Below are 72,089 nucleotides of genomic sequence, written 5' to 3'. Positions count from 1 at the left end.
GTCTGATGGCTCCGGAGGTACGCATCCTGTTGCCTTCAACTTTTACGTATGCATCCACGAGATACTGCTGAAACAATTTCCGGCCATACAAAATCGGGTTGTAGCAATCTCGTCGTACGGACACCCTGTGACTGTAAAACTGTAACTCTGTGTATTGCTGTCCGACTCTGAATCCTTGCTCGCCGTGAGAAAGAAAAGTACGTACGTCATGGGTTCCAAGTTGGGATTTAAGGTACTGATGTTGATGAGACCGCCACCTCTCGGATGGATCACGATGTCTCGGTTGGATGGAGGAGCGCCGTCCGTACTCTTGAAGAACGACTGCAACTTCATTTTCCTTCGGAGCATTGTAACGTCCCCTGTGCTCGCCTGCAGCAAACACTTTCACCCTTGATGTACATGCGGATATCCGCAGCAGTTTCGGCACCTTGCTCTCGTACAGTTTCTTCTTTCGAATTCCTTCAGCATCTTGTAGGCTTCGCATTGGATTAACGTTCCTTAAAACTGTGTCCAACTGTCTCAGGAGTTCGGCGTTCAGGGCAACATTTCCAATATGTTCATTCTCTGCCTGAGGGCTTGATCCCGAATCTAAAATGTACAGCTGAGCATACTGTTCTTGACCGGGATGAGGCGGATGAAGGTGGCTCGTTCGATGATATATGGCACCGTGAATCCTGAAGCAGTAGGGACCCGAACCCGAAGGCATTTCTATATTGGCACCCAATGAAGCAAAACTGAGCAGGCAGTTGTAAGTACGTATGTTGGCAAAAAACTCTTCAGAAAACGGGTGGTTCCCATTCATTAAATTGTGCCATTCTTCTGGATATCTTCTTTCAGCTTCGACAATTTTCCCATTGTTACAGCAGTGCATGTACTTCCTCTTGCATTCTTTCTCCCGTAAAGAACAATCCGTTGCAGAGATCGCAGGAAGCTTCCATTGAACCGGCGCTGTGTTGCTCAACATAAACTTCGAGTCCACATCTTCCTGCATTGTTGAAGAGTGCTGCGTGACGTTGTGCTGCATTCATGCGTAGCCTGTTTTCTCGTACGGACATTGTTTCTTCGGATAGGACTTGTCTGTGGCGTGCAGCGTCTCGCGTTCTTCGTGTAGCAGCGTCCTCTTCCCGACTCTTCCGCTCGAACTTGACGATGACGATGAGAGTCCAGTCTGTGCCTCCTACTGGTTTCTTCTTCACTTTCTTGAGCACGCAAATTTTCTTGACATTGGGATTGCCTGCTGAGTCTCCTGATGGTTTCTTGTTCCGTTTCTGCAGCACGTAAATTTTCTTGATGTTTAGCTTTCCTGCCGAGTCTCGTAGCGGTTTCTTCTTCCGTTTCTTAAGCGCGTAGGTTTGCTTGCCGACGCGCTTGCGTGCTCAATCTCGCAGGCATTTCTTCTTCATTTTCTGCAGCTCGCCGTAAAACTCTGTGCTTCAGCTCTTCGTCTTCTTGATGCATCTCCTGTAATGCCTCTTTTCCGTTTCGGCATTTCAGTACGTTAAAAAAAGCACTACTAAAATATTAACTCGACTCAAAAAATTGACTACGCAGATGAAAGAAAAAAATTGCTCATTAAACCAATACTGCTGGAAAAAAAATTAATGCATTCTATTGTATACAACACAAATTTTAAAATAATCCTAGACTAAATGAAAAAATTTCCACTTAAGAGCAAATTAATTTTAAAAATCAAAAATGTAAAACAAAAACTTCCCTGTTAAAAAATTGCTGGCAAATAAGAAATAATATGGGTAATATTATGAAAAATTCCAAGCACAGATAAAAATTATGAAAATATTTCTAATAATTAGGTCAATCTGAGAACAATGCAGATAAACAGAAAATGAAAACCTAAACACAAAATAAATAAGAGGTATAAATACAAATATAAATCAGGAACTTCTGAAATCAATTCTGAAATTCAAATAACAAACCTAACAAAATAACAAATCTAATAAAATATAGAACATTCGATCGTCTTAAAAACGATAATTGTTATCGCACACAGGAAAATGTCAAAAATATAAAATGTAAATGCAATTTATCGAGCAACAATAACAGAAAATATAAAACACAAATGAATAGATCTTTAAAAAAATACAAAATAATACATTAAATATATAAAAAGAGTCACCAAGTTAATGTCCGAAGAATTCTCAAGTTCTAAAACTAACAGGAGCATATAAAAGTCTAAAATACTACTTTAAATTACTAAACCTACAAATATAAATGCAAAAAACAATCAAATATCCTGTAAAAAGAAATAAAGATTAAGTGCAATGAGTAATAATAAGAATATTTACGAAATTTGAAATGCTGGAAAAAATTGCGACGGTCTCCTTCCAAATCCAAAATTCGTAAATAAATTTTTTGTTGCCAAACCAGGAAACTAAACTTTTGATTCTATTTGATCTGTTGCCAGACCGGAAACAAAACTTTTTATTTTATCTATGACGTCATTTACTCGACTTATCAAGGGCATAAACCAATCTACATTCAACTAACGACAACTAAATGAAGAGAATGTTTCTATTTTTAGTTTTATTTTAAGCTTTTCAGTTTATTCCCTTAAGTTTATTTAATTTTTTATTCTTAGTTTGTTAGTGGCGAACGGCCTTGGCGTTCCCATAGCATTTTTATCTCCGACGACTGCCGAGACTGTTGCCACTCGGAAGGACTGAGTGGCCGAAATTATTGTTTTCGCAGTTTTTAATGAATAACTCCGCGGATTATTGTCGTACGAAGATGGGACCGGTATCGATGGATTTGTTGATTTTTTTCGAATCCGGAGATATGCGTTTCGAATTCCAACTCGGCGCCGTTCCCATGTTATTCGAGAAAACGAATTTGGCACTTCGGCCAAATCCCTAAAGCAGGGGAAAACGGGTGAAAGGAAAGTGCAAACGTAGGGAAACGTAGGGGAAAAAGCAGTTTTTAATTAATATCTCGGCTAATTAAAGTAGCACGAAGATGCCGATGTTCAATATGGCGAGCCACGGGAATTCTGAATCCAACGGTACCTTCCGCTAAGCTCTACACCCAGCCGTTCTTGAGAAGATGGATGTTACAAACACACAAACAGACAGAGGCACACAGATTTTAATTAACTGATGTTGATGAGACCGCCACCTCTCGGATGGATCACGATGTCTCGGTTCGATGGAGGAGAGCCGTCCGTTGTATATGTGCAATGCTATGGAAATTCTAAGAACAGATAACAATTATCAAAATATTTTGAATAATTAAGGCAACGACCACAGGAAGTGTCATTTTTACTTCCGTGTGTAATGTAGTGGTGTAGCGTATTCAGCTACGGCAAAGCACTCGAGTGCAATCTGCCTAAGGGGAGGGATGCCTTCTTGTCGGCTTTTTAAAGGAAAGTGGCATGGGGGAAAATAACAAAAACACCCATGCAGTCCACCCCCATTCACTGGGATTCGAATGTTGGGTGTTTGTAAAAGACGCAACTTTGTGGAACAAACTCATTTGCTCATTACAGTCCTATCCCTCGAGTATATCAAATATCATGTGAATCATGCCCATGTCTTGCATCTGCTGCACACCTTGTTCCATCATTGTGTGGATATAGCTCATATTGTGTCAATAGTGTTGTATGTGTCCAATATCCCCTGTATATACATTTGAAAACATATATGTACATACATATAAACCAAATTAGTTAGTCGCCTGTTTTTATCGCATTCAAAATAAATAAATAACAGAAAATAATTTTTAAAATCTACCCAGTAAGTATTGCAGATGGGTGGGCTGCACCCACTCAATTCTTTGCTGGTGTCTAAAATAGTTTCTGTGTGAAATTTGTGGAAATATTTTGTATTTAAATCAAAAACAGAAAAATAATTTTAAATCTATGATTAAAATTGTTTTCTCTCACTTTCATTATTATTAACACGAAACCGAAGGGACTGAAGAATTTTTTCGTGTTAAAGGATATTGAAAAAAAAAAAAAAAAAAAACATATTTTCAACAAAATTAAGTTTATTAGAGTACATTTTATTTGCACAGATATGCATATAGGCATGTATTTAATAAAAAATCAATGAAACAAAATCATCCACAAGAACTGCATTATTCATTTCGTTTTCTTTGTCGGAATCTGCATCAATGATATTTTTTTAGCTTTGAACAAACTCCAAAATATCCTTGTCTCCAATTATTTGGGGCTGTACACACATTATCATCAACTACTGCAACTGTTGTTCTTTGGATAACACAGTAGGGCAGCAAACAGAAACTTTTCCAAACGTTTCGTAAAATGTCAGTCGTGTGAACCCGTAAAATATTTTACTGTACCTATGTCTATAAAAGACACAACTTTGGGAAAGACATTACAGGCCTATCCCTTGAGTATATTAAATATCATGCAAAACAAAATATTTTATATGAATGAAATCAGTTATTGCGTCAATAGTTCAAAGAAAAACAGAAAATAATTTTTAAAATCTACCGAGTAAGTACGCCAGATGGGCGAGCTACAATCCGTATTTATCTGAAAAGAAATAATAATAATAATAATAATTTCTTAGTTATAAGTTTATATTAAACACAAAAACTTGAAGAGAAAAAAAAAATGTAAACAGAAAAAATTGGTGGGCTTTTGACGGCATAAACTGCCTGACACCTGGGGTCTCCTCTGCAACCTCATCGACCAGGGGGTTATTTTTTCTCCCAGGTATCAGCCCCTTCCCTGGTCTGCTGTTACAGAATCATACACAAAATTGCATCACTATATATAAATATGTATATATATATATATATATATATATATATATATTGATGCAATTGTATATACATATATACACACACGCACAATTAAGATATATATATATTTGTATGTGTTTACAAAAATGCAAGCAATGAATAAGAAAAATTATTTACAAAAATTTACATGTTCTATGTACACCTGAAAAGAAAAACATTTTAATTTGAATGAAATCATTTCTATATACACCTGAAAAAAAGTATTTACAAGTTCTATGTACATCTGAAAAGAAATGTATAAAGACATTTTAATTTGAATCAAATCATTTCTATATACACCTGAAAAAGAAATATTTTTATGTGATTGAAATCAGTTCCATAAATACCTAAAAAAGAAAAATACATAAAATGTTTTAAAATTAATGAACGCAATTGTATGTAGACCTGAAAAGGAAAATTTATAAAAAATATTTACAACATTGAAAAAATAATACAGCTTCCGATTGCCTAACTACTACAAATTCCACTTTGTAACAACAGACATAAAAGCCGACTAATGCATAATTCTCAAACTGTTTCAGCTTCATCTTGACTTGCTTCAATTTATCCCAGTCATCCAAAAACCTCAAATCTTTTTCATTTTTGCTTTGGCTTGATTAACTTCATTTTGTGTTGCAAAAATCTCACTGTTTCAATGTCTCGAGTAACTTTTTTACTGCAGAACCTCCCTGTAAACAATATTTCTTGTGAATACTTTAGAACATGCGGGCATCAAACGGCCTTGCTTCTTGGTGTCTTTCACTAAAACACGAACATTCCTCATAGACGAACATCTTGAAAAAGCTACTTAAAGCATTCCATGACTGAAAACTGGTTGCGGTAAATAAATCCCAACTTTCTTAAGTGTCTGTCCCTGTGACTTATTAATAGTCATACAAAATGCAAGCCTGATGGGAAACTGTCTTCGCTTGAGCTGAAAGGGGAGGTTTGAATCTGATGGTGAAAGTTCAACACGTGGAATGAAAACTCTCGATCCAGCATTCTGTCCAGAGATGACTTCACAATCTAAAACGTTTGGCATAATTCTCTTCACAATGAGCCTTGTTCCGTTGCAGAGTCCAACCGATGGATGTAGATTTCGTAGAAGCATAACTATAACTCCAACTTTCAAATTCAGACGATGAGGTGGCATTCCAGAAGGCGTCAGGCTGTGGATGAAATCCAGCTGATACGTTTCTTGTTCTTCTTCGTCATCGCAAATAACCGAGTCTGCACTGTAGTGCGTGAAAACTTGACCTGGAAACGTGGAAAGAATTTCTTCATTAAGCTTCAGAGCTTCCTCGTGTTCTTTGGACATAAAATCGCTTTACTGGCCAAGTCTTGTAAGTCGAATTCATTACCGCAGCCAAACATTTCTTCTACTATCGATCTGTTGACCACACACAAAGATGGAATTTCGATAATGTCTTCGTCCAAGCCACTGTCATTTTTAAGACGACCGTCTCCCAAATGCAGAAGCCATTCTGAAAATTCTTGTTCTTCCGGATTCAGTCGCATATTGGTGGAAAGCGTGCATTGTTTGAAATGTGGCCACAAAAAGGAGTTCCTGAGGCAGCTCTCGATCGCAGAAGTTCGGTTTCCATGTGCGACAACAGGTAATGTTTGTCTCCAGTCACCTCCTAAAACTAAGGTTTTACCGCCAAAAGGAACATCCAGTCCGGTCAAGTCTCTCAGCAATCTGTCGACAGCTTCCAAAGCGTAATGAGGCGTCATGGTGCATTCATCCCATATGAAAAGTTTCGCAGTCTTCAAGTACCTTCCTTCAGCGCTATCTTGTCTCACACGGCACGAAGAATTTTCCAGAAGTGGAACGGGCAACTTGAAAGTAGAGTGTACAGTTCTTCCACCGGTCAACAGCACAGCAGCAATGCCTGTCCACGCAACGGGAATGGCAACGTGGCCCATTCCTCGAACAGCATGAAGGATCGTCCTAAAAAGGAAAGTTTTTCCAGCTCCGGCAAACGCATTAACACAAAATGTCTTCGGTGTGTTAGGATTCTCATCTCGTACAGCTTCCAAAACCAAGTCGTAAACTAATTTCTGTTCAGGATTCAACATCCCGTTCAACACTTCGGCTTGTTCGTTTCCATACTGGACATCGAACTGCGGGACTTCGAGAGAAACAGCATCAGTCAATGTTGGTTGCGGGAGACCAAGAGAACATAGCGAAACATTGTGCACTTCTAACTGGTCTTCTATACTTCTCAGTGCAAGGCTGAAACTGTCTTCTAAGGAGTAAGATCTCGCAAAATCTTCAGAAAGGGACTCTTTGAATTCATTCCACAAAGCGACGGGTTCCGCAGGGTTGCAGAAAACACAGATGAAGCAAAAAAGCTGTCTTAGCTGCGGTGGCATTTGAAAAGCTGATGCTTCTGCCAGAGTATTTTTCCATTCTTCGTCGTCTTGCAGCAGATACCTTGCACGGCAGGCTTCCTTGAACGTTGAATACTCCACACCTTCGTAAGTTCTTAAGTCGGCAAAACTCTTCGCTCCTTTAACGTGACACAGCAGCAACCTCAGATGGAAACGCTCAACATCTTTCGGGCTAACAGAATACATTCTTGAAATGATGTAATCTCCAAGTCTAACTCGTGTCTGCCAGGCATGATTCCTCCAGGTGAAATGTTTAGGAATTTCGGCATACAGGTAACCATTCGCTTCGGGAACTGTCCTGTTCAGTTCAAACCATCCGGTGAGCATGGTATTTTTCTCGGCAGCTCTCTGGAAAGCATTCCTTTCTTCGGATTCGGCAAAATAGACGGGCTGCAGGTTTTCCAAATGAACCGGTAGTCGTATGATGGAGTGCGACTTAGAATGCATTCTTTTTTCAAACAGCCTCCACGCTGCTTCAGGGGCAGACACGTATCTTGCATTTAAGAAGCATTTGATCTCGTCCCACATTAAAGTTCTATCTCCAGATTCTTCCAGAACAACTTTAGCTGCATCATGGCCCTTGTACACGTATTTGAACAAATACTTCACCGATTTTATGGAGCTGCATACTTCAACGTTTATGTGGGCGTTGTACTTTTTCGATAAATACGGATTGTAAGGAACGACCCATCTGTTATCGATGGCATGACCCTTGATCACGATAAAGTTTCCATCGTCCCTTCTTCTGTAGAGTGGGTAGCCATTCACGTTCTCTTTATTTTCTGCCTGAAACGGTTTCGGAAATCCTTTCGAACATACACCATCACTCATGCAAGGAGAGTTTCTATTCAGTTCACCGCAGGGTCCGTGAATCATCGATGACTTCACAATGTTGTGTAGCTCCGGATGTCGAGTAGCATCTGGAAGTTCAGCACACACCAGCGAGTCGATGCACTCTGCATCTCTTATTTTGTCTTCTTCCGCTAAAAACAACAAAAGGTGCATATGAGGCAATCCTCTCTTCTGAAATTCGATGACGTGTATATCTGCAGTGGTCGCACCTAAGATGTGATTCTTTGTCAAATCTTGCATCAAAGCCGTTTTCTTCAGGTCAAATACCCTCGAAACGATGTCCGGGCGATCGTGAGCCTTCTGTCCTGGGAATAAGTTTTCTGTTATTTCCGGCCATTTAGGGTTGCACGTGAAAGTCAAAAACAGATCCGGTTTACCAAAGTCGCGCACAATGGCCATCGAGTCCTGATAGTTTTGCTGCATGCAGCGAGGGCTTCCTATAAACGTTGACGGAAGTATAACCGGTATTCCAGGGCGGACGCCCGTCTCTTGACCAACTCTGTAAATGTGATCGGCAAGACCCATGTAAGTTTCCACTCTCAGATTCGTCTGATGGCTCCGGAGGTACGCAATCCTGTTGCCTTCAACTTTTACGTATGCATCCACGAGATACTGCTGAAACAATTTCCGGCCATACAAAATCGGGTTGTAGCAATCTCGTCGTACGGACACCCTGTGACTGTAAAACTGTAACTCTGTGTATTGCTGTCCGACTCTGAATCCTTGCTCGCCGTGAGGAAAGAAAAGTACGTACGTCATGGGTTCCAAGTTGGGATTTAAGGTACTGATGTTGATGAGACCGCCACCTCTCGGATGGATCACGATGTCTCGGTTGGATGGAGGAGCGCCGTCCGTACTCTTGAAGACGACTGCAACTTCATTTTCTTTCGGAGCATTGTAACGTCCCCTGTGCTCGCCTGCAGCAACACTTTCACCCTTGATGTACATGCGGATATCCGCAGCAGTTTCGGCACCTTGCTCTCGTACAGTTTCTTCTTCGAATTCCTTCAGCATCTTGTAGGCTTCCGCATATGGATTAACGTTCCTTAAAACTGTGTCCAACTGTCTCAGGAGTTCGGCGTTCAGGGCAACATTTCCAAATATGTTCATTCTCTGCCTGAGGGCTTGATCCGAATCTAAAATGTACAGCTGAGCATACTGTTCTTGACCGGGATGAGGCGGATGAAGGTGGCTCGTTCGATGATATATGGCACCGTGAATCCTGAAGCAGTAGGGACCCGAACCCGAAGGCATTTCTATATTGGCACCCAATGAAGCAAAACTGAGCAGGCAGTTGTAAGTACGTATGTTGGCAAAAAACTCTTCAGAAAACGGGTGGTTCCCATTCATTAAATTGTGCCATTCTTCTGGATATCTTCTTTCAGCTTCGACAATTTTCCCATTGTTACAGCAGTGCATGTATCTTCCTCTTGCATTCCTTTCTCCCGTAAAGAACAATCCGTTGCAGAGATCGCAGCAAGCTTCCATTGAACCGGCGCTGTGTTGCTCAACATAAACTTCGAGTCCACATCTTCCTGCATTGTGAAGAGTGCTGCGTGAACGTTGTGCTGCATTCATGCGTAGCCTGTCTTCTCGTACGGACATTGTTTCTTCGGATAGGACTTGTCTGTGGCGAGCAGCGTCTCACGTTCTTCGTGTAGCAGCGTCCTCTTCCGACTCTTCCGCTCGAACTTGACGATGACGATGAGAGTCCAGTCTGTGCCTCCTACTGGTTTCTTCTTCACTTTCTTGAGCACGCAAATTTTCTTGACATTGGGATTGCCTGCTGAGTCTCCTGATGGTTTCTTGTTCCGTTTCTGCAGCACGTAAATTTTCTTGATGTTGAGCTTTCCTGCCGAGTCTCGTAGCGGTTTCTTCTTCCGTTTCTTAAGCGCGTAGGTTTGCTTGCCGACGCGCTTGCGTGCTCAGTCTCGCAGCAGTTTCTTCTTCATTTTCTGCAGCTCGCCGTAAACTCTGTGCTTCAGCTCTTCGTCTTCTTGATGCATCTCCTGTAATGCCTCTTTTCCGTTTCGGCATTTCAGTACGTTAAAAAAAGCACTACTAAAATATTAACTCGACTCAAAAAATTGACTACGCAGATGAAAGAAAAAAATTGCTCATTAAACCAATACTGCTGGAAAAAAAATTAATGCATTCTATATGTATACAACACAAATTTTAAAATAATCCTAGACTAAATGAAAAAATTTCCACTTAAGAGCAAATTAATTTTAAAAAATCAAAAATGTAAAACAAAAACTTCCCTGTTAAAAAATTGCTGGCAAATAAGAAATAATATGGGTAATATTATGAAAAATTCCAAGCACAGATAAAAATTATGAAAATATTTCTAATAATTAGGTCAATCTGAGAACAATGCAGATAAACAGAAAATGAAAACCTAAACACAAAATAAATAAGAGGTATAAATACAAATATAAATTAGGAACTTCTGAAATCAATTCTGAAATTCAAATAACAAACCTAACAAAATAACAAATCTAATAAAATATAGAACATTCGATCGTCTTAAAACGATAATTGTTATCGCACACAGGAAAATGTCAAAAATATAAAATGTAAATGCAATTTATCGAGCAACAATAACAGAAATATAAAACACAAATGAATAGATCTTTAAAAAAATACAAAATAATACATTAAATATATAAAAAGAGTCACCAAGTTAATGTTCCGAAGAATTCTCAAGTTCTAAACTAACAGGAGCATATAAAAGTCTAAAATACTACTTTAAATTACTAAAACTACAAATATAAATGCAAAAAACAATCAAATATCCTGTAAAAAGAAATAAAGATTAAGTGCAATGAGTAATAATAAGAATATTTACGAAATTTGAAATGCTGGAAAAAATTGCGACGGTCTCCTTCCAAATCCAAAATTCGTAAATAAATTTTTTGTAGCCAAACCAGGAAACTAAACTTTTGATTCTAATTGATCTGTTGCCAGACCGGGAAACAAAACTTTTTATTTTATCTATGACGTCATTTACTCGACTTATCAAGGGCATAAACCAATCTACATTCAACTAACGACAACTAAATGAAGAGAATGTTTCTATTTTTAGTTTTATTTTAGCTTTTCAGTTTATTCCTTTAAGTTATTTTAATTTTTTATTCTTAGTTTGTTAGTGGCGAACGGCCTTGGCGTTCCCATAGCATTTTTATCTCCGACGACTGCCGAGACTGTTGCCACTCGGAAGACTGAGTGCCGAAATTATTGTTTTCGCAGTTTCTAATTAATAACTCCGCGGATTATTGTCGTACGAAGATGGGACCGGTATCGATGGATTTGTTGATTTTTTTCGAATCCGGAGATATGCGTTTCGAATTCCAACTCGGCGCCGTTCCCAAGTTATTCGAGAAAAACGAATTTGGCACTCGGCGAAATCCCTAAAACAGGGAAAACGGGTGAAAGAAAGTGCAAAACGTAGGGAAACGTAGGGGAAAAAGCAGTTTTTAATTAATATCTCGGCTAATTAAAGTCGCACGAAGATGCCGATGGTCAATATGGCGAGCCACGGGAATTCTGAATCCAACGGTACCTTCCGCTAAGCTCTACACCCAGCCGTTCTTGAGAAGATGATGTTACAAACACACAAACAGACAGAGGCACACAGATTTTAATAGTATAGAAGAAGATAGATGAAAGCTACAGATCGTGTTTAATAAAAAACACCAGAAATAATCACTGTCTTATTGACTAGCCATTTAGTCGCTCTCATACCATTTGCCATTGTGGCATAATGATATAAAACTAATGCCTTAGTAGCATTGCTCAGTCAACATCATGATATTCATGAAATTTTCTAAGGGATAAATCAAACAAAAATGTGAGCAAAAGTCTTCTAAAAGATTATCTTCCCTAGAAAATACCAGCCAGATTTAAGACAAAAATACAGCATGTCTTCTGAGAAGAAAATAATTACTTACAAAATCATGTTTCCAACACTAATAAAGCACCTAATTATATATTAAAATTTCAAAAGATCTACACAATTGATATTCAACTTAAGTCTTGTATATCTATTATTTGGCAAAAACAATATATTTTTCTTAATCATGGTTATATAAAATTTCTTAATAGAATGGTTTTTCTGAGTAAATGAATTAGAGTTTAAAACAATAAATATAATAGTGCTATAATAAAGCTTCGTAGGACTAAGGCTGGATTTCCTGCTAATTTGTAATTTAGATTTTTTTTCTGCTTTGTGAAACTTTCCTCTTCTTCATAACATCATGCTTTTAATGTACCTTTAAAAGCTAATTAATTAATTTTGACAAGTATTTTGCTTGAGAGATGCTCTCATGGAAGCTACTAAATGATATTTGTCTCATACCTGCTTTTCTGAATAGAAAATACATGAAAGATCAAGCCAGCCATGACCTGCCTGAGATCAGTGTACAAATGTTTTGTGTCTTTAAATATGAAGCTAGGTTAAGTGATGTATGTTTAGTAAAACTCTTAATCTTTATAATAAAATATATCATAAATATATTATACCTACATAAATATGTATCACAGAACATTTGCTTAGATACAGCTAGGATAATTTCTCTTGTTAATGTTATTTTGCACAGATTTTTTAATCAAAATTGTCTCTAAAGTAATGTGCTATAGATTTGTTTTGAGATTTAGAATGATGTCAGACAAAACTGGACAAACTTTATATTTTCCTAGATCTAAATTTTCCAACTTAATGGAAATAATGCTTATTCATCACATGAAGTAAAATTCTGAGAAGGAAAAAAAACTTATGAAAGCATTTTAATGAAAAATTAATAACAAACAGCAATACCGGTTTCTAGGAAATGATGATTTAAGTGAAAGAAATATTAATTAGAAAATATGTAAACTGACGTTTAAGATGTATGTTACAAAAAAGCATAAAAGATAAGTTAAGTATAATGTGTTTCATCAAAGAGTAAAATCTTCTATTAACGATTGACTATGAATAAATTATTAGTAGTTATGTGTACATTTGAGAAAGAGTATGAAAATCATCAGTACAGCGAATATGTTCTACTGATATTATCACTTAACGCAGTTACCATTTGACTGTTAATAGACAAAAATATAAAAATTTCCTCAATTTATTTGCAGAATGATTGTGGATGAATCTAAACAACATAGGAACATTTCTTTAGATCAGGGGTTTTCAACCATGGTATACAAAGAAGCAAAGTATTTTTAACTATTAAATTAAAAAATTAAAACCCAACATCTTGATTGAGTTTTTTTCTAACACTCGTAAATTTATGTGATTTGAGCTTTGTTCAGGAGTGGTGGTGATATTAAAGGTTTTCAATTTTTGTTGAGATGGTACGTGTTAGTCAAAAGGTTGAGAACCGTTGCTTTAGATTAAATATTAGAAGAAAATGATAATTGCAATTTGTCTAATTTGTAGATTTCCACAATGATTTAATATTTTGGGGGGTTAACATTAATATAAATAACTGTTGTAATCTTAAAACACTGATGGCCCTTAAAAGCATAACATTATTGAAGACGGGAGATAAAGCCATATTTATTATACAAATAAATTTTAATACATGGTTTAACTGTACATGTGTAAGCAAATCAGTTAAGACTTAAAGTACATGGTTTAAAAAACAGTTAAACTTGGAGTATACCACCTCGTACAGCCATTGCATGAAGATAAACAGATACTGGATGTGCACCTAGAATATGTGAGAAAAGTAGATTTCAGTTATTACCAGTTTTTAGCTGATGTAGCCATGGGTAGACTGTGGTACGTTAGTTTTTTTATAATCATAGGCCTGATATATTCAGTGGATAACAGATCTGATGAAATCATAGATCAAGGGATTAATAGATCAATAAAAAAAATGGTGGGAATTTAGGATTTGTTCTCTGTTATGTGCCATACATTCCTTGTTGATCACTAGTTCTAGACAACCTCTAAAGATAGACAGCAGTGAGCTTCGAAAACCTCAGAGTAATAATAAATGATTCATCAGATTTTAAAAACACTGCCTTTTCATAAATGGTATACATACAATAATCAATTTTTGGAAATGAACTAGAAACTAAAAAATTACCTCGCATGCTACATACATTTTATGAACATTGATCACATAGCACACTTCCAAATGGCTATTGATTTCACATTTTTTGTACGAGTTTCCATACTGCATCATCTATCACATTTGAAGTCTTCGATTGGGCAAACATTAAGGAGTGCATTTTTGTACATAATGTACTGTTAAGTACAAATTATGTTATGTACAAAATGCACCTGGTGCTCACATGGTATTTTTGTACATAATGTAGCTGGTGCTCACATAACATACACAGCAAAACATTTGTTGTACGTAAAGAAAATTTGGATAATTTCTCATTCTTTACTTGGATTCAATCATTATAATATGCATAATATTTTCGATATTAGAATTTTTAAATCTGATAAATCATTTACAGTAACCCTAAACAATGGCGCCTGTTCAACTCCACATTAAACATGGAGGCTGGTTTTTTTTTGGGGGGGGGTGTTTAATTTATTTGATTACAGTATAGTAACTTGGCTAAGGGTAGAGGTACTTTCAAAGAGAAGTTAGCTTATACATATTTCATATATGCAGAAAACTATGAAAACACGTGCAGCCAACCTGTTCGCTAGAATGTAAACCCAGGTCGAATTATCAGTATTCAACTACTTTACTGCTTGGCTGCTAGCGAAGCCAGAGCTAGATATTTTATCACCTAAATAGAATAACTGCTGCTTGCAAATTATGCCTTCCAGTTCCTGCCAAAATTCTAAAAATTTTGACGCTCCTATGTCTTGCTGCCCATTGCACTCATACAGGTTGCCCTGGCCACCGATGAGCATTAAACGTGAAGGCAACTGGAATGTAATGGACCATACGATTACACTTGGTTTCAGACCTGTATGGGGATGCATAATGCATGACATAATGCATTTAACGTGAAATTAGCATTAAACGTGAAGCAACTGCAAGCATTAAACGTGAAGGCAAGTGGAATGTAATGGACCATACGATTACACTTGGTTTCAGACCTGTATGGGGATGCATAATGCATGACATAACGTGGCATTTTTTTGATGCAGACCATGGATGTGATCCTTGATGGTGTTGATGTATTAAGATTCATCTGGAAAAAATGAATTTATATTATTTATCCTTCTATTTGCAAAGTTCTATGCACAACTATAGCTGTAGTCACTTATAATGTTCTAACGAGGGTTTGGTTAGGTTACTTGAACATGGCAAAGCATCTAAGGGCTGCTAATTTTTTCTACCAAAGTTAGCTGAAACAATGGTCATTTTAAAAAAAAAACTACTTTAACTTTTTGCTATGTAGCACTTACTTAGTTCTGAACTGAAGAATAATATAACTGTAAAAGCCATACATACAGATTATGTTATCTTAATCAATGAGTCAAACTAGTGAGTTCATTCACCAGCTCAGGTAGGAAAACCAGATCAAGTAGGATAGTGCTTTTTTTTTAACATAATTAAATATAAAGTATAAAGCATATGTGCTTTAAAAATGATAATTCAAATTGTGACAAAGTTATCTATTTATTATTAATACATGTCAGATTTTTAGAGGTAGTTATTTCCCAGCAATGATGTCTGTGCGTTTTCTTTGGTGGTAAAATAAAAATCTCATAGATTGAAATAATAATCATTCCAAAAGCATATTGCAATAGTAAAGTTCTGATATATGCAAATAAATCATTATGTGGAAGAAAGAAAATTGGTTTGAGGGAAGCACAGCTTATTAATTTTTGTTCATCACAGTTCACAAAATGTATAACTTACTCAAAATAATTCTAAAATGATGAATTTTGGTACTTTCTAATTTTCTGAACCTCACCAGAATGCTGTGAAAAAGTATTGATGGTCTAAACCATGATGCGAAGAAAAATTTATATGGCTACACATGTCACTAAAAATCATTTATATCGCAACCCAAGTATACACATAGCATTCTCCCATACAGCACTTCTCCAAATATTTTCACCAGTGTGGTTGCAGATTATGATCCCTCCTATGGGAATTTCAGTACTTCAGCATTCGGGTGGACCACATACCGCAGTTTCTGTTGTCTCTGGTAAAATCTTTGGCGATGTTGCTTTCTGCATGCATACAACATAAAAGGCATCACATGTCTCTCTTTCCTTTCTCATTTTAGGATTCTGGTGCCAAAATTTTGCAATTTTTTTTTTATTAAAAAGATTTATAGGGAAAACAACGGTGAAAAAAAGCCTAGAATTGTGCGTGTCTTGTATTGAAGAAGAAAAATGTAAAACAATAGGTGGTGGTGGATGCATCGTTGAAATAAATTTAAAGATATGCAAACAAACATCCCTCTCCTAACTCACCAACAAGTTTGCAAATGCTCTTCAAAGTTGCCAATGAGTTCATGACTTTTCAGTGCCAATGAGTTCATGACTTACCACATCTGTGGTAAGAATGTAAATTCCATATATTTTAAGGCTGTTGTTAAAGATGGAATTAAACACAGGAATTTTAATTTAAATATAGGAATTTTAATTTAATAACTTACATTATTATATTTGTTTCCCTTAATGGGAGAGCAAACATAAATATTGGTGCAAAATATAGTTTAAAATATTAATGGTAAATTTAAAATACATTCAAAATGCAATTTGTCACACTAGATCATCCCCATCTCCCCCCCGCCGAAAAAAAAAAGGTAATGAAGTAGAAATAGATAATGGAAATGACACTGTGTATTTTAAAATATAAATAAAATTTAGGATAATCCAAGCAATGTTTATGTGTCTAAAAAGTATATTCCTTACTACCTAATGCATACTAAAAGTTACTGATAAAATTAACTGACAAGTTACTTTTAAAACAAGAATATTAAGAGCGATTCAAAGGTTATATTTAATTTAATGGACATTAGGCAATGTAGGCATATATATTTTGCTGTAAATTGACTGGCAAATGTTATTCAGTAAAGGCAAAGATCCCACGTGTGCTTTCTCTATATGACTACTTTGATCTAGTCCATCATTAACAATATTTTTCCTGGGATTCCATCTCAGAGTGAAAACTGAGATAAATTTAGGTGTATAATTGTAAACTTTCTAATCTTGTTCTTAAAAATGTGGTTGTATCACGATAAAAGATTAATAAACTATGTTAAATATTGTTTTTCCAACGTACCATTAGCAAAATGCTATATGGATATAACCCTTTCAAGCAAATAACCCATTTTCCTTCCTTTGTAATGATCAGGTATTTCTCAAGTGTGTATTGCATAAAGTGAAAATATATATTAACATATGAATTAATTCAGTTGTACATAAAATCACCTCTGACTTAACTGATTTTTTTAAAGGATTAAAACATAACCGCTCTAATCCAAAGAAGTATGGCTGGAGTACGAGAAGCTTTACCACGTGACAAAACAAATGACGTCGAAAGCTCTATGTTACGTCTAAATTCTTCTAACCAATAGCAGCGAAGCAGCTATCACAGCAGGAGGTACAGCGAGTACGTTTTAGGAACATGCTAACGGGCACCCCCCGCCTATTTCGCCCAGCTACCACGAGTGGGTGCACTGAACTTGTACTAGCTCTTTTCATCCGGACTGCTTGTTCTTAGGATTTTTATTTTATTGCTGATATCAAGAATTAAAGAAACATTTTGCCCCTCTTATTTCTATTCCAAATTTTATGAATGATGAATGACCTCCAAATTGAATTCTGGCCCTTTTTAGACACGAAATTTAAATAAAAGACCTTCTATGAGTTTTCACCTTTTTTTTCCTCGTGCAGAAGGTATTATCTGAAAAGCTTTTATTTTTATAAATTAGGCTCCTAAAGTTTTCCCGTATTAAATGAAGCCCTCTTTTGATATAATTAATTTATCTCTGGTGATGTGAAGTTAAAGCGCACTCCGTAAATTAACTTTCTTGGTCCTGGAAACTTAGGAGCTAAGCACCTTTGGGCCGAAAGATTTAATGGATGCAAAACATGCGACATCTCTCTATACTTCGATCGAGCCAAAGAATCTGCTAGAGATTCGGAACGTTACTAAGAAAAAATCAGCGTTATATTTTCAAATTTTCACAATCTAATTTTCAATACATCTTATCTCGTTCATTTCTGCTTTTGCAGCTGAGGATCATGATTCGGTAAAACCATCAAAACTAGTCCTGTGAAAATTTGAAAATATAACGCTGATTTTTGTTCTTTGACTTCCAAATTAATTGCTTTGTTTGTTATTAATATGTCTCATCTTTCCTATTCCAGATAAAGTTTACTAGTGTTTCTTGGAAAGGAAAGCAAGAATTTTTAATTTGAATCCATAAATTTATGATACTCTGAAAACGGGTTCATGTTATAATTCCCTTTCTGAATATCTTGAATGTATATGAAAAAGTAAAATTCAAATTTAATATTAATATTATCACCCTTAAAAACACCCAAATATTTCGTTTATTATTCTCTTAAAACTACGTAATAATTAAGGAAAAAAGAAATTATTTAAAATAATTATTAGTTGCGTGCAGTTGAAGAATATAGGAAAATGCTGAAGGTTTTAAAGATTTTTAATTAATGACAAAAATACAGAAAATCGGAAATAATACGAAATGTTTCAGCAATATCTCAGAAGGAATGAAAGTTGCATCAGATATTTGTCAGAATAGAATTTTAGTGATAGCAGTTTAATCAATCTGCATTGAAATTCCGGTGATAATCAGTGACATACAGATTTAGGTTACTTAGGTTAAAAATGCGTAATAATTAAAAATTTAACCGGGTAAATTTTAAAACCAATTTATTTGAAAACTATCAGCTTCGCTGCGAGCCTTCGTCTGGCTTTTAAATGTACCGGAAAAATGGCTGAAGGGAACTCCAAATGTTAAATTTAAAAATTGCGTAGGATTTTACTCTGCAGAACAACTTCATAAAAAAAGTTATTACGTATAACAAAATTACAATGAAATAAGCAATGTATGTCAAATGGTAAAAAGGAGGTTAAGAACTTTGTTTCCTAAAAAAAATCAGTCAAAACTTTTCAATATCTTAAAAACAGTAAAATGAGCAATAAATAAAATAAAGGAACGCAAAAAAAACAAAAAATTCTGAAAAACAAAGTTTAATTAATGATATTTTATCTTATATTTTCAAGGGAAAAAATTAACAATGAAATAAGCTATATCTCTTAATACAAATATTAATTATCCTAATTAAAAAATTAACCAACTTTCCGTTGAAGAAAAAAATCATGCAAAACTTTTCAATATATTATAAACAGTGAAATAAGCAAAAAATAACATGAAAGCAACTCAAAAAACATAAAATTCCGCGCAGAATTTTACTTCACAGAACAACTTTATCAAAATAAATAAATAAATAAATAAAAAATAAATAAATAAAAATAAAAATATAATATATTTATATAAAAATGACAATGAAATATGCCAATCTCTTAAAAACAGTGACATAAGAAATACGATGAAAAATTGTTGCCAAACCCATGTTTCTAAAAGAATGAAACTATTCACGATGATGCGATTTCATCAAAAATCTATCAACAACAATAAGACAGGAAAATTGTTGCCAAAATCACATTTTTAAAGATGTGATATGTGAGATGTGAGAAGTGTACTCGGAAGCTTCATTTAAAAAATCTTTTAAAAATACAAAATATTATCATTTTTCCAAAATTCTTTTTGTAAAAGCATTCGCAAGGACGAAAGTTTAACGTGTCCAAAAATCAAAGAAAAATAAACCGTACATTTTTAAAAATAAACATTTTTAGAAAAAATCCCATTGAAAAAGTGTTAAGCTCCCTTTGTTAAATAAATTCGTATTTAATCGATTTATTGAAACAGAAAATTTAATTTAAGTTCGTAAAATAGCTAAGTGCCTACGTTTCATGACGATGTGAAAATGGAGTGTGTAGAGTAAAATCTCGCTTTCCTATAGCCCATTATGTTTCAAAATGACGCGATTTCGTCACAAAACATTGTAAAGTTGTGCGCTTCCAATTGCACGCAACAAAGTTGTGACTGCTGAGAACTAGAAATAACCAAAGTCTTGAGAAGGGTTTAAATCCCTTTTTATTCAACTTTAGAAATTACAAATGCGTGCTCTTGACGCTCACAAACTACGCCGACCCGGCGGTAAAATAAAAATAAGAAACTGAAAAGAGATAATAACAAGTGACTAACTACGAGGCTCTAACCTCACCGCGTTCTGAAATACCGCTGATAATTCAGCAAACTCTGAATATTACGTTGAAAGACTAACGATTTGCCGAGGAAAGCACACAGGCCGAAACCGCGGCCTTCGAGATTAGATGGCCTGGTCAGCTGCAGTATCACGTGATTTGACGTCACGTAAGGCGTCTGAACTTTCACCCTTCGCACTGCATTGTGTGGACACTGCAAGCGAAGACTTCTTATTACGTTGATTGCGTGCTGTATATTTTTATTATTCGTGTCTTTTTTATTGCTAAATTTAAATAATGTTGTTAAGGATATTTTCGTTTTTAAATTGAGATTACTAGTTAACTTATTTGTTAACAAGAATAACGATCGACGTCTACGTAGAGCTGTCTTCATCATGCCTGCACGATGTTGCGTTCCAGCATGCAAATCTAATTACGATGGCACTAATGAATATGCATCAGTATTCAAATTTCCAAAAGATACAGTAAAACGGGATTTATGGATCAAAAAAATTCTAAGGAAAAATTTTATTTCAAGTGATCGCAGATGAATTCAATGTGAAAAACATTTCGAAAAGATGATATTATTCGCTATGATTATTTACCAACAAACGAAGGTACTTTTATTCAGATGTGTAGAGGGCATCCTAAATTAAATAACGATGCTTACCCATGCATTTTTTCTGGTTGTCTAAAATACTTATCTGAAAGTCCAACCCCTCAGAGGATGAGCAGGGAGGAAAAAAGAGCTAAGATGGAGAAGCATATTTTTAATGAATTTTTGAGAAAGGACAAAATAGCATCATTTGAGGATTTTTCTTCTATGTTACCAAATAAATTAAATATTTCAGATACTTCAAATATTATTTTACACAAATCTGTTGCTGGTATTTATATTTTATTGCTCAGTTTTCATCCATATCCTAAAATTGAAAAAGTATCTTTGTATCGCTTCATATACAGGGGTTGGACAAAAATATGGAAACACCTTTAAAAAAACATGTTTCTTTGCTTAATATGGTGTAGGAAACCCGTTGGCATCCAAAACGGCTTGCAGTCTTCTCGGAATGGAAAAATACAGTTCCTGTATGTTTGCCAATGGAATATTATACCATTCTTCCTGCAAAACGGATGCAAGTTCAGATAACGATGTTGGCGGTGGATACCGAGAACGCACTTTCCGTTCCAATGTAGACCACAAAGGTTCGATAATATTCAGGTCTGGTGACTGTGGTGGCCAGGGGAGATGGGACAACTCATCCTCGTACTCAGAAAACAAGTCCTGGACAATGTGAGCTGTGTGAACAGGGGCTTTGTCGTCTTGGAAGACACCATCACCATCGGGGAACAAAGTTTGTACCATGGGATGAACTTGATCGGCCAAAATGTTCACATAACACACAGGCTAGCATGGGGCTAGCAGAGAACCACGATATGGCTGCCCAAACCATAACAAAACCCCAGTCATGTTTCACTCTTGGCAACAAGCAGTCTGTATTATAGGCTTGAGATGGCGTTCTCCAGACGTAAACTCGGCCAGAAGTGGGAAACAATGGGAAAGAAGACTCGTCAGACCATATTACTCGCTTCCACTGCTCTATAATCCAGGCTTTATGACTTAAACACCACCTTTTCCTGTTACGGGCATTAGCATCACTGATGAGTGGCTTCTCAGTTGCAGCACGGCCAGCAATTCCCTGTTTATGAAGCTCCCTTCTAATTGTTTTGGTACTCACAGGGTTCGGTAACACAACATTCATTTCAGGAGTAACTTTTGCAGCTGTGGTCTTCTTATTTTTCGTCTCAATTGCCCTTAATGATCGTCTGTTACGATCACTCAGGACACACTTTCGTCCGCGCTGTGATTTAGCAGATGATGTTTTTCCGCTTTTCAAATATGCGGAATAAATCTTCGATACAGTACCTCTTGAAACACTAAACACCTCGGCTACCTTGCTTACAGAAGCACCTACCATACGTGCTTTAACAATTTGCCCACGTTCGAAGTCTGTTAACTCTGACATAATGCAATGACAACCTCACATAACAGTACTCCGACAACAACTGAACTGTTTAGCACATTTACGAAGCTGTATAGGTGGCGTCAGTAGTCAAAAACGCCAGCGCCATCTACATATTTCATTAAAATCAATCTTTCCTTTCAAACATGCATTTCACAAGGTGTTTCCATATTTTTGTCCATCCACTGTAGATATAGCAGTTTATCTAGGAGATAAAGTTGTTCCAGTTGAAAGTAAAGAACCAGTACAGAAGTTGAACAGCATTCTTTACTGGTCAAACTTACCGAGATATATGTACAAAACATTAACATGTTTGATGTTCATGAAACTTGTTTAATGTGTAGAATTCCCTTTTCTAACAGATTAAAAAAAATAATGAGCACTGTTTCAAATATTTGTTTAAACAATTATACTAAAGTTCTTCAAAATAATATGCATACAAATATCGATGAAAGGAAACAAAAAAAAAATCAAGAATACGTGATGAAAAGATATGAGTATGTAAATGACATTGTTTTATTTTTTAAAAATAGTGTACTAAATATGATGCAGTTCAAATATATTTTCAATAATGTATCTTTTACATTTAAATTTATTAATCCTTTTGCTGTTTCCTTATTATTTGATAATACTTCATAATTTTTCAAAATAAATTATCAATTGCGATTAATTATTGCTTCAGTATACTAGTGCAACTTGCACAGTATTTTCTAATTAGACAGAAATCATGGTTTGTTCTATGTATAGTTGTTTTGAGGTTTTCGTTGGCAAATTTATTGATTTTACGCTTTTGTGAAACATTATATGGATGTCTTTTATTTGTAAATATATTATTTATTATGCATCTACATATAACTAATAATGTAATTATTAAATGATGTAAATATCCTTATAATTATTGCTATAGATAACATATAAATATGTGAAAATTATTAGTTTTCTGTAATGTTGCAGCAAAATTGTAATTTATTTAATTTACAAAGTTTTGAGATTAAAATTTTTTCTGTGGCTTTTCTGTTCATTTTATTAGATAGTAATTTAAATGAATTAAAAATACATTTGCATAATGTTTGGAAGCTCTGAAATATTTATAGTTTTAAGGAAAAATTATTTTTTTGTCTTTTAATTTGCTAAATTATATTTATTTTTGTTACTGAATTATTTATATTTCTAAATCTTTTCATTCCTTTCATTCCTCTCCTTCTCAAACTGTAAAGACATTTTTATGTTAATAAATAACAGCCTTTTTATTTACTTATTTCAATACTTTCTTTTTTGAGTGTATTCTAACAAATTATTACAATACATTGTAAAAAAAATGCACAAGATAACCTAAAACATAGCATAGAAAATTTCATGAATATTTCTTAAAAAATAATATTTATTAAGTTATTAATCTTAACTGCAAATGAATATACGACCTTTTATATACGTTTTCAAGTCTCTGGAAATTTAATTCTTATGCATTATTAAAAACAAAACACTCTAAACATCGAACGAAACGCTCGCATTCAAATCTGAAGCAAAGAAAGTCACTGAAGAATCGGACGCCTTTCGTGACGTCACTCGTAGCTAACCAGGCCATGTTATCTCGAAGGCCACGACGAAACGCGTGGTTCTTCAACTTCTAACTAGCCACCTCCACACTCGTGAAGTAAGAAAGCACCCTTTCGAACTCGTTTCCTTTCTATTTAACTCAGAATACTTCCGCTGATAATTTGAATCCTTGCGCGTTCTACTAAAATTTACACACTCTGGCATTGGCAATTCCAGGGAAAAGTAAGGCTTGACAGGAAAGATAGTTTAAACTTAAAATAAATATTAGTTAAAATAAATATAAACCCTACATTTGCCGCTGCCAGAATTTGGAAAACTTGGAAGCAGGTCCTACAAACGACCTGTTGAAAAGTTTCTACAATTCTGAACTAAATTTTAAGAGCCTCGTTTAGATAAAAAAATCTGTTATCTCAAAAAAGGTATAATAAATTTCTGTGTATACTTATTTAATTATCGCTTCTTACAGCAACTTTTCCTGGACTTCAGCAATCAATCTGTTCTCTTCCTTCCAGCATCTGGAAGGAATAAGTATCAGTATCTTTCTAAATACATTATAATTTACACTTTCTTGACACTGAATAAGTTTTTGTTTTTGAACGATTTATTTTCTTTAGTTACTGCTTAATTCACATTGATACAAGTATTCATACATGAATTTAACTTTACCCTGGCTCTCCACCATGTGTGGTGTCAAACGGGAATATTCGTGTTTTAGTATTGCAACACTTCCCCTAACCACCATGATTTGTTAGAATTCAACGACCAAATAGACACACCTTACTCAACATTCTACAACTGGATGAGCTACTTTAACATTCTTAAAATTCAAGTGTAGGTGGAGAACCCTACAAAACACATTCATTCTAACTTTCCCCTCATTCATCTTTAGACATGCAGGCTTTCGCTCTAAAGCATGATTTTATCTACAGTTTAATACTTAAATTTGAATTCATTGCTTTTGAGCATTTACTTTTAGCATCTAAAATTTTATGCTTCTAGACTAAATTCTACTTTTACATAACTTTCAAGTATTTACGTATATTTACAAAATTCTAATACATATGATTTTTACAATTTACCATAAAATGAATAAGAGAAAAATAAATTTTTACTTTACTCATTCTTCGCCAAGCTGGCGGCGCTGAAACTTAAATTGTTATTAATACAAGAATACGAAGTTATTTTTATCTTCGGCCAAATTTTGGCTTTAACATAACAGAATTAGTCTTTCGACTAACAGAAACTGCTTGTTCTTTCATGTTTCAAGTATGAACCATGTTGATATGGCGTATGTCCAGTGAATATGTTTTCAAATATTTGACTAATGAATTGTTTTCCGTTATCGCTAATGACTTTTATCGGTGCACCGTATTTTAAAATGTATCTGTGTAAGAATGCATCTGCGACTGTTTTGGCTGACGCGCGTTTAAGTGGAACAATTTCTGTACATTTTGAAAAATGATCTACAATTACTAAAAGAAAACGATTTTTATTTAACTCACTCTGGGCAAAAGGACCAAGAAGATATACGCCTAAAATTTCATTCGGAAATGTAGCGCGAATGCTATTTAACTACCCGGCCGGGCTGTAATTAATATCATTTATTAACTGACATTGATTGCAGGACCTGACATACGCAGTTACTATTTTGTATAATTGCGGGAAATATACCGCCTCGCGTACCCTTTTTAAAGTCTTTCTGACCCCTAACTGACCCGCTGTTTTCGCGTCGTGTAATTCCTTCAAAATGCTTAATCGAAGTGAGGCTGGGATGACTGGTTTGTACTCGAGATTTTCGTTTGTTGTTTTCGTATAAAATAATAAATTATCTATTATTTCATAGTTTTCTGCTCTATTTCTTATCGCATCGATATCTGTGTGCTCAAAGCTTTCGGGGTCTTTCAAATATGCATAGATACTTCCAAATTCAGGATCAGCTTTCAGTTCAGCGATAATTGTATCTCTAGAATCTAAAATTTTTGAAGTCAACACAGCGCATTTAAGTTCGTTGCCTTCATCGTCCAATTTTATACGAGAAAGTTACATTGTTTTCCTTACCCGGTTGCGTATTTCCAAACCCTACCCCACTTTTCGAATTTTTGACGTCATGGACAAATCGACTAGTTTCGCCTGGATGGTAATTCTTGAGCATGCGCTGAAGGGCGAGAAGTAACATAAACAGAACTTTGCCTTCAACTTGTAAACAATATTAAGTATATTGTCTGAAAGTGCATTCGTTTATGCAATTGCATAATTTTACTGTTTCTGTAATAAGAAAACTTCATTCAGATAAAATTTATTTTAATATTATTATTATCTGGTTATAGGATTATACGAAATGCTAAATACTCTAGGTACTATCGTAATCTTCGCATATCCATTCCACATTGTATTTTTGCCTTATCATTGTAAAATGTATTGTATTATAAAGATTAAAGCAAAGCAAATTACTTTGTTAGAAATGTGAATGTTCTAACTGATTTTTCGTTTTTATCACTTATTATTTATTTCCGCTTTGAAAACACATTCATATTTGACAAATAATTATCTCCGCTGAAAAATTTTGATTGTTAAAAAACTATATTTGTCAGTAATGTAATAAAAACTCACTAATCTACTGCTTCATAGATCAATATAACAACGAATTCAAAATGTTTTAAAAACATTTCTTTAATCTTTAGTTTGTAGTAGATGAAACTAATGTCACAGAGAAAAATGTTTCAATAAAAAAGTTCTCCATGTTAATTCAATAGCAAAATTATTTCTATTTCAGTGAGAAATACACTTTCAATGCTTATATAACAGAAAAATGTAACATAAGCATTTTAGAAGTTTTAAATATAAGCTAAAAGTTTACTGTACAATTTTATGTAAGAAACGTAATAATTTACTTTCATTCATTTTAAATTGGCATATTCCTTTCCAATAGATAACTAAAATTTTTGGCAAGTTAGAGACTTCACTTGAACACACAGTATTCTGTCACTTAAAATATCAATTAATTGTGCTTTTTCATTTAGAGATACATTGGAATTGAAAATACCAAAGGCAAAATGGGTCACAGATCCAACCTAATTCCTTATTTGGAAATTTTTCAAAAAATTTTCAGTCAGTTTTATCATATGTTGTTTTAAACAAGAAATCTGTATTATTTTCTGTAGTAAATTCTGAAAAACATGTTTCTGTTGTTTTTGTTCAATTCTCCTTGCCAAAGTATTAGCTTAGTTTTAAAAGCTTCAATATTTCTCCAATTGTATGAGGTTTTTAAATTTTTTGCTATTAAATATGAAGCTTTTAAGATGCCTGTAAATCCTTCTCAGGAACTGTCGTATATTTTTTCAAAAATACATTTTAATTTTTCATGCTTTTAGCTCATTCCTTAAAAAAATTCTTCAGATTTATTTACTTTATCTTTATGTTTAGTTTCTGAGGTACTTTTCCATTTCACTGGCGCAAATCTCGCCAAGCAGACTTTGTTGCCATCAACATACAATATAAACATAAAAAATGTTAACAAACATTATTTCTAAGAATTTTTTATTCTGAAGGCATAAACATTTTAATATCTTTCAAAATTTTGTAAAAAGCCAATAAATAAAGGCAGTAAATTTGTAAAAAGACATTAAGAATTTACTGTTTTCATGGTTCAACATCCTGATTTGTTGGTTCGTATCACGTGACCCCACCTGATCTCATCTCATGTAAACAACGTTACAAAAATCTAATTCTCTCGGTAATTATCTACATTAATTACAACTTAAATCTTAATTTGGAATACAAGTTTAAATGCAAGAATTATTTCAATTTGTATGAATAGTTTACTCAGAAATTATGTAAAACCACAGTGCTTTACTACGCTATTGCATTCTCGTTAGAATTGATGAATTTAACCCTTGATTTTTGCCTTTTCTATATTTTCGCCTTCAGGTGAGTGGTGTGATTGCATTCTAATTGACTGAATTACCGTGAATGGTCTTAGAGCATAAAATTTAACTATCTTGTAAAATTCTATGTAATTTAATTATTATTCTATGCAATTACTATAAATCTGATAAGAAATGGCTGCGACTTGTTTTGTAAATGAGGCGTAAAAGGTTGCCAGCGAAGATATTCCGTTTGGCATCAGTTGTACCATTGTTGGCGACTTTATCGTTTGAACCGGTAAAACGGAAAAGTACCGTTTCTAAATGTTTTTAATTTCACAGTTTTCATACTTTCCATGTGCCAAGTTTTCACTGCATTTAACACACAATGGCTATTTATTTTCCATTAATAATACAACATGTAAAACAGTATAAAATAAACTCTTCTTGATATATACTCAATTTTTTTTAGAAGTAGAAAGAGAGCCAATGGATTCATTATTGTTTGCATTTTCATTAGTTTTTCTCTAAGTTTATTTTGATATTGATCCATCCATCCCGTTTCTCTTGTGAACATTGGATATCTATTTTGGGCCATTAACATGAACAAAACTGCAACTAAAACAAAATTGTTTTTATTATCCTTCGAAACACTACTGAATTTTCCAATACTTAGGAAATGTTATGTGCTTACTTGACAACAAATTTGATTAGAAATAAGAAACATAGTTTATAAATGATGTGTATTACAATTACATGCAAGACACTACTAAGATAGTCGAAAAAACTACATCTTAGCTGCGCGTATGCAATTGCTTTGAAATTCGATACGAGCTGTTTGGAAATCATCAAGCATAACACACAAATCAAGTGGAAAGCAATCAAATCAAAATTAAAATATGGAAATGTTAAAAAACATCCAAAATTCTCTTCAAATTACATGTACCTTTTATTGTCAAATAAATTTCTTTGAATTTGGTGACCCACACAAATTTGTTCATGTCACCCAGGTTTAAATTTAGTAAAAAACAATACAAGTTATCAATTACATTTTGAAAAAAAAAATAAATAAAATAAAATTCGGGCTTGTCTTCAACAGAACAGCATGCAATGGAGTATTTTCAAAATTACGGTAAAGTAATATACTCCATTTTGAGTCATCATCGCTAGGTCACCAGCCTACACAGCATTGTGGTATACGTCATTCATGTAAATAAGGAATAAAATTGATTGCACTTTAGTTAAATAACCTAACTTATTTTTTGTAAGTATTGTGCGAGAGTACTGTAATTGTTGAATAAGAATTAAACACTTGCTTTCTGTTCATCTGAAATGGCATAGATTTTCTAGCAGTTATTCCAGCAGAAGTTTGAAGGAATGGATCATTCTGTATCAAGTGCAATCAATTTTATTCCTTATTTACATGAATGACGATAGCGATGATGACTCAAAATGCATCTCTGCATTCAGGCATACACTCCTTACAAGAATATAACCATGCACTGGAGTTTTAGCTTTAGCAGGTACATTTTGCTGTGCTATGAAATCTCTGTGGGTCCTAAATTCTAAAAACGTTTTCACTCCTAAATTCCAAAAATTTTGCTACTTGATATTTCTGTAAATTCCAAAATTTTGTACACCTGCCATAACTGCACTGGCTGTGGCCTATTATCCATTGTTTTAGCAAAATCAAATATTGTAACGTTATTTTAGACAACTTTCTTAAACTGTAGATCGCAACCCCTATCTACAGCAGGGGCTCGCAAAAAATTTTAGTAGTTTTGGTATTTCTTAAACTTAATATGATAATTTTACAATTACCAAATATTTTTACACAATGTATCTGAAAATAGATAAAGATAAGACAATAAAAACAAAAAGAAAAACAAAAATGTTTCAATGCATTCTTTTTATAATATAAATGTTCATTTTACTTGCTTTGCACGTGATGCTGACATTTCATCTGTTAATTAATTAAAATTTTCACATTGTTCTATGTCTTAAAATGAGAAATTAAAGATAATGACCTAAAACTGCAATATTATCTTACAGTACAAGTGAAAAAATTGATAGTTTCACTCACGCGTGAATGCTTATGGGGACCCACAAAATTTTCATAAATATTTTGGGGTCGTGGAAAAATGTATGAAAAAAAAGGGTCATTACTGAAAAAAAGTTTAAGAAGCCCTGTTTTAGACCAATCAGTTTCCTGATGCCAACCCATTTTTTTGCCTGTTTTGTTTCTCAGCCGAATTATGTTTCTATGGGAATTTTTCTATATTTTTACTGTTTCAGCTGAATGGCGTGTATTTAATTATGGCAAAGCACACGAGGGCGATCTCCCTAGTGGGAGGGATGCTTTCATGGAGGACTTTCTAAGAGAAGTGGCTCGTATACACGTTACACATGGGGAAAACACCCATGCAGCCAGCCCGTTCGCGGGATTCGAACCTCGGACCGAACTACCAGTGTTCAACGACTTTACCGCTCGGCCGCTGGTGGGCCCCGTTTCAGTTGAATGGAAAAACACACTAAAATGTTTCAAATGCCTATTAGGGGAAGAGGATCAAATACCCCACATTATTATTATCTCTATTTATCTCCTGTTTCAATTCTGAGTTGAATTATGTTTTTTGATAGAATTTTTCCATATTACATATTTCAGTTCAACAAAAAATCAACTTTTAAAATATTGAAAAGCATGTACTAAAATATTTCAAAATGAAAATGTGGGATAAATAAATACATAAATTACTTTTCTCAAGGAGTGTAGGAGTAAAAAAATTCATTCAAGAAAGCTACGACGACATACAAATCATTAAAGACATGATTCTTGATTTTAGTCTTTTCAGACTCTCTAATAGTCTCACTCAAAGCAAAATTTATTTTAAAGTCAATTTCCTGCATCCGCAGTTTGACAATATTCATTTCTCAAGAATCATCAGAGATTGTAAAGATCACTTCCCCGCAGTTGACACAATACCAATGATTGCATTTAAATATCAAAGGACCTTAAGCAACTTGCTAACTAACCACCATGAAATAGATGAAACTGCAGAATGACATTGTAAGACACCAATTTACAGCAATTACGTAGACTCTCATCACCAGCACATAATTACTGGCAACCTGAATATCATACAAAACCATCAACTAAAAACACTAATGAGTTATGGTACAAAATTTAGACCAGTCAGAAACATGACTACAAATTACTGCTACAAGACTTTCGAAAACAACATCAACGAATTTATAGTTAAAGCAAGCTATCAACTGAATTTACCCATAGATACCTTCTTAAAATGGAAAGGTAAAATTCTTCAACGCATATCTACCGAAATCAGTCACCTCAAGTTTAAAAGTACACTGAATTGGTCGCAACTTACATCAGATATTAATAAATTAAAACAGCTTTTTACTATTACAAAAATGGATAAAGCAACTAATAACTTTAGCATTATATGAAAAGAATTCTACGCTGAAATTATTCATAAAGAACTTCTCAACGCAACTACTTATCAATTGGCGAACCTTACAGAAACATATATAATAAACAGGATTAAAACTTTTCATAAGAAACTCAATATTACTTTCAATGCAAACTACAACAGATTTACAAATCTTCATGCGATTCCCAAATTCCACAAAACACCATTAAAATTCAGATTTATAGCTAATGGAACTAATGATTACAAGAAAAATGTAGACTATTATTTTTCAATTCAACTTAATAAAATCTGTAAATTTATTTTCAATGATTGTAACACTAATCATAACTATTGCTGGATCATTCATAATAACTCCTGTAATTAATACCATTCAAACCATTAACATCCAAAACATTAACTGCTATGATTTTGAAAACTTATATACCTCACTTCCTCTAGAAGAAATCTATACCAGTCTACTTGATCTACCTAAACGTTTCCCTAATATACTCAATATCATGACTCTTGACAAATGGAAAACCTACCTAAAATGCACACTTTTTCATAACTACATCAAGTTTCAAAATCAACTTCTTAAACAAGTCAGAGGATTACCAATGGGCTTACATTCCAGCACATCGATCTGTAATATCTTTTTATTTGTCAAAGAATTTAACTTCCAAAAACATTTTCAACCACAAGAGTTAAATTACTACAAACAAACCTACAGATATATTGATGACCTTTTTACAATTAATAATTTTGGTAAAATTGAACACTCCGAAATTTATCCGAATTGTCATACACTTAATAAAACTAATAATTCACAAAATAGCATAGACTTTCTAGATCTTCAAATCATTAACTATCGATACAATAAAATTTTACTTTTTGACAAAACAAGAAACTTCAATTTAAATGCTAACAAATTAATAAATTGGAACTCCAACATATCCAAAAATTAATTAACAATACTATAAGCAATCAAATACAACGAATTAAAATTATATGCACAGATACAATAGATTTACAACGCGAAATTTTGATTCTTATTAAAATTCTCAAAAATAATATAATTCCCATTCAATTTATCAACCATTGCCTTAAAAGAGCAGGCGTTAAATACTCACTCTAAATCATTTAACTGACAGGGATATGATAATTTGTTCCTAAACCTGAGAAGGCGGTATAGTTGGATGACTGTCAGTTGAAGGATTTGTATATAGTGTAATTACTCAATTGCATATATTGTAAAAAGCTAATTGTCTTCAGACTTATACTGTTACTAAAAAAATGGGCCTATTTCATGCCTTTAGTCTGTCTATTAGCTCTTGGACAGTGAAAATTCTTTTTTCCTTTCTTAAATTCTTAATCATTGCGACACGACAATTAGCCAGAAATTAATTAATTTCCATTCACTAGTATTTTCAAAAAAATCTTAACAGACAGTCTCACTCAGATAAGAACTCCATATAATACATCCCTCAAGAATTCCAAGTCCCACCCACTACCATAAATTACTTCACCCAAGTCTTACCGACTGATATTATTCAAAGCCCCCACTGCCGCTAAGAATTTTCGGACACCCTGCAGTTAGGAGTCAGACACGAAGAGAACACTTTGCCAACTGCCCCACTAGAAAGAATGTAAGTTACTTAATACCTTTTCTCGCCCTTATATCTTCTTGTACATCTACTGATCTTATTTATATTATTTTCTATATTATTTTTATATTATTTTTATATTGTCTTTGATTTGCTTTTACAAAGTTTGCATTATTTATCTTATTTTGTAATCTTCTATGTTTATTTCAACTTTACTTTGAATTCGATTTCATAATGACAATTTCCAATGTTTAATTTCTACAAATAATACAGTACTCAAATGCATAAACATGAAAGTGTCGGGGACGGTTACTAGAGTTAATTAGGATTTCTCTACAGTAATTGATTTTTACTCCAAATTGAATTGACTAAAATAATTCATAAGAATAAGTTCTTTGAGTATCAGTATCAGCATTGGTTCATAATTACTTCTATTCGCGGAAATATTTGGTCTGACTAGAATTGCTGGTTTGCCTTTTAGTTATAACTCGAGTAAAGACCAAACACTTTCGTATTTACGTATTTTTGTCATTTATTGTTTATTGAACGGGATTTGGTTTGTTCCCCTTGAAAAGTGAACTAATTTCCGATCAATGACAATGATTACATGTTTTTAATTTTTCCATTTACAATTGAAATTTTATTCTTCATGATGATTTAACTCCAGTCCCTGTTAAAACATTATTAACATTTTGCTTTCAAATTACTTCAAAACATCTTTCAAAATATAACTTACCAGTATATATTCACACTTTTAAAATAATTCTACTTTAATTAAACTTAGGAGATAATATAATCAATTAATCAATACTGTTTAGGAAATAAATTATTATTAATTTACCTTGCAGCAATTGCGCAAGTAGTAATAACTTGTTTTCGCACTAAATGGATTTAAGATCATACAACATTTGATATGCTAATTAGCAGCCATTAGCGCTATTTATCTCTTACCTGATGTACTCACTTTATATATTATCTCCATTCTTTTTTAAGTTTCAAAGTCCTTATACAAAAACTTTACTGTATTGAATGTTAGAAGCCTCCTTACTTTTATATCTTGCTAGTTTATCTCATATTGAAATCATTAAATGTCATTCCACTAGATGAAAAACTTGAAAATTAAACGCCATGCCTGCTACAGGTAAACCCAAAAAACAATTTCTATGAAAAACATTTAACTGTATTTACATGATTACATGCGGTACTTGACATATTAAATATATAGGACAGACTAAAAACAATCTTAACTTTCGAATCAATAACCATAGAGCTCAAATCAAAAATTTAACGCACAAAAAAATAGCGTTAAAATAAATACACCATCACAACTCAATACAGCAGAATTAGAACACCTTAAACACCATGACTTCAACTCTATTCAACTCCAGATACTAGATATAATACCCAATCACAAAACACGAATTTTTCAGGAATCTCTCTATATACTAAAACAACGTTCACTTTATCCATATGGACTTAACACTTATATACATCGTTATAGAAATACTTCTAAGAAGTCTATTTTCAGCCAATTTAAGCTCTACAGCAACAAAACGCAGAGAGGAAAAAGAGGAAGCAAAATGAAAAATAATGCGAGGTTTTTATCCACTTTGGATACATTTGCATTGCAAAAACAATTGAAATGTTTTTTTTACTCAGACTACTTTCCCAAGATACTTCTCAACTGGTTACACTTCAGTACTAATAAATTCCTTGTCAAACTAAAAAAATTCATTCAAGAAAGCTACGACAACATACAAATCATTAAAGACATGATTCTTGATTTTAGTCTTTTCAGACTCTCTAATAGTCTCACTCAACGCAAAATTGATTTTAAAGTCAATTTTCTGCATCCGCAGTTTCACAATATTCATTTCTCAAGAATCATCAGAGATTGTAAAGATTACTTCCTCGCAGTTTACACAATACCAATGATTGCATTTAAATATCAAAGGACCTTAAGCAACTTGCTCACTAACCACCATGAAATAGATGAAACAGCAGAATGACATTGTAAGACACCAATTTACAGCAATTACGTAGATTCTCATCACCAGCACATAATTACTGGCAACCTGAATATCATACAAAACCATCAACTAAAAACACTAATCAGTTATGGTACAAAATTTAGACCAGTCAGAAACCTGAATATAATACAAAACCATCAACTAAAAACACTAATCAGTTATGGTACAAAATTTAGACCAGTCAGAAACATGACTACAAATTACTGTTACAAGACTCTCGAAAACAACATCAACGAATTTATAGTTAAAGCAAGTTATCAACTGAATTTACCCATAGATACCTTCTTAAAATGGAAAGCTAAAATTCTTCAACGCATATCTACCGAAATCAGTCACCTCAAGTTTAAAAGTACACTGAATTGGTCGCAACTTACATCAGATATTAATAAATTAAAACAGCTTTTTACTATTACAAAAATAGATAAAGCAACTAATAACCTTAGCATTATATGAAAACAATTCTACGCTGAAATTATTCATAAAGAATTTCTCAACGCAACTACTTATCAATTGGCCAACCTTACAGAAACATCTATAATTAACAGGATTAAAACTTTTCATAAGAAACTCAATATTACTTTCAATGCAAGCTACAACAGATTTACTAATCTTTATGCGATTGCCAAATTCCACAAAACACCATTAAAATTCAGATTTATAGCTAATGGAACTAATAATTACAAGAAAAATGTAGACTATTATTTTTCAATTCAACTTAATAAAATCTGTAAATTTATTTTCATGATGATTGTAACACTAATCATAACTATTGCTGGATCATTCATAATAACACTCCTGTAATTAATACCATTCAAACCATTAACATCCAAAACATTAACTGCTATGATTTTGAAAACTTATATACCTCACTTCCTCTAGAAGAAATCTATACCAGTCTACTTGATCTACCTAAAAGTTTCCCTAATATGCTCAATATCATGACTCTTGACAAATGGAAAACCTACCTAAAATGCACACTTTTTCATAACTACATCAAGTTTCAAAATCAACTTTTTAAACAAGTCAGAGGATTGCCAATGGGCTTACATTCCAGCACCTCGATCTGTAATATCTTTTTATTTGTCAAAGAATTTAACTTCCAAAAAAATTTTCAACCACAAGAGTTAAATTACTATAAACACACCTACAGATATATTGATGACCTTATTACAATTAATAATTTTGGTAATATTGAACACTCCGAAATTTATCCGAATTGTCTTACACTTAATAAAACTAATAATTCACAAAATAGCATAGACTTTCTAGATCTTCAAATCATTAACTACAATAAAATTTTACTTTTTGACAAAACAAGAAACTTCAATTTCAATGCTAACAAATTAATAAATTGGAACTCCAACATATCCAAAAATTAATTAACAATACTATAAGTAATCAAATACAACGAATTAAAATTATATGCACAGATACAATAGATTTACAACGCGAAATTTTGATCCTTATTAAAATTCTCAAAAATAATATAAATCCCATTCAATTTATCAACCATTGCCTTAAAAGAGCAGGCGTTAAATACTCACTCTAAATCATTTAACTGACAGGGATATGATAATTTGTTCCTAAACCTGAGAAGGCGGTATAGTTGGATGACTGTCAGTTGAAGGATTTGTATATAGGGTAATTACTCAATTGCATATATTGTAAAAAGCTAATTGTCTTCAGACTTATACTGTTACTAAAAAAATGGGCCTATTTCATGCCTTTAGTCTGTCTATTAGCTCTTGGACAGTGAAAATTCTTTTTTCCTTTCTTAAATTCTTAATCATTGCGACACGACAATTAGCCAGAAATTGATTAATTTCCATTCACTAGTATTTTCAAAAAAATCTTAACAGACAGTCTCACTCAGATAAGAACTCCACATAATACATCCCTCAAGAATTCCAAGTCCCACCCACTACCATAAATTACTTCACCCAAGTCTTACCGACTGATATTATTCAAAGCCCCCACTGCCGCTAAGAATTTTCGGACACCCTGCAGTTATGAGTCAGACACGAAGAGAACACTTTGCCAACTGCCCCACTAGAAAGAATGTAAGTTACTTAATACCTTTTCTCGCCTTTATATCTTCTTGTACATCCACTGATCTTATTTATATTATTTTCTATATTATTTTTATATTATTTTTATATTGTCTTTGATTTGTTTTTACAAAGTTTGCATTATTTATCTTATTTTGTAATCTTCTATGTTTATTTAAACTTTACTTTGAATTCGATTTCGTAATGACAGTTACCAATGTTTAATTTCTACAAATAATATAGTACTCAAATGCATAAACATGAAAGTGTCGGGGACGGTTACTAGAGTTAATAAGGATTTCTCTACAGTAATTGATTTTTACTCCAAATTGAATTGACTAAAATGCTTCATAAGAATAAGTTCTTTGAGTATCAGTATCAGCATTAGTTCATAATTCCTTCTATTCGCGGAAATATTTGACCTGACTAGAATTGCTGGTTTGGCTTTTACTTATAACTCGAGTAAAGACGAAACACTTTCGTATTTACGTATTTTTGTCAATTATTGTTCATTGAACGGGATTTGGTTTGTTCCCCTTGAAAAGTCAACTAATTTCCGATCAATGACAATGATTACATTAGTTTAATTTTTCCATTTACAATTGAAATTTTATTCTTCATGATGATTTAACTTCAGTCCCCGTTAAAACATTATCAACATTTTGCTTTCAAATTACTTCAAAACATCTTTCAAAATATAACTTAACAGTATGGATTCACACTTTTAAAATAATTCTACTTTAATTAAACTTAGGAGATAATATAAACAATTAATCAATACTGTTTAGGAAATAAATTATTATTAACTTACTTTGCAGCTATTGCGCAAGTAGTAATAACTTGTTTTCGCACTAAATGGATTTAAGATCATACAACATTTGATATACTAAATAGCAGCTATTAGAGCTGTTTATCTCTTACCTAATGTACCCACTTTATATATTATCTCCATTCTTTTTTAAGTTTTAAAGTTCTTATACAAAAACTTTACTGTATTGAAGGTTAGCAGCCTCCTTACTTTTATATCTTGCTAGTTTTTCTGATATTGAAATCATTAAATGTCATTCCACTAGACGACAAACTTGAAAATGTAACGCCATGCTTGCTACAGGTAAACCCAAACAACAATTTCTATGAAAAACATTTAACTGTATTTACATGATTACATGCGGTACTTGACATATTAAATATATAGGACAGACTAAAAGCAATCTTAACTTTCGAATCAATAACCATAGAGCTCAAATCAAAAAATTTAACGCACAAAAAATAGCATTAAAATAAGTACACCATCACAACTCAATACAGCAGAATTAGAACACTTTAAACACCATGACTTCAACTCTATTCAACTCCAGATACTAGATATAATACCCAATCACAAAACACGAATTTTTCAGGAATCTCTCTATATACTAAAACAACGTTCACTTTATCCATATGGACTTAACACTTATATACATAGTCATAGAGATACTTCTAAGAAGTCTATTTTCAGCCAATTTAAGCTCTACAGCAACAAAACGCAGAGAGGAAAAAGAGGAAGCAAAATAAAAAATAACGCGAGATTTTTATCCACTTTGGATACATTATCAGGTTCAATGTTCCTTCTTACCTTCTTCGGGAACATACAAGGACCTGACCCGGAACAGAGAGCTTACTAAAGCTATGTTCACTAATTGTGGTAAGTAGACAGGATACAGACGAAGGGTATACAAAACCCTTTATTTTTCTCTATATACAATAACTTCCGTACTTCGGAATACACCGACCCGCTACTCGGGGTCTAACGTAAAAGTATAAAAATAAAACTAAACTCTAATTTAACTTTAGAATAATAAACGTGGAAGATTGGCCTTATATTAACAGGAAGGCGTATGTAGTACAGATAACTGAGAACACTACAATACGTTTAAAAGTTATCAAGAGGATTAAAACCTCTGGCCTGGAAGGCAAACAGCAACTGCGTAACTTCTAAGGTAAGCGGCCTGCTTTGACTCAACTGCTTCCTCTCTATCGCTTGGCAAAAGGCCACAACTTAAATACTTGGCGTTCGCCAGACAACTTTGCATAAAAACCTTAACGCTTACAATTCTGACCGGAAGTAGAAAATAAGAAGTGATAGTAAAGATTCAAAATAAAAATAAACGTTAGTAAAACTTAAGATCCTTACATACTTCCCACCAGAGTTAATTAGTTTGAAACTGAGGTCTAAAACAACCTTGTTGAAAACTTTTAGCTCTAGAATTTAACGCGAAGTCAATCTTTTACAAACATACTTCGCTAGAAACTAGAAATTTAAAAGAAAGAAATTTGTTTTTTTTACAATAGCAGCTCCCAGGATATACAACAATTTTTTTCATCTGTACTGCATCTAAACAGGAGCTTTTATTCAATTCTGGTTCCTTCCAGAGATCTGGAAGGAAAACTAGTTTAATGAAATGTTACACAATGAAATGGCAAGTAACATATACAATTATACTTCTCTTGACATTCTTATTTCATTCATGAGTATTTTAATTATCTCTCCCCGTGCTCTCTGACATGTGTTGTAAAAGAACACCAAACACGAATGTGTTTCTGTCTACACTTCCTCCTACAATCAAAACACTAACGTGTTAAAATTCAACATAACCAGACCTCTTAACACACACTAATTTCAACTCTAAACCCTGAGGTACTATTCTGAAAGTGTCTAACTCTAAAGTGTAGCGTCAGAGAGCCTAACTACATCATTCAACCTTTAACACATATTCGCCATGCTTTAGTATTATGCATTACACATATTCGCCATGCTTTTTACAGTCACACGAATAAAAAAAAATTTTAACATTACTTTCACTTTTACCATATCACGGTATTTCTTAATATTTAAAATAACAGTTCACATTATATATAAGAACATATTAACATGCCGTTAATTTTACATATTTGAAAACATACATTAGTAGTACATTGTTAACTTCTATTCTTTTCAAAGCAAGTGCCAATTCTTTCTACATTGAAATAATACACTTCAAAAAGTCTTTCAGACTAAAACTTCTTTCTTGCTAGAATGTTTTAAATAAAATTTATACAATAACATATTACAATATTTAAGTCTTTACACAACGCTATTATACATCAACTTTTAATTTTACGCGCGAGTAATTGAAAAACATAATACCAAAATCGGTAAGAACTCATTTCTCGCCCTTTTGGCGATAAAGGTAGACCTCGCATGAGGTAAAACTTCTTGAAATCTGCCACTTGCAGTAAGAATGAAGGATTAACTTAAGTTTGCAAAGTAACATAAAATTTTACTTATCTTTGTGATATTCGGACATCCTTTTCTGGGCCCAGTCTTTAAAGGTATTGCAGATAGTAGTGTGATTTATCCTCCTTCTTGTACGGGCTCGCCCTTCAGTGCTTTCCTCTGGAAGCTTCCTTTTTTCACCAGTTCGGTCACCCTTGAATACCTTCTTTTTCTCCTCTGCTTGTGGTCTTGGCCGTTTGATGGCAGCTGGTCTTGGCGGAACCGGGAAACTTCTGTCGTGTTCCTGCTTGGACCTCGTTGTTGGCCGTTCAAATTTTCCTTGTAACTTTTCCTCCGCCGCTGATAGCCCTTCCGCAGTTAGGCTACATTTACTGTGGAGAGTCCTGTCGGATGAGTCGATCTTCCGTTTTAGAGCCGGGTTATAGTTGCCGTCATTTCTCCTGGTTCTCTTCACATACGTCGTCCTTCTCCCTTCTTCATTCTGGGGGTGTTCGTGAACTCTCTTTTCTGGACGGTGGAACGGCTTCTTTTTCTTGCTACCTTCAATTTTTCCGCGGGGCAATTTTCTTTTCACTTGCTCCTGCCTCTTATTGGCTTGCCCTTGTACTTGTCGTTTTTCCACCTCTGGAGCTTGTGCCTGCGGTGTCTGCCGTGCCGGATCCTGCAAAAGATCTGAAAATTTTTGCATTTTATTACGATCGAAGTAGGGCTTGATTTGATCAATGTTTGCGGAACAGGTTTCACCATTTCTGGCTTTTAACACTACTACAGCGTGAGTTATTTTTTCTATAACATATGGTCCTTCAAATCGTGGAAAAAATTTGGCAGTTTTATCTTCTGGTGCTGAAGAAAGTGAATGCTTAATTTTTAAAACTTCATCCCCTACTTTATAAGTTACTCGCCGTCGTTTCAAATCATAATAGAGCTTCTGTTTTCTTTGTGCTACTTCCGTATTCTTTTTTGCTTCTTTTATTAGTTTTTCTATATCACCCATTTTAAATTCTGGGGCTCTTTGTTGCACATAAAATAATTTATCTAACGGTGTTATAATCTTTCTGCCTAGAAATAACTCAGCAGGAGTTTTGCCCGTTGTATCATGTTTTGCGGTCCTAAGGGCGAAAGCAAATTCATTGACATAGTTATCCCAGCTTTTATGAAAATTTTTAACATAACTAAGGATAATTTTCACTATATTTCTATTGACCCGTTCCGCTATATTTGATTGCGGCCGATACGGGACCATTTTTAAATGACGTATGCCCAGTTTTTGGCACATGTCTTCAAATATATTACTTACAAATTGAGGACCATTATCCGATTTAACTTTTAGGGGCGCCCCGTTTGGCAAACCTACAGGCTGACGGGGAGAGAAGAATTTTCCCCGGCAGTCAAGTGGAACTACTTCAACAAATGTGTGCGTCTCTGTTTCGCCGAGATATGTGAACTTGTGTACTCGCATCTGTACTGTGCTCTGAATTTCTTAAGCCGTTATAATGGACCCGGCAACTGTTACTTTTCCTTATTAAATTTGATTATTAATTGTAACATGTCTATCTTAACTAAGATTTCGGCTTTCCTAGTTAATGTTAGGGATATTTTCTTATGCACGTGTTACTCACACGTACATCATTGGTGACCCTGTCCCTCGCTCCTTCTGTTTCGATCCCTAATGACTATCTGTCTCAATCTTTGTTAAAGAACTAAAAATATGCCTTATTTTGATGCCAATGCTCTTCCTTATGACTGATAAAGACTCCACCCTATTTATTTCCTCCTCATTTTATCGTACGGATTACACGTGGTTTATCACACTTAAGGAGGATTTACAGGTATGTGGTCAAATTTTTTTAATTATCTGTGATTGGTCTTAATTATGTTTTTGTGATATGTTTTGCTCTAAAATTATAGTTTTAATTTAATTATTGATTGTTTAAAATTGATCTATGGGTAATATTTGTGCTCACACTTTTATTGAGATATTGAATGTCTTCATTATTTTATTCTAAATTGATACTGTTTTGATAAGGTATAGTGCAAAACATTAAGTTTACGATTTACGATATATTTATAATTGGCAACCATGCCAGGATCGGAAGGCCAAACCAACGAGGAATCGAATATGGCGGTTCAGGAGCCACAAATCTCACACGTGGCAGTTAAAATTCCCCCTTTATGGAAAAAGAATGTTAAACTTTGGTTTATTCAAGTTGAAAGTAACTTTGCTTTAGCGAAGATTAGTAGCGATAGTACAAAATACAACCACGTGGTTTCTTCGATAGACCCTGAAACTCTTTCCGCAGTATCAGATATTTTATTTAATCCCCCAGCGACGGCTAAATATGATGCCCTTAAAGCTAGGTTAATAGTAGAATTCTCAGATTCGGAAAGCGAACAAATACGCAGACTTATTTCTGAATTGCATTTAGGGGACGAAAATCCATCTCACTTATTGAGAAAAATGAGAGAATTAGGTGGAAACTGTATAACTGACGAATTTTTAAAATCATTATGGCTGCAAAGGTTACCTTCCGAGGTGCATGCCATTTTATCAATAAGTTCGGAATCCTTAGACAATTTAGCAAAAATGGCTGCTAAGATAGCTGAAGTGCGCACGCCAACGAACACCAGCGTGTTCGCGGTCCAGGCAGCTTCGGCGAGTTCCCCCAGAAACCCTAACGATTCTGGTGCCCCTCTAGAGGAGCTTCAGGCCTTAAGGAGTGAAATCTCTGCCCTAAGTAAACAAGTCGAGCGACTCTCTCGCGTAAAAACGAGGAATAATTTCCCCCGGGATCAACATAACGTAGTTTTTCGCGTGGGCATTCCCGAGAGCGTGTGAACAATTATTGTTATTTTCATTCGCGATTCGGTAATAATGCACGAAAATGTCGAGCACCTTGTTCCTTTTCTCAGAACACTACGGCCCAGGAAAACTAGTAGTAGCGGCTGTCGATCGAAATTCATCGGCAGTCGCGCATTCATGTCGTTTACATGTTTACGATAACAGATTAAATTTAAACTTTTTGATTGATTCGGGGTCGGATGTTTCATGTGTGACACCGACTTCTAAGTTTAAGAAAATGCATCCTGATTCGCTTCAATTATTTGCCGCGAATAATTCCAGAATTTCTACGTATGGAACAAAATTGTTAACTGTGAATTTAGGACTTAGACGAAACTTTTCTTGGAAGTTTTTAATCGCCGAGTACCAGTGCCTATAATAGGAGCCGACTTTTTAAGGCATTTTGATCTTTTAATCGATTTAAAACGAGGTAGGCTTATCGATAATACTACGAAATTAACTCGTATTGGTTCTCTTTCCGATTCTAAAAATTATTTTTCGGTAAAGTTAATATCTGGTGATTCACCATATCACAGAATCTTGAAAGACTTTCCGGAAGTACTGAAGTTAAAATCCGATTCGGGTAGAGTAAAGCATAGTACGGTTCATTACATCGAAACAAACGGTCCTCCTGTGCACAGTAAACTGCGTAGGTTAAGCCCTAAGTTATACGAAGCAGTAAAAAAGAATTTCAATTTATGATAGATCAAGGTATTTGTAGACCATCAAAATCAGCATGGTCATCACCTCTTCATGTAGTTTCTAAAAGTTCGGGCGACATACGGCCAGTAGGAGACTACCGAAAACTAAACGCGTGCACCGAACCCGACAGATACCCTATCCCGCATTTACAAGACTTTAATAATACGCTTAGCGGAAAGACAATTTTTTCAAAAATTGATATCGTTCGGGCATATCATCATATACCAGTCCATCCAGATCATATACCGAAAACTGCAGTTTGCACCCCATTTGGTCTTTTCGAATTTCCGTTTTTAAATTTCGGACTGTGCGGAGCAGCTCAAATCTTTCAAAGGTTTATGAACGAAATTCTTGGAGATCTAAAATTCGCCTACGTCTACTTAGATGATATTTTGATATTTAGTGATACGGAAGAGGAGCATAAATCTCACCTACGTACTGTTTTTGAAAGATTAACTTCATATGGATTGACAATTAACGCTTCGAAATGTGTTTTCGGCGTTCCGGAAATATCTTTTTTAGGCCATATAATCAATAAAGATGGTACCAAGCCTCTGACGAACAAAGTGGAACCGATACTTAACTACCCACTTCCTAAAACGGTAAAAGATTTGCAGAGATTTTTAGGATTTTTAAATTTTTACCGTCGATTTTTACCGAACGTAGCCCAGAATCAAATACATTTAACTTCGTATTTAAAAGGGGCTAAGAAAAATGATAAGACAATCCTGAATTTGTCTGAGGAAGCGCGGAGTGAATTTCAAAAGTGCAAACAGCTAATCGCTAATGCCGTTCTTTTGGCACACCCGAAGAAAGATGCCCAGCTGGTTTTACAGGTTGATGCGTCAGACTTCGCGATCGGTGGAACGCTATCACAAATAGTTGATAGAAATTTACAGCCTCTCGCATTTTTCTCACGAAAGCTTTCGCAGGCGGAAAGGAACTATAGTGCGTATGATCGAGAGCTATTGGCAGCTTATGCTGCTATTAGGCATTTTAAGCATATGTTGGAAGCACGGAACTTTTCTTTAATACCGATCACAAACCGCTCACGAATGCATTCCGACAGCGTTTGGATAAGTGTTCACCTCGTCAGGCTAGGCAGTTAGACTTTATCTCACAATTCACCACTGAAATTCGCCATATAAAAGGTTCGGAGAATATCGCTGCCGACGTACTTTCGCATATAGAAGCAATAAGCATGCCTAACCCTATCGAATATGAGGAAATCGCTAAAATGCAAGAAATCGACCCAGAATTACAAACATTGCTTAAAGAGTCAAAAGTTCTACATCTCAAAAAAGTTACCTTACCGAATTGTAGCTTACCGATATATTGCGATGTGGCAACAGGTAACGCCCGTCCTTACATTCCTCCGGCATTCCGTGAGAAAGTTTTTGCCACCTTGCACAATTTGTCTCTCCCCGGCATTCGCGCGTCAACAAAGTTAGTATGTTCACGGTTTGTTTGGTCTTCCATCCGCAAAGATTGCGCGAAATGGGCACGGCAGTGCATTCCGTGCCAGAAAGCAAAAGTAAGCAGGCATACTAGAACCCCGTTAATGAAGTTTCCAGACCAATCACAGAGGTTTGATCACGTCCACCTTGACCTTGTTGGTCCCCTACCTCCTTCTCAAAATAATTATTACTGTCTAACTATGATAGATAGATATACTAGATGGCCCGAAGCAGTACCCATACCAGACATAACAGCACGCACAGTAGCACGGGCTTTCTATGACCACTGGATTACTCGATTTGGTTGTCCGACTGTCATTACTACCGACCAAGGGCGACAGTTTGAAAGCGGCTTATTTCGAGCCCTTTCCCAATTATTGGGAATCAAGAGGATCAGGACGTCTCCGTACCACCCACAGGCGAATGGACTGATCGACGAATTCCACCGTCCTATGAAAGCTGCCTTAAAAGCGCACGATACCAGTGACTGGGTGACTGCCCTTCCAACGCTGCTGATGGGTTTCCGCGCCGCTCTCAAAGAGGACATAGGAGCAACCACTTCTGAACTGGTGTATGGAAAGACTATCCGTCTCCCAGGAGAATTTTTCAATCCGACACCTCCGGATGCGTCCCCCAAACAGTTTGTGGAGGATTTAAAATCTCACTTTGCCAGTGTCCGCCCGACCACGACTTCTAGCCACGGCCAGCGAACATGTTTCATTCATCCACACCTTCACAAGTCCACATATGTGTTTGTTCGACACAACGGAGTTAGAAAAGAACTTCTAACTCCTTATGATGGACCATTTAAGGTGCTAGAAAGACAAGATAAAACGTTTGATCTCGAAATAAAAGGGACTAAGCAAACGATCTCCATAGATAGACTGAAACCCGCTTTTGTAACCATGGACTCTTCTCAAGTTGCTTCCAAGAGTGTGAAAAAAACTTCGGACATTTGTATCACCCGTTCTGGACGAATTAATCCGACCCCTGCATCGGTATGTCACATTTCGTTGACACTGCGGAGGGAGTATGCAGCGGCAGCGCCATACAGGCGATACGGACTTAAAAACTGTACAGAAAAGCGCCAATTGGCGAAACAGTAAACCCGCTTGGCAAACCTACAGGCTGACGGGGAGAGAAGAATTTTCCCCGGCAGTCAAGTGGAACTACTTCAACAAATGTGTGCGTCTCTGTTTCGCCGAGATATGTGAATTTGTGTACTCGCATCTGTACTGTGCTCTGAATTTCTTAAGCCGTTATAATGTACCCGGCAACTGTTAATTTTCCTTATTAAATTTGATTATTAATTGTAACATGTCTATCTTAACTAAGATTTCGGCTTTCCTAGTTAATGTTAGGGATATTTTCTTATGCACGTGTTACTCACACGTACATCAGACGAAACACTTTCGTATTTACGTATTTTTGTCAATTATTGTTCATTGAACGGGATTTGGTTTGTTCCCCTTGAAAAGTCAACTAATTTCCGATCAATGACAATGATTACATGTTTTTAATTTTTCCATTTACAATTGAAATTTTATTCTTCATGATGATTTAACTCCAGTCCCCGTTAAAACATTATCAACATTTTGCTTTCAAATTCCTTCAAAACATCTTTCAAAATATAACTTAACAGTATGGATTCACACTTTTAAAATAATTCTACTTTAATTAAACTTAGGAGATAATATAAACAATTAATCAATACTGTTTAGGAAATAAATTATTATTAACTTACTTTGCAGCTATTGCGCAAGTAGCAATAACTTGTTTTCGCACTAAATGGATTTAAGATCATACAACATTTGATATGCTAAATTAGCTAAATTAGCTATTAGAGCTATTTATCTCTTACCTAATGTACCCACTTTATATATTATCTCCATTCTTTTTTAAGTTTTAAAGTTCTTATACAAAAACTTTACTATATTGAAGGTTAGCAGCCTCCTTACTTTTATATCTTGCTAGTTTTTCTGATATTGAAATCATTAAATGTCATTCCACTAGACGACAAACTTGAAAATTTAACGCCATGCTTGCTACAGGTAAACCCAAACAACAATTTCTATGAAAAACATTTAACTGTATTTACATGATTACATGCGGTACTTGACATATTAAATATATAGGACAGACTAAAAACAATCTTAACTTTCGAATCAATAACCATAGAGCTCAAATCAAAAAATTTAACGCACAAAAAATAGCATTAAAATACGTACACCATCACAACTCAATACAGCAGAATTAGAACACTTTAAACACCCTGACTTCAACTCTATTCAACTCCAGATACTAGATATAATACCCAATCACAAAACACGAAATTTTCAGGAATCTCTCTATATACTAAAGCAACGTTCACTTTATCCATATGGACTTAACACTTATATACATAGTTATAGAGATACTTCTAAGAAGTCTATTTTCAGCCAATTTAAGCTCTACAGCAACAAAACGCAGAGAGGAAAAAGAGGAAGCAAAATGAAAAATAATGCCAGACTTTTATCCACTTTGGATACATTTGCATTGAAAAAGCATTTGAAATGTTTTTTTGATTCAGACTACTTTCCCAAGATACTTCTCAACTGGTTACACTCCTGTACTAATAAATTCCTTATCGAACTAAAAAAATTCATTCAAGAAAGCTACGACCACATACAAATCATTAAAGACATGATTCTTGATTTTAGTGTTTTCAGACTCTCTAATAGTCTCACTCAACGCAAAATTTATTTTAAAGTCAATTTTCTGCATCCGCAGTTTGACAATATTCATTTCTCAAGAATCATCAGAGATTGTAAAGATTACTTCCTCGCAGATGACACAATACCAATGATTGCATTTAAATATCAAAGGACCTTAAGCAACTTGCTCACTAACGACCATGAAATAGATGAAACAGTAAAATGACATTGTAAGACACCAATTTACAGCAATTACGTAGATTCTCATCACCAGCACATAATTACTGGCAACCTGAATATCATACAAACCATCAACTAAAAACACTAATGAGTTATGGTACAAAATTTAGACCAGTTAGAAACATGACTACAAATTACTGTTACAAGACTTTCGAAAACAACATCAACGAATTTATAGTTAAAGCAAGCTATCAACTGAATTTACCCATAGATACCTTCTTAAAATGGAAAGCTAAAATTCTTCAACGCATATCCACCGAAATCAGTCACCTCAAGTTTAAAAGTACACTGAATTGGTCGCAACTTACATCAGATATTCATAAATTAAAACAGCTTTTTACTATTACAAAAATAGATAAAGCAACTAATAACTTTAGCATTACATGAAAACAATTCTACGCTGAAATTATTCATAAAGAACTTCTCAACGCAACTACTTATCAATTGGCCAACCTTACAGAAACATTTATAATAAACAGGATTAAAACTTTTCATAAGAAACTCAATATTACTTTCAATGCAAACTACAACAGATTTACTAATCTTTATGCGATTCCAAAATTCCACAAAACACCATTAAAATTCAGAATTATAGCTAATGGAACTAATAATTACAAGAAAAATGTAGACTATTATTTTTCAATTCAACTTAATAAAATCTGTAAATTTATTTTCAATGATTGTAACACTAATCATAACTATTGCTGGATCATTCATAATAGCACTCCTGTAATTAATACCATTCAAACCATTAACATCCAAAACATTAACTGCTATGATTTTGAAAACTTATATGCCTCACTTCCTCTCGAAGAAATCTATACCAGTCTACTTAATCTACCTAAACTTTTCCCTAATATGCTCAATATCATGACTCTTGACAAATGGAAAACCTACCTAAAATGCACACTTTTTCATAACTACATCAAGTTTCAAAATCAACTTTTTAAACAAGTCAGAGGATTGCCAATGGGCTTACATTCCAGCACCTCGATCTGTAATATCTTTTTATTTGTCAAAGAATTTAACTTCCAAAAAAATCTACAACCACAAGAGTTAAATTACTACAAACTCACCTACAGATATATTGATGACCTTATTACAATTAATAATTTTGGTAAAATTGAACACTCCGAAATTTATCCGAATTGTCATACACTTAATAAAACTAATAATTCACAAAATAGCATAGACTTTCTAGATCTTCAAATCATTAACTACAATAAAATTTTACTTTTTGACAAAACAAGAAACTTCAATTTCAATGCTAACAAATTAATAAATTGGAACTCCAACATATCCAAAAATTAATTAACAATACTATAAGTAATCAAATACAAAGAATTAAAATTATATGCACAGATACAATAGATTTACAACGCGAAATTTTGATCCTTATTAAAATTCTCAAAAATAATCTAATTCCCATTCAATTTATCAACCATTGCCTTAAAAGAGCAGGCGTTAAATACTCACTCTAAATCATTTAACTGACAGGGATATGATAATTTGTTCCTAAACCTGAGAAGGCGTATAGTTGGATGACTGTCAGTTGAAGGATTTGTATAGGTAGTGTAATTACTCAATTGCATATATTGTAAAAAGCTAATTGTCTTCAGACTTATACTGTTACTATACTGTTACTAAAACAATTGGGCCTATTCCATGCCTTTAGTCTGTCTATAAGCTCTTGGACAGTGAAAATTCTTTTTTCCTTTCTTAAATTCTTAATCATTGCGACACGACAATTAGCCAGAAATTAATTAATTTCCATTCACTAGTATTTTCAAAAAAAATCTTAACAGACAGTCTCACTCAGATAAGAACTCCACGTAATACATCCCTAAAGAATTCCAAGTCCCACCCACTACCATAAATTACTTCACCCAAGTCTTACCGACAGATATTATTCAAAGTCCCCACTGCCGCTAAGAATTTTCCGACACCCTACACTTATGAGTCAGACACGAAGAGAACACTTTGCCAACTGCCCCACTAGAAAGAATGTAAGTTACTTAATACCTTTTCTGGCCTTTATATCTTCTTGTACATCCACTGATCTTATTTATATTATTTTCTATATTATTTTTTTATTGTCATTGATTTGCTTTTACAAAGTTTGCATTATTTATCTTATTTTGTAATCTTCTATGTTTATTTCAACTTTACTTTGAATTCGATTTCGTAATGACAATTTCCAATGTTTAATTTCTACAAATAATATAGTACTCAAATGCATAAACATGAAAGTGTCGGGGACGGTTACTAGTGTTAATTAAGATTTCTTTACAGTAATTGATTTTTACTCCAAATTGAATTGACTAAAATGCTTCATAAGAATAAGTTCTTTGAGTATCAGTATCAGCATTGGTTCATAATTCCTTCTATTCGCGGAAATATTTGGCCTGACTAGAATTGCTGGTTTGGCTTTTACTTATAACTCGAGTAAAGACGAAACACTTTCGTATTTACGTAATTTTGTCAATTATTGTTTATTGAACGGGATTTGGTTTGTTCCCCTTGAAAAGTGAACTAATTTCCGATCAATGACAATGATTACATGTTTTTAATTTTTCCATTTACAATTGAAATTTTATTCTCCATGATGATTTAATTCCAGTCCCCGTTAAAACATTATCAACATTTTGCTTTGAAATTACTTCAAAACATCTTTCAAAATATAACTTACCAGTATGGATTCACACTTTTAAAATAATTCTACTTTAATTAAACTTAGGAGATAATATAATCAATTAATCAATACTGTTTAGGAAATAAATTATTATTAACTTACTTTGCAGCAATTGCGCAAGTAGTAATAACTATTTTCGCACTAAATGGATTTAAGATCATACAACATTTGATATCCTAAATAGCAGCTATTAGAGCTATTTATCTCTTACCTAATGTACCCACTTTATATATTATCTTCATTCTTTTTTAAGTTTTAAATTTGTTATACAAAAACTTTACTGTATTGAAGGTTAGCAGCCTCCTTACTTTTATATCTTGCTAATTTATCTCATATTGAAATCATTAAATGTCATTCCACTAGATGACAAACTTGAAAATTTAACGCCATGCCTTCTACAGGGAAACCCAAAAAACAATTTCTATGAAAAACATTTAACTGTATTTACATGATTACATGCGGTACTTGACATATTAAATATATAGGACAGACTAAAAACAATCTTAACTTTCGAATCAATAACCATAGAGCTCAAATCAAAAAATTTAACGCACAAAAAAATAGCATTAAAATAAGTACACCATCACAACTCAATACAGCAGAATTAGAACACTTTAAACACCATGACTTCAACTCTATTCAACTTCAGATACTAGATATAATACCCAATCACAAAACACGAATTTTTCAGGAATCTCTCTATATACTAAAGCAACGTTCACTTTATCCATATGGACTTAACACTTATATACATAGTCATAGAGATACTTCTAAGAAGTCTATTTTCAGCCAATTTAAGCTCTACAGCAACAAAACGCAGAGAGGAAAAAGAGGAAGCAAAATAAAAAATAACGCCAGATTTTTATCCACTTTGGATACATTATCAGGTTCAATGTTCCTTCTTACCTTCTTCGGGAACATACAAGGACCTGACCCGGAACAGAGAGCTTACTAAAGCTATGTTCACTAATTGTGGTAAGTAGACAGGATACAGACGAAGGGTATACAAAACCCTTTATTTTTCTCTATATACAATAACCTCCATACTTCGGAATACACCGACCCGCTACTCGGGGTCTAACGTAAAAGTATAAAAATAAAACTAAACTCTAATTTAACTTTAGAATAATAAACGTGGAAGATTGGCCTTAACAGGAAGGCGTATGTAGTACAGATAACTGAGAACACTACAATACGTTTAAAAGTTATCAAGAGGATTAAAACCTCTGGCCTGGAAGGCAAACAGCAACTGCGTAACTTCTAAGGTAAGCGGCCTGCTTTGACTCAACTGCTTCCTCTCTATCGCTTGGCAAAAGGCCACAACTTAAATACTTGGCGTTCGCCAGACAACTTTGCATAAAAACCTTAACGCTTACAATTCTGACCGGAAGTAGAAAATAAGAAGTGATAGTAAAGATTCAAAATAAAAATAAACGTTAGTAAAACTTAAGATCCTTACATACTTCCCACCAGAGTTAATTAGTTTGAAACTGAGGTCTAAAACAACCTTGTTGAAAACTTTTAGCTCTAGAATTTAACGCGAAGTCAATCTTTTACAAACATACTTCGCTAGAAACTAGAAATTTAAAAGAAAGAAATTTGTTTTTTTTACAATAGCAGCTCCCAGGATATACAACAATTTTTTTCATCTGTACTGCATCTAAACAGGAGCTTTTATTCAATTCTGGTTCCTTCCAGAGATCTGGAAGGAAAACTAGTTTAATGAAATGTTACACAATGAAATGGCAAGTAACATATACAATTATACTTCTCTTGACATTCTTATTTCATTCATGAGTATTTTAATTATCTCTCCCCGTGCTCTCTGACATGTGTTGTAAAAGAACACCAAACACGAATGTGTTTCTGTCTACACTTCCTCCTACAATCAAAACACTAACGTGTTAAAATTCAACATAACCAGACCTCTTAACACACACTAATTTCAACTCTAAACCCTGAGGTACTATTCTGAAAGTGTCTAACTCTAAAGTGTAGCGTCAGAGAGCCTAACTACATCATTCAACCTTTAACACATATTCGCCATGCTTTAGTATTATGCATTACACATATTCGCCATGCTTTTTACAGTCACACGAATAAAAAAAAATTTTAACATTACTTTCACTTTTACCATATCACGGTATTTCTTAATATTTAAAATAACAGTTCACATTATATATAAGAACATATTAACATGCCGTTAATTTTACATATTTGAAAACATACATTAGTAGTACATTGTTAACTTCTATTCTTTTCAAAGCAAGTGCCAATTCTTTCTACATTGAAATAATACACTTCAAAAAGTCTTTCAGACTAAAACTTCTTTCTTGCTAGAATGTTTTAAATAAAATTTATACAATAACATATTACAATATTTAAGTCTTTACACAACGCTATTATACATCAACTTTTAATTTTACGCGCGAGTAATTGAAAAACATAATACCAAAATCGGTAAGAACTCATTTCTCGCCCTATTGGCGATAAAGGTAGACCTCGCATGAGGTAAAACTTCTTGAAACCTGCCACTTGCAGTAAGAATGAAAGATTAACTTAAGTTTGCAAAGTAACATAAAATTTTACTTATCTTTGTGATATTCGGACATCCTTTTCTGGGCCCAGTCTTTAAAGGTATTGCAGATAGTAGTTTGATTTATCCTCCTTCTTGTACGGGCTCGCCCTTCAGTGCTTTCCTCTGGAAGCTTCCTTTTTTCACCAGTTCGGTCACCCTTGAATACCTTCTTTTTCTCCTCTGCTTGTGGTCTTGGCCGTTTGATGGCAGCTGGTCTTGGCGGAACCGGGAAACTTCTGTCGTGTTCCTGCTTGGACCTCGTTGTTGGCCGTTCAAATTTTCCTTGTAACTTTTCCTCCGCCGCTGATAGCCCTTCCGCAGTTAGGCTACATTTACTGCGGAGAGTCCTGTCGGATGAGTCGATCTTCCGTTTTAGAGCCGGGTTATAGTTGCCGTCATTTCTCCTGGTTCTCTTCACATACGTCGTCCTTCTCCCTTCTTTATTCTGGGGGTGTTCGTGAACTCTCTTTTCTGGACGGTGGAACGGCTTCTTTTTCTTGCTACCTTCAATTTTTCCGAGGGGCAATTTTCTTTTCACTTGCTCCTGCCTCTTATTGGCTTGCCCTTGTACTTGTCGTTTTTCCACCTCTGGAGCTTGTGCCTGCGGTGTCTGCCGTGCCGGATCCTGCAAAAGATCTGAAAATATTTGCATTTTATTACGATGGAAGTAGGGCTTGATTTGATCAATGTTTGCGGAACAGGTTTCACCATTTCTGGCTTTTAACACTACTACAGCGTGAGTTATTTTTTCTATAACATATGGTCCTTCAAATCGTGGAAAAAATTTGGCAGTTTTATCTTCTGGTGCTGAAGAAAGTGAATGCTTAATTTTTAAAACTTCATCCCCTACTTTATAAGTTACTCGCCGTCGTTTCAAATCATAATAGAGCTTCTGTTTTCTTTGTGCTACTTCCGTATGCTTTTTTGCTTCTTTTATTAGTTTTTCTATATCACCCATTTTAAATTCTGGGGCTCTTTGTTGCACATAAAATAATTTATCTAACGGTGTTATAATCTTTCTGCCTAGAAATAACTCAGCAGGAGTTTTGCCCGTTGTATCATGTTTTGCGGTCCTAAGGGCGAAAGCAAATTCATTGACATAGTTATCCCAGCTTTTATGAAAATTTTTAACATAACTACGGATAATTTTCACTATATTTCTATTGACCCGTTCCGCTATATTTGATTGCGGCCGATACGGGACCATTTTTAAATGACGTATGCCCAGTTTTTGGCACATGTCTTCAAATATATTACTTACAAATTGATGACCATTATCCGATATAACTTTTAGGGGCGCCCCGTATTTTAAAATATATTTATTTAAAATAGAATCAGTAACTAATTTCGCAGAGGCTCGTTTTAAGGGAACAATTTCGGTCCATTTACTAAAATGATCAAATATAACAAGGAGATAGCGACTTTTATTGAACTGACTTTTTGGAAAAGGGCCCAATAAATCGATGCCAATTATTTCATTTGGATATTCGGATTTAATACTATTTAGAAAACCGGCCGGGCGAAAATTAATATAATCAACTGCTTGACATGTTGGGCAGGACTGGACATACGCCCTTGTTAACTTTTGCAGTTCAGGAAAGTAGACTGCCTCGCGTACGCGTTGGATAGTTTTTCGAATACCAGCATGAGAAGCTAAAGGGCTGTCATGGAGCTCCTGCAGGATATTTAATCTAAGACTAGCTGGGATAACAGGTCGAAATTCGTGGTTGGAATTCGTAGTTTTTGTATAGAATAATAGACCATCTATTAGTTCGTAATGGGCCGCCCTATTTCTTATCGCCACAATATCTTGGTGGCTAAAATTTTCAGGATCCTTCAAATACTCATAAATGCTTCCAAACTCAGGATCCTTACCCAGTTCGGTTATTACAGTTTCTCGGGATTTTATTGTACATGCTGTGAGCATTGCCACCTTTACGGTATTCCTTTGTTCATCTATTTTAATTCTTGATAGGGCATCTGCTACGATATTTTCCTTTCCGGGGGTATGCTTGATTACCAGATTATATTCTTGCAGCTTGAGTGCCCATCTTATTAACCTTGGGGATAAATTTTTCCCTGAGTACAATCTAGTTACCGCCGCATGATCAGAGTACACTGTTATCGGCGCCTTTCCAAAATAGACTCGGAACTTTTGCACTGCTAACAGAACTGCAAGTGCCTATCTCTCGGTCGCGGAATAGTTTCTTTGTGTTTGATTTAAAGTTCGGCTAAAAAATGCCACGGGCTGCTGATTTTGCGAAAGTACTGCTCCTACCGCATAATCCGAAGCATCCGCTGAAATTTCTAAATTCTCATCCTTTTCAGGAAATTTCAACACAGGGGCTTGCGTTAATGCTTGTTTTAATTTTTCGAAAGCACTATTGGCTTCGGCCGTCCACGAGAATCTTGCCTTTTTCCTTTTTAATTTTAACAATGGCTCAGCGATAGCCGCAAAATCTTTTATAAAGGACCTATAATATGAACAAAGTCCTAGAAAAGAAGAGAGCTTCTTCGCCGTGGTTGGAGTCGGATACTTTTGTACAGCAATTATTTTTGATTCATCTGTCTCGATCCCTTTTTGAGATATTTTGTAACCTAAATATTTTAATTCAGGGGCTGCAAATTTGCACTTTTCGACATTAACTTTTAGACCGGCCTCATTTAATAAAGAAAACACCTGTCTTAAATCCTGTACATGTTGGTCGAGATTATCACTAGTAATAATGATATCGTCTAAATAGATAAATGTGGACTTTCCAAGAACAGGTCTTAACACAATGTCCATGCATCGCTGAAATGTTGCCGGGGCCCCTGAAAGGCCAAACGGCATACGCAAAAATGCATAAGTGCCAGACTTGGTTATAAAAGCAGTCTTAGGCACGTCCTCAGGCCTCACCCCTATTTGAAAATAACCAGTCGTTAAGTCTAAAGTCGTCATAAATTTGGTTGATTTTATGTTCCTTAGAATTTCTTCTATAATCGGTAACGGATATACCGGATATTTAGTTATGGAGTTTAATTTACGGTAATCAATAGCGAATCTCCATCTTTTTGGATGCGTCACAGGATAGTCATTATTTTTCTTACATAAAACCACCGGGCTAGCATAACTACTTGAGATGGGCGTTATGATCTTTTTACGTAGCATATCGGTAATATGCCATTCTATAATTTTTACTTATTCTTATCATACCGGTATGGTTTTTGACGAACTGGCATTGCATCTCCGGTTTCAATACTATGGTTAGTAACCTGAGTAAATCCTGGAATATCACTAAATAACGAAGCAAATTCACTTACCACTTGTCGGATTCTTCCTTGCTCGTCATTAGGGAGGTGGTCAAGTTTTTACATCGGCGGTTCAGCGTTTTCTGTACGAACTGGTTTCATTGTCAGCTTAAGGGACGCTTCATTAAAATCCAGCGTAGCTTGTGCTTCTGAAAGAAAATCTATTCCTAAAATTAAATGTGCTTGCAGATTCTTTACTATTAAAAACATCACCTTTACTTGTTCGTCCTTGATACGGATATACAAAGGTACTTTACCTACGCACTTACATTTTTCTCCTTGCGCCGCTAACACTGTCGTATTATCCGCATTATATATGCGGTATTTGCGAAAATACTTCCTAACAAAATGTTCTGCCACACAGGAACACTGCGCGCCGGTATCCAGGAGTGCGGTGGCTGGGATATTATTCACCAAGACTTCAATCTTCGGAAGAGTCAAATTTTTCACCATTACTGTATTTAACTTGTAGGAAGAGGGGTTTTCGTGGCCTTCGGATTTCCGCACACTCTGGTTAGCAGAAATTCGTTTTAGTTTAAATTATTTTTCCTTTCCGTGCTTTCCTTCTTTTTCCACTGGCCTTGAGACTTTTTTCCTGGGTTGCTATTGGACTGTCGACGTTCGCCGGCTGTTTTTGAATGCTCGGGTTTCCTTGCCCACTAATTCGCTTTTTCTCCGTAGCCATGTGCTTGAGTTTGCTGTAGTCTTGGCGTACCAAATTGGTTTCGCTGTTGATACTGGCGTCTTCTTTCGACGTCCGCCGTTCTTCTACTTTCAAACTGGATTGCTAGCTCAAATAACTTTTCCAGTGTAGTGGGATTTCTTAATTCAATAAAGTCTTGCACTTGGGGTAGTAACCTCGGCAAAATCACTTGAATTATTTCAGGATCCGGACGGTTTCCATACAAGAGCTTGAAAACGTGAATTTTTCTTAAAATAAAGCTCGAGAGAATTTGAATTCTTTGTTGATATATACTGAAAAGTTCCGTTTCTAATTTCGCACGATCCCTTACAACAGGGAAGGCTTTTGGTAGGGCAGTCTTGAAATTTTCGTAAGTATAGGTGGGACTTCCTGCTTGACCGAAGAGACTTCTGCCTATACATTTGAACCAGTTAAGCGCTTGGCCCCTCAAAGCGCTGGTAGCTAAGGTAACTTTTTGAAACTCGTGCACGGGGTAGAGCATGAAGTGGTCATCCAATTTTTCCAAAAAACTGGTTACCGGTGAGTTTCCATTAAATGATACTTCTGGTTTCATCGAAGCGCGCATGGTCTGGACGATATAACCAAATCCTTCCAAGGCGGCAGCTGGCATTTCTGGATTCTGAGCCGTTTCTGCAGGCAGCACAGGTTCTTCTTGAAACTCGGCCATGGTTATTCTTCTTCGTTGGGCGCCACTATCAGGTTCAATGTTCCTTCTTACTTTCTTCGGGAACATACAAGGACCTGACCCGGAACAGAGAGCTTACTAAAGCTATGTTCACTAATTGTGGTAAGTAGACAGAATACAGACGAAGGGTATACAAAACCCTTTATTTTTCTCTATATACAATAATTTCCGTACTTCGGAATACACCCGCCCGGCTACTCGGGGTCTAACGTAAAAGTATAAAAATAAAACTAAACTCTAATTTAACTTTAGAATAATAAACGTGGAAGATTGGCCTTATATTAACAGGAAGGCGTATGTAGTACAGATAACTGAGAACACTACAATACGTTTAAAAGTTATCAAGAGGATTAAAACCTCTGGCCTGGAAGGCAAACAGCAACTGCGTAACTTCTAAGGTAAGCGGCCTGCTTTGACTCAACTGCTTCCTCTCTATCGCTTGGCAAAAGGCCACAACTTAAATACTTGGCGTTCGCCAGACAACTTTGCATAAAAACCTTAACGCTTATAATTCTGGCCGGAAGTAGAAAATAAGAAGTGATAATAAAGATTCAAAATAAAAATAAACGTTAGTAAAACTTAAGATCCTTACAACATTTGCATTGAAAAAACAATTGAAATGTTTTTTTGACTCAGACTACTTTCCCAAGATACTTCTCAACTGGTTACACTCCTGTACTAATAAATTCCTTATCAAACTAAAAAAATTCATTGAAGAAAGCTACGACCACATACAAATCATTAAAGACATGATTCTTGATTTTAGTCTTTTCAGACTCTCTAATAGTCTCACTCAACGCAAAATTTATTTTAAAGTCATTTTTCTGCATCCGCAGTTTGACAATATTCATTTCTCAAGAATCATCAGAGATTGTAAAGATTACTTCCTCGCAGTTGACACAATACCAATGATTGCATTTAAATATCAAAGGACCTTAAGCAACTTGCTCACTAACCACCATGAAATAGATGAAACAGCAGAATGACATTGTAAGACACCAATTTACAGCAATTACGTAGATTCTCATCACCAGCACATAATTACTGGCAACCTGAATATCATACAAAACCATCAACTAAAAACACTAATCAGTTATGGTACAAAATTTAGACCAGTCAGAAACATGACTACAAAATACGGTTACAAGACTTTCGAAAACAACATCAACGAATTTATAGTTAAAGCAAGTTATCAACTGAATTTACCCATAGATACCTTCTTAAAATGGAAAGCTAAAATTCTTCAACGCATATCCACCGAAATCAGTCATCTCAAGTTTAAAAGTCCACTGAATTGGTCGCAACTTACATCAGATATTCATAAATTAAAACAGCTTTTTACTATTACAAAAATAGATAAAGCAACTAATAACTTTAGCATTATATGAAAACAATTCTACGCTGAAATTATTCATAAAGAACTTCTCAACGCAACTACTTATCAATTGGCCAACCTTACAGAAACATCTATAATAAACAGGATTAAAACTTTTCATAAGAAACTCAATATTACTTTCAATGCAAACTACAACAGATTTACTAATCTTTATGCGATTCCCAAATTCCACAAAACACCATTAAAATTCAGATTTATAGCTAATGGAACTAATAATTACAAGAGAAATGTAGACTATTATTTTTCAATTCAACTTAATAAAATCTGTAAATTTATTTTCAATGATTGTAACACTAATCATAACTATTGCTGGATCATTCATAATAACACTCCTGTAATTAATACCATTCAAACCATTAACATCCAAAACATTAACTGCTATGATTTTGAAAACTTATATACCTCACTTCCTCTAGAAGAAATCTGTACCAGTCTACTTGATCTACCTAAACTTTTCCCTAATATGCTCTGTTTTCTTAAACTTAATATGTTTCACAAACTATAATCAATCAACAAATGGACTGTATTCCTACACTTTTATTAAATTTCACTTGTCAGCGATGCAAAAAATTGATGCAAAATAAGCGAGCCATTCTACATGGCTGTCACAAACACAATTCTATCAATCAATTATCTTGTTGCCACATATAAATTTCAAATCTAAAGGAAGAAAAACAAAAGGAATTTACGCTGTTTGCAACAATAAAATGAAGCAAACGATACTCACATAAACATCCTGGCCCTCGTTGAAATCCCAGGGGGTTTCAACAGTTAGAGCATTTTGAAACTTCTTAGTCTGGAATAAAGATAAACATAAGAAAAAATAATACAAAATATTATATGCGAAGCAGTTCATAGTTTTTTAGTCTGAATAGGAAGAGGACACAATTTCACGACTGGTCGTTTTATGACACCATGACCAGTTTTAATACTAGCAACTCTGACTCTTTGATCTGAGCCCGGATGAACAGCAATTATTCTCCCTAACCTCCATTTAAGAGGCGGAAGGTTGTCTTCTTTGATGAGGACTAAGTCATTGACTTCTAAATTGTTTTGACATTTTTGCCATTTAGGTCTTTGTTGAAGCTGAGACATGTATTCTCGACTCCATCTTTTCCAGAAGTGCTGAAAAATAAACTGTCTCACATGCCATCTGTCAATGTGATTGAAGGAACTATAATTTAGGTCTGGTTCAGGTATGGCAGTTAAAGACGTTCCTATTAGGAAATGACCAGGTGTTAATGCAGTTAAATCATTTGGATCAGCCGATGTTGGACACAATGGCCTAGAGTTGAGACAAGCCTCAACCTGCGCTATCAAGGTCTGAAATTCCGGATAGGTCAGCACAGTATCACCAACAGTCCTTTTTAGATGTAATTTCATTGACTTTACTGCCGATTCCCATAGTCCACCAAAATGGGGAGATGATGGCGGGTTGAATATCCATTTTATTTCCTCTAAAGACAAAAATTTGTGAATTTCTTGATTTTGCTTACATTGCAAAAAACATTTTCTGATTTCTTTGTCTGCACCTTTAAAGTTAGTACCGCAGTCACTATAAATCTCAAATGGTTTCCCTCTTCTTGCAATAAATCGTTTCAATGCACTTAAAAATGCCTTTGTTGACAAATCTTCTACCACTTCAAGATGTACTGCCTTGATTACAAAACACACAAATAAGCATACGTAATATTTAAATGATTTTTGTCCACGTCCTGCACGATGTTTAATCATGAACGGTCCAGAAAAATCTATTCCAGTTCGATGAAATGGTCGTGATTGTGTTACTCTAGATTCCGGTAGATCAGCCATTATTTGACTTGCAGTTTTAGCTCTAAGTTTACAACACGTGATACAAGATTTCACTACTTTTCGAATAGCAGATCTAGCAGCTATGATCCAAAATTGCTGTCTAATTAAAGATAGAAGAAGTTCCGGTGCTGCATGCAGATATTTGACATGAAAGTGTCTAATTATAATTTCTGTCAGATTGTGTTTTGAAGGTAATAAGATTGGATGTTTTTCATTTTCTGATAGTTGCGCATTTTTCAGTCTTCCTCCTACACGTAACACTTTGTTGTCATCTAAAATTGGACACAAGCTAAGGAGGTTGCTGTTTGTAGGTAAGTCCTTTCCCAACTCCAAACATTGAATTTCTTTAAAAAAGTGAAATCGCTGTATTATTCGGACAATACAGAAAGTTGCAGCTCGAATTTCATTACTAGATAAAAAAGACGTATTTCTTTCTAGATATGCTACTTTAGAATTCGATATGAATCTTAATATCCAAGCAAATATGCGTTGTAACTTTGGAAATGAAGATATATTTGATATAATAGCAAGTTCCTGTACAGGTTCAGAAACTACAAATGAGACTGTTTTACGTGCATCTGGTAATGCCTCTTCATCTATAAGAATATTTTTAGATAAGGCTATCTCACTGCACTTTAACCAAGAAGGACCATTCCACCACAATTGATGAGATAATAGTTCTGCAGGAAATAACCCACGTGAAGCACAATCAGCTGGATTTTCCTTTCCATCATAATGACTCCAGTTCTCAGGTGGTAAGATGGATTGTATTTCAGAAACTCTATTGGATACGAATACTTGCCATTTTTTAGGATCTGACCTTAGCCATGACAACACAATTTGTGAATCACTCCAAGCTTGCACTAAATCAAAATTTATAACTAATGCAGCTTTTACAGACTGAATTAAGCGTGCCAATAACACTGCTGCACATAATTCCAGTCTTGGAATCGTAATAGATTTTAATGGTGCTACACGAGTTTTAGCTGTTACGAGTTTAACATTAATGTCAGAGTTATTGCAAGTTTTGATATAAATAACTGCTGCATAACCTCTTTCAGACGCATCACAAAATCCGTGAAGTTCACATCGAAAATAATCAGGTAGCAGAATTTTCCTAGGTATATTTATAGAATTCAAAAGTTTAACTTCTCTACATAGATTTCTCCAATTTCGATCAATCTCTTCTGTTACAGGATCATCCCATGATAACTGTAATTTCCACAATTGCTGAAGGATCATTTTAGCGAGAATTACAAACGGAGCTATCCACCCCAATGGATCGAATAGTTTTGCTACGAATGACAAAATAATTCTTTTAGTCGGAACACTTTGATACTCTATTACACCGACATTACATTTGAATTCATCATTGTCCGGATGCCATTCCAATCCCAGAACGTTCAATGGTTTGTCTTCTATTACACGATGAATATTGTCACTATCTGTGTTTGTTAAGCCAGAGGTTTTTAACAATGACGGTTCACTTGTCGACCATTTGTGAAGCTCAAAGCCACCCCTTTTTAGCAGTTGTTGCAATTCGTCTATCAATGCAATACCTTCCGAACTATCTTTTACACCAGTTCACATATCATCAACATAAAAATCTCTTAAGACTATATTCTTTGCCTTTGGAAAGTTCAATCCTTCATCAATCGCTAACTGACTCAACACTTTAGTTGCAAGATATGGAGCAGCTGCAGTTCCATATGTAACTGTTTTCAAACGACAAACTTGTATTTGCTTATATGGGCTATCTCTCCATAATATTCTCTGAAAATCTCTATCTTTTTCATGAACCTTTATCTGTCTGTACATCATTTTAATATCAGCGGTTATTGCAATGTTATGAAGTCTAAATCTTAGTAAAATACAAATTAAGTCATCTTGTATTTTTGGGCCTATCATTAGTGTATCATTTAAAGAAACACCTGTGGTTGTTTTAGCGCTCGCATCGAAAACAACTCTCAATTTTGTTGTTAAGCTAGAGTCCTTCAACACAAAGTGATGTGGGATATAATAGTGTTTATTCTCTAATTCATAATCTGTGTCTGGCACTAATTCTACGTGTTCTAGTGAAAAGTACTCTTTCATAAACTGAATATACTGGTTGTAAATTTCTTTCATAGATAACAGCCTCTTCTACAAGTATTGAAATCTTCTGTACGTCACTTCACGGGAGTCACCTAGAATATCTCTATTATGTTTGAATGGTAATGCAACTGAATAACGACCTGATGTGTCTCTAAAATGCGAGTTTTTAAAATGTTCTTCACAAAGTTTTTCTTCATTTGTTAAAGGTTGTACATTTGGAAACTTTTCTAACTTCCAGAAAGAATTTACTAACTCATCTGTGTTTGTATTCAAATGATTTACATGTACTGGCACAAAATTTGTAGATTCAAAATTTGTAGTACCCGAAATTATCCATCCCAACCTCGAATTTAGAGCAAATGGTAGATCAGGACCACGTTTGACAATTTCTCCCGTCATTAAATGCAGAAATACATTTACTCCAAATAAAATGTCAACTGGTTGTGACTTGTAAAATAATGGATCAGCTAATTGTAAATCACTGAAGTTATCGAAGATGATTGATGGCAAAGATACATAGGGAATGTTATCTGTCATCTTGTCCAGTACAAACGCTGATGTTGATACACGAATATCACTTTTAAAATGAGAAGTGAATACTAAATCGACTTCCCCATTACTTATAGTATTAAATTCTCCTAAACATGATACAGAAATGGAATTATCTTTCACTCGTAATCCTAATTTCTTCACACAATCCCTTGAAATAAATGATCTCTGAGATCCAGTGTCACATAAACATCTACACTTCACAAATTGTTGCTTAGAATTTTGAACTTTTATTAAAGCAGTACACAATAAAATGTGACTGGTTTGATTACCTTTTGCATTCGAATCATAATGAGAGGCACAAACTGTGGCTGAAACGTCCTTAGGACTCGTTAATTTATCTCTTTTAATGATAGATTGCGTAGGCGGAGATATACTGTTTAACTGAGTTTTATTCTTTGAATTATTTACAATGTGCAAAATACTGTGATGCTTCTTAAAGCAATGTTGACATGTATTTAAACTCTTGCATTTTTTGAGCAAGTGCATATTAGATAAACAATTAAAACAGTAACGATTAGATTTTACAAATTCTATCCTTTGCTGAACCGATAAATTTAGAAATTTCGAACATTTGACTAAACTATGATCTTCTTTACAATAACCACAACCCAAAGTAGCAACCATAACATTATTCTTATTTTGAAACACAGATTTAGGTACCTTATTACTTGTTGATTTGCTATTTTGAAGTGTTCTTGCATAGTTTTTTAGGAATTCAATTAAAGTTGTAAGTTTTGGAATTTCATTAGATTTTAACTGACGTTCCCACCATAATTTTGTAGCAGGGTCTAATTTTTGCAAAATTAAATAAGTCATTAAAGTGTCACCAAAATTATCAATGGTTTGATTCAATACTTCTAAAGAACGAATTATTTCATTAATATTGTCAACTAAATTTAAAATAGCAAATGCTGATTCATTTTGAATAGTTGGTAAACTTAAAAAACGTTTAATATATGCCAAAATTTGTTCTCTCTTATTTGAATATCTTTCGTCTAACAGATTCCATGCTATTTCAAAATTACAATCAGAAATTTGAATGGTTTGAATAATGCGATATGCTTCACCTTTCAACGAAGCCTTCAAATACTTCAATTTTTGAGCATTAGATAAATTTGTATTATTTCTTACACAAGCACTGAAAAGATCTTTAAAAGCTATCCATTCTGTAATATTACCACCAAAAGTCGGTAATGTTAACTTGGGTAATTTAATATTGTCAAGAACTTGTTCTGAAATTACACTATTAGAATTATTTTTATTATTTTGATTTTTTAATATTTTTTCACCTTTAAATTTCCACAAATAAATTTTATCTGTGTACTCCTGAACATTATCTATTTCGTTTTCTAATTCTTTAGTATCTGTAATTAAACTTTCGATTTCAGAATCAAGCTTCCTTAACTCAGTTTTTTTTTGTGTCAATAATTCGACACATTCCTCTAGTTCTATTAAATTAATTTCATCTGCAGTTAAAATAGTTTCAATTTTCTTTACATAATTAGTAACACTCCTGCGTAAGACCGCTCTTTTTGTTTTAAAAGTTATAAGTTCACTCATAATTGATCAATTCAAAAACAGAAATTGTTTTTAAATCACTTAACACTATTATTAAAATGAAATCGAATTCTATGTTGTATTACAACATTGTTCTTAAAATTTAACAACAAATTAAACGAATTTTTTTTCAAAATCCACTTACCTCACAAAGTGGATAATTTTCACAAACCATCTGCATATTTGCGTCGTTAGAATACACTTAGAACACTCACTATCTTCACTAGCTCTCCGGCTAGACTTTTGACCAACAATATGTGTTCTATTAGACTTAATATGTTTCACAAACTATAATCAATCAACAAATGGACTGTATTCCTACACTTTTATTAAATTACACTTGTCAGCGATGCAAAAAATTGATACAAAATAAGCGAGCCATTCTACATGGCTGTCACAAACACAATTCTATCAATCAATTATCTTGTTACCACACATAAATTTCAAATCTAAAGGAAGAAAAACAAAAGCAATTTACGCTGTTTGCAACAATAAAGTGAAGCAAACGATACTCACATAAACATGCTCAATATCAGGACTCTTGACAAATCGAAAACCTACCTAAAATGCACACATTTTCATAACTACATCAAGTTTCAAAATTAACTTTTTAAACAAGTCAGAGGATTGCCAATGGGCTTACATTCCAGCACCTCGATCTGTAATATCTTTTTATTTGTTAAAGAATTTAACTTCCAAAAAAATCTACAACCACAAGAGTTAAATTACTACAAACACACCTACAGATATATTGATGACCTTATTACAATTAATAATTTTGGTAAAATTGAACACTCCGTAATTTATCCGAATTGTCATACACTTAATAAAACTAATAATTCACAAAATAGCATAGACTTTCTAGATCTTCAAATCATTAACTACAATAAAATTTTACTTTTTGACAAAACAAGAAACTTCAATTTCAATGCTAACAAATTAATAAATTGGAACTCCAAAATATCCAAAAATTAATTAACAATACTATAAGTAATCAAATACAACGAATTAAAATTATATGCACAGATACAATAGATTTACAACGCGAAATTTTGATCCTTATTAAAATTCTCAAAAATAATATAAATCCCATTCAATTTATCAACCATTCCCTTAAAAGAGCAGGCGTTAAATACTCACTCTAAATCATTTAACTGACAGGGATATGATAATTTGTTCCTAAACCTGAGAAGGCGGTATAGTTGGATGACTGTCAGTTGAAGGATTTGTATATAGTGTAATTACTCAATTGCATATATTGTAAAAAGCTAATTGTCTTCAGACTTATACTGTTACTATACTGTTACTAAACAAATGGGCCTATCTCATGCCTTTAGTCTGTCTATTAGCTCTTGGACAGTGAAAATTCTTTTTTCCTTTCTTAAATTCTTAATCATTGCGACACGACAATTAGCCAGAAATTAATTAATTTCCATTCACTAGTATTTTCAAAAAAATCTTAGCAGACAGTCTCACTCAGATAAGAACTCCACATAATACATCCCTCAAGAATTCCAAGTCCCACCCACTACCATAAATTACTTCACCCAAGTCTTACCGACTGATATTATTCAAAGCCCCTACTGCCGCTACGAAATTTCGGACACCCTGCAGTTATGAGTCAGACACGAAGAGAACACTTTGCCAACTGTCCCACTAGAAAGAATGTAAGTTACTTAATACCTTTTCTGGCCTTTATATCTTCTTGTACATCCACTGATCTTACTTATATTATTTTCTATATTATTTTTATATTATTTTTATATTGTCTTTGATTTGCTTTTACAAAGTTTGCACTATTTATCTTATTTTGTAATCTTCTATGTTTATTTCAACTTTACTTTGAATTCGATTTCGTAATGACAAATTCCAATGTTTAATTTCTACAAATAATATAGTACTCAAATGCATGAACATGAAAGTGTCGGGGACGGTTACTAGAGTTAATTAGGATTTTTTTACAGTAATTGATTTTTACTCCAAACTGAATTGACTAAAATGCTTCATAAGAATAAGTTCTTTGAGTATCAGTATCAGCATTGGTTCATAATTCCTTCTATTCGCGGAAATATTTGGCCTGACTAGAATTGCTGGTTTGCCTTTTACTTATAACTCGAGTAAAGACGAACCACTTTCGTATTTACGTATTTTTGTCAATTATTGTTTATTGAACGGGATTTGGTTTGTTCCCCTTGAAAAGTGAACTAATTTCCGATCAATGACAATGATTACATGTTTTTAATTTTTCCATTTACAATTGAAATTTTATTCTTCATGATGATTTAACTCCAGTCCCCGTTAAAACATTATCAACATTTTGCTTTCAAATTACTTCAAAACATCTTTCAAAATATAACTTACCAGTATGGATTCACACTTTTAAAATAATTCTACTAACTTAGGAGATAATATAATCAATTAATCAATATTGTTTAGGAAATAAATTATTATTAACTTACTTTGCAGCAATTGCGCAAGTAGTAATAACTTGTTTTCGCACTAAATGGATTTAAGATCTCACAACATTTGATATGCTAAATAGCAGCTATTAGCGCTATTTATCTCTTACCTAATGTACCCACTTATCTCCATTCTTTTTTAAGTTTTAAATTTCTTATACAAAAACTTTACTGTATTGAAGGTTAGCAGATTCCTTACTTTTATATCTTGCTAGTTTATTTCATATTGAAATCATTAAATGTTATTCCACTAGATGACAAACTTGAAAATTTAACGCCATGCCTGCTACAGGTAAACCCAAAAAACAATTTCTATGAAAAACATTTAACTGTATTTACATGATTACATGCGGTACTTGACATATTAAATATATAGGACAGACTAAAAACAATCTTAACTTTCGAATCAATAACCATAGAGCGCAAATCAAAAAACTTAACGCACAAAAAAATAGCATTAAAATAAGTACACCATCACAACTCAATACAGCAGAATTAGAACACTTTAAACACCATGACTTCAACTCTATTCAACTTCAGATACTAGATATAATACCCAATCACAAGACACGAAATTTTCAGGAATCTCTCTATATACTAAAACAACGTTCACTTTATCCATATGGACTTAACACTTATATACATAGTCATAGAGATACTTCTAAGAAGTCTATTTTCAGCCAATTTAAGCTCTACAGCAACAAAACACAGAGAGGAAAAAGAGGAAGCAAAATAAAAAATAATGCGAGATTTTTATCCACTTTGGATACATTTGCATTGAAAACACAATTGAAATGTTTTTTGACTCATACTACTTTCCCAAGAAACTTCTCAACTGGTTACACTCCTGTACTAATAAATTCCTAATCAAACTAAAAAAATTCATTCAAGAAAGCTACGACGACATACAAATCATTAAAGACATGATTCTTGATTTTAGTCTTTTCAGACTCTCTAATAGTCTCACTCAACGCAAAATTTATTTTAAAGTCAATTTTCTGCATCAGCAGTTTGACAATATTCATTTCTCAAGAATCATCAGAGATTGTAAAGATTACTTCCCCGCAGTTGACCCAATACCAATGGTTGCATTTAAATACCAAAGGACCTTAAGCAACTTGCTCACTAACCACCATGAAATAGATGAAAGAGCAGAATGACATTGTAAGACACCAATTTACAGCAATTACGTAGATTCTCATCACCAGCACATAATTACTGGCAACCTGAATATCATACAAAACCATCAACTAAAAACACTAATGAGTTATGGTATAAAATTTAGACCAGTTAGAAACATGACTACAAATTACTGTTACAAGAATTTCGAAAACAACATCAACGAATTTATAGTGAAAGCAAGCTATCAACTGAATTTACCCATAGATACCTTCTTAAAATGGAAAGGTAAAATTCTTCGACGCATATCCACCGAAATCAGTCACCTCAAGTTTAAAAGTACACTGAATTGGTCGCAACTTACATCAGATATTCATAAATTAAAACAGCTTTTTACTATTACAAAAATAGATAAAGCAACTAATAACTTTAGCATTATAAGAAAACAATTCTACGCTGAAATTATTCATAAAGAACTTCTCAACGCAACTACTTATCAATTGGCCAACCTTACAGAAACATCTATAATAAACAGTATTAAAACGTTTCATGAGAAACTCAATATTACTTTCAATGCAAACTACAACAGATTTACTAATCTTTATGCGATTCCCAAATTCCACAAAACACCATTAAAATTCAGATTTATAGCTAATGGAACTAATAATTACAAGAGAAATGTAGACCATTATTTTTCAATTCAACTTAATAAAATCTGTAAATTTATTTTCAATGATTGTTACACTAATCATAACTATTGCTGGATCATTCATAATAACACTCCTGTAATTAATAGCATTCAAACCATTAACATCCAAAACATTAACTCCTATGATTTTGAAAACTTATATACCTCACTTCCTTTCGAAAAAATCTATACCAGTCTACTTAATCTACCTAAACTTTTCCCTAATATGCTCAATATCATGACTCTTGACAAATGGAAAACCTACCTAAAATGCACACTTTTTCACAACTACATCAAGTTTCAAAATCAACTTTTTAAACAAGTCAGAGGATTGCCAATGGGCTTACATTCCAGCACCTCGATCTGTAATATCTTTTTATTTGTCAAAGAATTTAACTTCCAAAAAAATCTACAACCACAAGAGTTAAATTACTACAAACACACCTACAGATATATTGATGACCTTATTACAATTAATAATTTTGGTAAAATTGAACACTCCGAAATTTATCCGAATTGTCATACACTTAATAAAACTAATAATTCACAAAATAGCATAGACTTTCTAGATCTTCAAATCATTAACTACAATAAAATTTTACTTTTTGACAAAACAAGAAACTTCAATTTCAATGCTAACAAATTAATAAATTGGAACTCCAATATATCCAAAAATTAATTAACAATACTATAAGTAATCAAATACAACGAATTAAACGTATATGCACAGATACAATAGATTTACAACGCGAAATTTTGATCCTTATTAAAATTTTCAAAAATAATCTAATTCCCATTCAATTTATCAACCATTGCCTTAAAAGAGCAGGCGTTAAATACTCACTATAAATCATTTAACTGACAGGTTTATGATAATTTGTTCCTAAACCTGAGAAGGCGTATAGTTGGATGACTGTCAGTTGAAGGATTTGTATATAGTGTAATTACTCAATTGCATATATTGTAAAAAGCTAATTGTCTTCAGACTTATACTGTTACTATACTGTTACTAAAAAAATGGGCCTATTCCATGCCTTTAGTCTGTCTATTAGCTCTTGGACAGTGAAAATTCTTTTTTCCTTTCTTAAATTCTTAATCATTGCGACACGACAATTAGCCAGAAATTAATTAATTTCCATTCACTAGTATTTTCAAAAAAAAATCTTAACAGACAGTCTCACTCAGATAAGAACTCCACGTAATACATCCCTAAAGAATTCCAAGTCCCACCCACTACCATAAATTACTTCACCCAAGTCTTACCGACTGATATTATTCAAAGTCCCCACTGCCGCTAAGAATTTTCCGACACCCTACACTTATGAGTCAGACACGAAGAGAACACTTTGCCAACTGCCCCACTAGAAAGAATGTAAGTTACTTAATACCTTTTCTGGCCTTTATATCTTCTTGTACATCCACTGATCTTATTTATATTATTTTCTATATTATTTTTATATTATTTTTATATTGTCTTTGATTTGCTTTTACAAAGTTTGCATTATTTATCTTATTTTGTAATCTTCTATGTTTATTTCAACTTTACTTTGAATTCGATTTCGTAATGACAATTTCCAATGTTTAATTTCTACAAATAATATAGTACTCAAATGCATAAACATGAAAGTGTCGGGGACGGTTACTAGAGTTAATTAGGATTTCTCTACAGTAATTGATTTTTACTCCAAATTGAATTGACTAAAATGCTTCATAAGAATAAGTTCTTTGAGTATCAGTATCAGCATTGGTTCATAATTACTTCTATTCGCGGAAATATTTGGTCTGACTAGAATTGCTGGTTTGCCTTTTAGTTATAACTCGAGTAAAGACCAAACACTTTCGTATTTACGTATTTTTGTCATTTATTGTTTATTGAACGGGATTTGGTTTGTTCCCCTTGAAAAGTGAACTAATTTCCGATCAATGACAATGATTACATGTTTTTAATTTTTCCATTTACAATTGAAATTTTATTCTTCATGATGATTTAACTCCAGTCCCCGTTAAAACATTATCAACATTTTGCTTTCAAATTACTTCAAAACATCTTTCAAAATATAACTTACCAGTATGGATTCACACTTTTAAAATAATTCTACTTAATTAAACTTAGGAGATAATATAATCAATTAATCAATACTGTTTAGGAAATAAATTATTATTAACTTACTTTGCAGCAATTGCGCAAGTAGTAATAACTTGTTTTCGCACTAAATGGATTTAAGATCATACAACATTTGATATCCTAAATAGCAGCTATTAGAGCTATTTATCTCTTACCTAATGTACCCACTTTATATATTATCTTCATTCTTTTTTAAGTTTTAAAGTTCTTATACAAAAACTTTACTGTATTGAAGGTTAGCAGCCTCCTTACTTTTATATCTTGCTAGTTTATCTCATATTGAAATCATTAAAGGTCATTCCACTAGATGACAAACTTGAAAATTTAACGCCATGCCTGCTACAGGTAAACCCAAAAAACAATTTCTAT

Source organism: Stegodyphus dumicola, chromosome 10 (assembly GCF_044657685.1).
Source record: "Stegodyphus dumicola isolate Sdum_Otavi_A_Nest chromosome 10, ASM4465768v1".
NCBI lineage: Eukaryota > Metazoa > Arthropoda > Arachnida > Araneae > Eresidae > Stegodyphus > Stegodyphus dumicola.
This window is presented reverse-complemented; position numbering follows the sequence as displayed.